General features: G+C 39.7%; 1 long non-coding RNA gene across 1 annotated transcript; it reads left to right on the top strand.

The window, feature by feature from the left end:
* Positions 1-34976: 34976 nt before the first annotated feature.
* On the top strand, positions 34977-62340 carry LOC131997244 (uncharacterized). Its single transcript, XR_009398145.1, has 3 exons — positions 34977-35062; positions 61878-62066; positions 62131-62340. It is a non-coding gene; the product is annotated as an uncharacterized LOC131997244 (long non-coding RNA).
* The last annotated feature ends 9749 nt before the right edge of the window (positions 62341-72089 follow it).

The following is a 72089-nucleotide window of genomic DNA, read 5'->3' as shown; positions in this document are numbered from 1 at the left end:
TTTTCGCCTATTGTGTAGGTTGGTTTTGAAGAAAACATAGGCTATATAATTTTTCGGTATCGGAAGGGGGACGGACTCTCCCCCTTATGCCATAAACATAACCCAGAATCAAATGTGGACAGATCGGAACAATATAGGTATCAAATGGAAGGTATTGGAGAGTACAATACCAATATGGTATTTAAATTTGAGTCTAAGCACCCATCGGGCCGCCCCAACCCCAAAACTCTCCCAAACAGACATATTGGAAGTTCATTTCAATATGGGGCTTAAATTCAAGGTATTTGGGAGTAAATTTCGAATCTGGCATACAATATCTGATCAAAGTATAGGGGGTTCACGCCACCCCTCAAAAACGCCATTAAACCCATTATGTCTATATGATACTTGGCTGAACCGAATTTCTTAAAATTTTCATAGTATGTTTATGTTGTCTGGAAAAAAACATAGGCTATATAATTTTTAAATATCGGGTGGAGGCGAACCCTGCTCCCTTTCCCCAAAAACGCTACCCATATCCGAAAGTGAACCGATGGGCACAATTAGGGTATCAAATGAAGGGTATTGGAGACCAAAAAACGAATGAAAGCCTCCATAGAAGTCCATTAAATTCGGTCCCGAATAAGAGATAGCTCCCAATTTCCACTTAAAGTGTTGGGTAGGGTTTTATATAAAATCTTGTTTTAATTAAAAAATCTTGAATGTTTGACAAAAATTGTATATACTTCTATTTGTGGGAATTTGACGAAAGTAGTTTATGTGGTCTCTTCACTTTCTTTCCCCCAGTATGTTACAAACTCTATGATCAACTTTAGCTACCAACCTAAACTTTCATATTCAAGCATTAAAATCAAAATGGAAAAAATTCCGAGGGTGAATTTTATGCTCTCTACACTGTGTGGGAGTGTGACTACTGAGTTGTGATACACTTACCAATGGCTTGGGACATTGTGACTTAACTGCCAAGGGAAAGATTTTCTCAGCATACCCAGAGCAGTCTTCACATATAACAAACATGCACACACACACACACACACACACACAATACATGTCCAAGCATTTACCGGACATAAAGGTATCCTTAGAGTGACACCATTTTACAGCAGCAACAAAAAGCTATTTATTAAGCTTATCATGAGTTAAATTGTTTAGAATGATGCTTGGGAGCTTAAGCTGTTATGAGCTTATAACTGGACATATCCAACAAACGTGCATATGCACACATACACACAGATGCACAAACACAGTTATACTCATGATGTGTTGTCTGAGGGGATAAAGAAAATGGTATCAATTGATGTTAAAGAGCGACACATGTTTAAAAAAAAGGAAATCATTTTTCTGCAATATATAGAAGATTTATGGAAAGGTGTTGGAAACGGGAAATTTATGAGAGTAGGCACCATTTTGTAGTGATGGCTCAAGGTCAAGTTTTAAATTTTTTTTTGTTAATAAAGGTTTTAAAAGTTATCAAGTACTTAAGAAACGTTAATCAAAGAAGTCAAAGCAGATAAAAACAGAAAGCTTTTCCAAAAACCATGTACATCACACAAGTAGGCAAAGGCAAGGGAAGTTTAATCTAAACCGATTCTGGCAGATCTTACACCAAAAATCGAGCAATATATATTGCAGCAACATCGAAGTTTCCACCGCAGTGAAGATTTTCAGTTGAAAAAAATCTACTTGTGCCAAATTTCGAGACGATCAGGTAAACATTGTAGTTACTTTGGCCGTATGAGTGTTAATAGTGGAATACAAATATTAGACTGTCCCAAGCCCAAGAATTTTGCAAATACAAAATATATCGCCATAACATTTTAATCGGTTAACGACGTCTAAAGTTGGATGTGGTACACTTTAAAGTATGTTTTTTAGAATTTTTTGGTTGTAGCATAAAATTCGTTAACGATGTACCCGTTTATATTACATTCGTACTTACACAACGAGCTCTACCTTATGCCACTACTGTGGTGCAGTGTACGGTTCGATATTCTTCTTGATTCGGCTAAGAATTGTCCGACTGTCCGCGCATATTTTCTGTACTCAACGTTTCTCTGCCTGTGAATGTTGATTACAAAACAAGTAATAAGGCGTTAAGTCCGGCCGGACCGAACTTTGGATACCCACCACCTTGGGTATATATGTAAATCACCTTTCATCATAATCGGGTGAAAAATGCATAATTTATGCCCCTATGGCAGCAATTTCGAAATATGGTCGGATTTGGACCAAATTCCAGTGGTTCCAAATTGCATGGTCTAATAAGTACAAGCCACTGTTCAATTTTGTAGGACAAAATATTGGTCTTTTTGTTTGCTATATATTGGCGAGATCATCAGAAAAAAATTTTAGCGGTGGTTTTCCCCTCCTATTGCTGGCAACAATTGTACTATGTACTATGCCATGTTAAACTTCTCTCCAAAGAGGTGTAGCACTGCGGCACGCCGTTCGGACTCCGCTATAAAAAGGAGGCCCTTATCATTGAGCTTAAACTTGAGTCGGACTGAACCCATTAAAATGTGAGAAGTTTGTCCCTGTTCTTAGTGGAATGTTCATGGACAAAATTTGCAATTTTGAATTGTGTTAGACACCTCGACATCTTTCTGCGATATGGCCTAGATCGCTTCAGATTTGGATATAGCTGCCATATAGACCGGTCTCTCAATTTAAGGTCTTGGGCCCATAAAAGGCTCATTGTTCGATTTCGCCGAAATTTTGGGCCAGGATTAAAACGCAAGCGTTCAGCGTCATAGGCGGACATGCTACGGTGGCCTCCGAACACCACACAACAACACAATTCACTGTCCTAAAATCTGAATCGATCTGGGGCAAATGGAAGAAGGATGTCGAAGGGCCTAACACAACTCACTGTTCTAAATTTTGGCAAAATCGGACAATACCCCGATGTATTTAAGTCTATGATATGGGGTCGCCTTTTTTATGCCACCACCACCACCACTTGTTAGAGAAATCTTAACATGTCAGGATACATTGCAAATCTCATGCCGGGATTTGAACACAGGCTTTCGGCGTTATAAGCGGATATTCCTACCTCTGCGCAATGGTGTCTGCATTTCGGCGAAATCAGGCATTGCTCAAGGCCTTATTCAGGTGCCGAAAACCTTTATACAAGTAAAAGTTCAAAATTTCACAGAAATGAGGTAATTAGTGCGATTTTTATGGACTTAAGATCCTTAACTAGCGATCTCTATGGCAGATATATCTAAATATGATCCGATCTGGACCACATTCGGATCAGATGTCGGGTGTCTTAATACAATTTACTATTGGGTTGCCCAAAAAGTAATTGCGGATTTTTTATATAGTCGGCGTTGACACATTTTTTCACAGCTTGTGACTCTGTAATTGCATTCTTTCTTCTGTCAGTTATCAGCTGTTACTTTTAGCTTGCTTTAGAAAAAAAGTGTAAAATAAGTATATTTGATTAAAGTTCATTCTATGTTTTATTAAAAATGCATTTACTTCCTTTTAAAAAATCCGCAATTACTTTTTGGGCAACCCAATATTTCAAATTTCACCCAGAATGGATAGTAAATGCGCCGTTTATATGCTTAAGCCCAAAATCGACTGAACGGTCTGCGAGTAAAAGGCAACTTTATCTAAATATGGTCCGTTGTGGACCTTGTTTGGATTGGAAATCGGGAGTCTTAAAGCAGCCCACTGTGCCATGCGATCTTTTTTGTTTTTAGGTACTAAAGCTACATATCGGTCTATATTACAGCTATATCTAAATATATCACGATCAAGACCAAATTCGGAACAGATGTCCACAGTCTTGAGATAACTCACTGTTCCAAATTTCAACGAAATCCGCCTGTTACAGGTCTAACACTCAAAATCGGCAAATCTGTCCGCATGGCAACTATATCCATATATTCTCCGATCTGAACCATATTTGATTCGGATATAGACAGGCCTAATAAAACTCACCATTGTGAGTTTCAACGAAATCGGGTTATAAAAGCGCCTGATATGGACCTCCTAATGGTGGCAGCACTTGTGAGGTACGTTATCATTTGGTATGGCAACCATGTAAAAACTCTTCCCCAAAAAGGTGTGGCAGTAAAAGCGTGCTAAGTCCCACCCGGCCGAATCTTATAAACCCTCCACCGTGGATCGCATTTGTCGAGCTCTTGCCACGGTATCTCTTCTTAGGCAAAAAAGGATATAAGAAAAGATTTGCTCTGGTGTTAGAACGATATCAAGATATAGTCCTGTTTGGACCACAATTAAACTATTGGGTTGCCCAAAAAGTAATTGCGGATTTTTCATATAGTCGGCGTTGACAAATTTTTTCACAACTTGTGACTCTGTAATTGCATTCCTTCTTCTGTCAGTTATTAGCTGTACTTTAAGCTTGCTTTAGAAAAAAAGTGTAAAAAAAGTATATTTGATTAAAGTTCATTCTAAGTTTTATTAAAAAATGCATTTAGTTTCTTTTAAAAAATCCGCAATTACTTTTTGGGCAACCCAATATATTGGAGACCTGTGTAAAATGTCAGCCAATTCGAATAAGAATTGCGCACTTTGGGGGCTTAAGAAGTAAAATAGAAAGATCGATTTATATGGTAGCTGTATCAGGCTATAGACCGATTCAGACCATAAAAAACACGTATGTTGATGGCCATGAGAGGATCAGTCGTACAAAATTTCAGGCAAATTGGATAATAATTGCGACCTCTAGAGGCTCAAGAAGTCAAGATCCCAGATCGTTTTATATGGCAGCTATATCAGGTTATGAACCGATTTATACCTTATTGGGCGCATTTGTTGGATATCATAACAAACTACTTCATGCAAAAATTCATTCAGATCGGATAACAAAATACTTCGACCAAAAATTCATTCAATTCGGATAAGAATTGCGCCATCTAGAGGCTCAAGAAGTCAAGACCCAAGATCGGTTTATATGGCAGCTATATCAGGTTATGAACCGATTTGAACTATACATGGCACAGTTGTTGGATATCATAACAAAACACGTCGTTCAAAATTTCATTCCAATCGGATAAGAATTGCGCCCTCTAGAGGCTCAAGACGTCAAGACCCAAGATCGGTTTATATAGCAGCTATATCAGGTTATGAAGCGATTTGAACCATACTCGGCACAGTTGTTGGATATCATAATAAAATACTTCGAGCAAAAATTCATTCAAATCGGATAAGAATAAGGCCATCTAGAGGTTAAGAAGTCAAAACCCAAGATCGGTTTATATAGCAGCTATATCAGGTTATGAAGCGATTTGAACCATACTCGGCACAGTTGTTGGATATCATAACAAAATACTTCGAGCAAAAATTCATTCAATTCGGATAAGAATTGCGCCATCTAGAGGCTCAAGAAGTCAAGACCCAAGATCGGTTTATATGGCAGCTATATCAGGTTATGAACCGATTTGAACCATACTCGGCACAGTTGTTGGATATCATAACAAAACACGTCGTGCAAAATTTCATTCCAATCGGATAAGAATTGCGCACTCTAGAGGCTCAAGAAGTCAAGACCCAAGATCGGTTTATATGGCAGCTATATCAAAACATGGACCGATATGACCCATTTAAAATACCAACCGACCTACACTAATAAGAAGTATTTGTGCAAAATTTCAAGCGGCTAGCTTTACTCCTTCGGAAGTTAGCGTGCTTTCGACAGACAGACGGACGAACATGGCTAGATCGACATAAAGTGTCACGACGATCAGGAATATCTATACTATATGGGGTCTCAGACGAATATTTTGAGTAGTTACAAACAAAATGACCAAATTAGTATACCCCCATCCTGTGGTGGAGGGTATAAAAACATATTCTTTATAATTTCCTTTTGCCAAACTAAACTGTTACCAGTAAGGCTCTCAAATGTCCTTTAAAATCACCTTGTACATATAAGGAATCAATCATTTGCCCACCTTTCGAGTACATTTGCTAATCAATTTAATTGCAAAAAGCTCTCAATGCTACTCAAATAAACAGAATTAGTATAATTGATTTCTTTTCTTTTTTTTCATGCTAAATTAAGAGCAACAAGAAGAAACACTTCAAACTGCAACATAACACCATTTAGAGAACATTTGCACAGCATGTAACCAATTTGAACCCCCTTGGTAACTCCCCACCTGTCAGACGAGCCACCCTGGTCATAGCATAGAGTAGAGGAAGCGAAAACCCAAAATACTTCAAAACAAATCTAAAACTCATTGCAAGCAAGTCGAAAGAATCGTGAAAATAAAACTCTGATATCTGCAACCATAAAAAGTTCTCCGAAAGTAATCCTTTACCAGAATTTGTCCTCATCCCTAGTTCTCCTTCCCTTTTCCTCTCTGCTTATGTTACGTACAACATTCAACTAGCACTGCTTCAGAGCAACAACAAAAAATAAAACCGAACACAAAAACGTTTTAATCAATAGTTCGGTACACATTCACCCAAAAGAGTGGAAGGCAAACAATTGCTACGTGGGAAAAGGGTTCAAGTTTCATTAAAAGAAGCTACTTGGCCCCCGAGGAAGGATGCTGCAACGTCGTCATCATCATCATCGTCAGCATCATGAGCATCGATGCAACAACGAACAGCAATGAACGGTTTGCCGTAGCAACTTCAACTGCAACTTTACAGCTTAGGGCAGCATAATTAAAAGTTGTGGTAGCATGACTCGAGCAAATACTCAAAAGCGCCAAAAACACTTGTGGAGCGAATAATAATTAATTTCAATTGAATTACTTGGCAACGATTACAGCTTTGCCGTTCTTTGGAGTTTTTTTTTTTTTTTTTTTGATTTTTTTCACAAATTATTTAACGTTGCAAGATATAAGTGCAAATTTTTGGCCATAGATTTATTGAAAGATTGTGGCTGTAGTTTGTAAAATAAAATTGGATATAATCATTATCAAATAGGGTCAATATTTCCTCTGTGGGTTCTAACTATTTTGTCGTATTGTTCTATTGAAGCTTCTCCTAGTTTTGATGGATTTTCCCATTTCCCATAGAGTAGGAATTTCGGTGTTTTACGCAGATGACTGCAGTCAGTGTTTTTCAGTGAAGTGTCCTAAATCAAAAAATCTAAATTTCAGCTGCACAAACTTGCACCAGTTCAATATTTTGGATTATTTTTAAGTAAAAAAGTATAGGAGTTGTTGAGGCTTAAGAACTTAAACCAAGAAATTGGTTTATATGGGATCTATATCAGGTTATGTATCGATTTGGACCATACTAGGCGGAGTTTTTGAGAGTCATAGCCGAAATTTCAGCCAAATCGTATAATAATTGCACCCTCTGGAGACTCTAGATGTTAAATCAGGAAATCAGTTTATATGGGAGCTGTATCAGCTTATACACCGATTCGAACCGTACTTGCGGTAGTTGTTAGAACTCATCATGTATAGTTTCAAACAAATCGGGTAATAATTGCGACCTCTAGAGGCTCAAGAAATTAAATCGGAAAATCGCTTTACATTGAGCTATATAAGGTTATAGACAAGTTTGGACCATACTCAACTTTTCATATCCACCGCCGAAGGATGGGGGTATATTCATTTGTCATCCCATTCGCAACACATCGAAATATCCACTTCCGACCCTATAAAGTATATATATTATAAGACGATCTAGCCATGTACATCCCTCTGTCCGTCCGTCCCTCTGCCCATCAGTCTGTCTGTGGAAATCATGTTACAGTCTTTAAAAATAAAGATATTGAGCTGAAACCTTGCACAGATTCTTCTTTTGTCTGTAAGCAGGTTAAGTTCGAAGATGAGCTATATCGGACTATATCGTGGTATAGCCCCCATATAGACCGATCCGCCGATTCAGGGTCTTAGGCTCATAAAAGCCACATTTATTATCCGATTTTGCTGAAATTTGGGACAGTGAGTTGTGTGAGGCCCTTCGACATTTTTCTACAATATGGCATAGATCGGTCCAGATTTGGATACAGCTGCTATACAGACCAATCTCTCGATATAAGATTTTGGGCCGATAAAAGACGCATTTATTGTCCGATTTCGCTGAACTTTGGGACAGTGAATTGTGTTAGGCTCTTTGACAACTTTCTGCAATTTGGCTCAAATCGTTCCAGATTTGGATATAGTTGCCATATAGACCGATCTCTCGATTTAAGGTTTTGGGCCTATAAAAAACGCATTTATTTTCCAATTTCGCCGAAATTTAGGACAGTGAGTTGTGTAAGGTACCTCGACGTCCTTATACAATATGCCACAGATCGGTCCAGATTTGGATATAGCTGCCATAAAGACCGATCTTTCGATTTAAAGCCCTGGCTCCAAAAAATTTATAATCCGATTTCACCGAAATTCGGGACAGTGAGTTGAGTTAGGCCTTCGACAGCCCTCTTCAATTTGGCTCAGATCGGTTCAGATTTCGATATAGCTGCTATATAGACCGATCTCTCGATATTAAGTTTTGAGCCCATAAAAGACGCATTTATTGTCCGATTTCGCCGAAATTTTGGGACAGTAAGTTGCACTAGACTCTCCCACAACTTTGTGCAATTTGGCCCAGATCTGTAAAGATTTGGACATAGCTGCCATATAGACTGATCTGCCGACTTAAGGTTTTGGGCCTATAAAAAGCGCATTTATTGTCCGATTTCGCCGAAATTTAGGACAGTGAGTTGTGTTAGGTCCTTCGACATCCTCCGTCAATTTGGCGCAGATCGGTCCATATTTAGATATAGCTGCCATATAGACCGATCCTCTAATTAAGGGTCTTAGGTCCATAAAAGCCACATTTATTATCCGATTTTGCTGAAATTTGGGACAGAGAGTTGTGTTAGGCCCTTCGACATCCTTCGTCAATTTTGCCCAGATTGGTCCAGATTTGGATATAGCTGCCATATATACAGATTCTCCGATTAAGGGTCTTAGGCCCATAAAAGCCACATTTATTTTCAGATTTTGCTGAAATTTGGGGCGGTGAGTTGTCTTAGGCCCTTCAACATGGTTCTTCAATTTGACATTGATCGGTTCAGATTTTAGGTTTTGTGGCCATGAAAGCCGCATTTATTGTCCGATTTCGCCCAAATTTTGTTAAACTCTTCGATATTTTTCTGCAAATCGGTGCTGATTTGGCCCAATTCGGTGGTGATTTGGATATAGATGCCATGTAGACCGATCTCTCGATTTAAAGTCTTATCCCATAAAAGGCGCATATATAATCCGATTTCACTGAAATTTGGCATAGTGACTTATGTTGGGCTTTTCGACATCTGTGTCGTATGTGGTTCAGATCGGTTTCATTTTAGATATAGTTACACAAAAGACCGATATTTTGTTATACACAATTGAACAATGACTTGTGCTTATTAGGATTTGGTCCAAATCGGAACATATTTCGATAAAACTACTATGGGATATAAGGTATGCAATTTAAACCGGATTTTGATTTTGATTGTTTTGTTACTTATCTTAACATATCTGCTAGATTTCATCAATATTGGTTCAGATTTGGATATAGCTCCCATATATATTTATCGCCGTATTTTCACTTATGTGACCGTAGTAATAAAAAATTTCAAACGATCTGTTCACGAAAAGTCGGTTCAGTTTTAACTCTAATATCAGCTTCGCCCGACTTTTGTCTTTCCTTACTGGTTTTTCTTCTGTCCCTGTCAAATTCCAATGAAAGTCCAGACCCTAATTTCTATTTGGGATAATAGGTTCCTTGGCATTTTCCCCCTTATCATTTAGTATGAAAATTTATTAATTAACAATGGCAAGAACTTTAGAAATTTACATTTGAATTGCCTGTTTCGATTTAATTTCTTTATCTTACAAATATTTCACTTATATTTATGCACTTCCCACTCTGCTAACATTCGTTTTTTCCATGTCAATTTATCCTTTACATATCTATTCGTTTGCATCTCGTTTTTCTCTATCTTGGTAACGAGCGGTCTCTGTGGTTCCGTTTCGTAATTTGTTATCATAAAACGGGTATTGTATCTTATCATCGTAACTTTATTTTATTGGCCTTCATTTAAGGACACATAAACCCATCTCACCACAAATAAATACCACTGATGATCCACCGCTAACTAAGTGTCTCAGGGTATTTGGCTCTTTAGCTCTGTAGATCTCGCTCTGAGTGTGTATGAGTGTGGTTGCGTGAGTGTGGTTTTGTATAAATGTCGGATTTATGCGAGAACAGATACAAATGAATAACAAACAAACACATGCATACATTCATTCGCATCAGATGATGAAGATATTCATGTGCAATAGGGTGTAATGAAAAGTTGGTGATTTTAAAAGATGAGACATTGAAGATCAACAACAAATGGAAATTGACATCTATTAGCTCAGTTTTGTTTGGATTGAAACGGACTTCTAGGGTTAGAGAAGTTAAATTCGTGTATCGGTTGATATGAATGCTAACTAATCTAATTCAAAATCTCATATATAAAATTCAATTTATATTATTTTGTTTGTTTGTATGTTTGTTTGTTTGTTTGTTTTTTGTCGGTGTGTTTTATTGTTCCGTATAGACTCAACAAGTAAAAGCGTGCTGAGTTCGGCCGGGCCGAATCTTATATACCCTGCACTATGAATCGCATTTATCGAGTTCTTTTTCCGGTTCTTTTTCTTTTTAGGCAAAAAAAGAGAAAAGAAAAGATTTTCTCTGCTATTAGGGCGATATCAAGATATGGGCCGGTTCGGACCACAATTAAAGTATATGTTGGAGACCTGTGTATCTGTTTATATGACAGCTATATCAGATTAAGGACCGATTTGAACCATACTTGGCACAGATATTGGATATCATAACAAAACACGTCGTGCAAAATTTCATTCAAATCGGATAAGAATTGCGTCCTCTAGAGGCTCAAGAAGTCAAGACCCAATATCGGATAGTGTGGAAGCTATATCAGGTTATGGACCGATTTGAACCATACTTGGCACAGTTTTTGTATTTATATCATAACAAAACACGTCATGCAAAATTTCATTCCAATCAGATATGTATTGCACCTCACTCAAGAAGTCAGGACCCATGATCGGTTTATATGGCAGCTATATCAAAACATGGACCGATATGGCCCATTTACAATCCCAACCGGCCTACACTAATAAGAAGTATTTATGCAAAATTTCAAGCGGCTAGCTTTACTCCTTCGCAAGTTAGCGTGCTTTCGACAGACAGACCGACGGACGGACGGACATGGCTAGATTCGAAACACTCGGAATTACATACCTTTTAGACTAAATATAGAAATTTTTTCGCATGAACATTCCACTAAGGAACAGGGGCAAACTTCTCACATATCAATGGGTTCAATCCAATTCAAGTTTAAGCTCAATGATAAGAAGCCTTCTTTTTATAATCAAGTCCGAAGGGCGAGCCGCAGTGCGACACCTCTTTGGATAGAAGCTTTAACCTCGCATAGTGCCTCAAAAATTTTGCCAGCATAAGGATGTGAGTGGCGTTGGAACGAACGAAAAAAAACAAGTAAAAAGGCGTTAAGTTCGGCCGGGCCGAACTTTGGATACCCACCACCTCGGGTATATATGTAAATCACCTTTCATCAAAATTCGGTGAAAATTTCATACCTTATACTCATATACCTCATACCGATCTGAACTATATACGACACGGATGTCGAAAAGCCAAACATAAGTCACTGTGTCAAATTTCAGTGAAATCGGATTATAAATGCGCCTTTTATGGGCCAAGACTTTAAATCGAGATATCGGTCTACATGGCAGCTATATCCAAATCTGGACCGATTTAGGTCAAGTTGCATCAACATGTCGAAGAGCCTAACACTAAGCACTGTCCCAAATTTCGGCGAAATTGGACAATAAATGCCTCTTTTATAGGCCCTAAACCTTAAATCCAGAGATCGGTCTATATGGCAACTATATTCAAATCTGGACTGATCTGGGCAAAATTGAAGAAGGACGTCGAAGAGCCTAACCAAACTCACTGTCTCAAATTTCAGCGACATCTGACAATAAATGCGTCTTTTATGGCCCCAAAACCTAAAACCTAGATATCGGTCTATATGGCAGCTATATCCAAATCTGGACCGATCTGTGCGATATTGCAGAAGTATGTCAAGGGGCTTAACTTAACTCACTGTTCCAAATTTCGGGGACATCGGGCAATAAATGAGCATTTTATAGGTCCAAAACCATAAATCAAGAAATCGGTCTATATGGCAGCTATATCCAAATTTGAACCGATCTGGACCAAATTGAAGAAATATGTCAAAGGGCCTAACACATATCACTGTCCCAAATTTCAGCAAAATCGGATAATGATTGTGGCTATTATGGGCCTTACACCATAAATCGGAGGATCGATCTATATGGCAGCTATATCCAAATCTGGACCGATCTGAGCCAAATTAACGAAGGATGTCGATGGGTCTTACACAATTCACTGCCCCGAATTTCATCAAATTCGGATAATAAATGTGGCTTATGCGGGCCTAAGACCCTAAACCGGAGGACCGGTCTATATGGCAGCTATATCCAAATCTGAACCGATCTAGACCAAATTAAAGAAACATATCAAAGGGCCTAAGACAACTCACTGTCCCAAATTTCAGCGAAATCGGACCATAAATGTGGCTTTTATGGGCCTTAGACCCTAAATCGGAGGATCGGTCTATATGGCAGCTATATCCAAATCTAGACCGATCTGAGCCAAACTGACAAAGGATGTCGAAGGGTCCAACACAACTCACTGTCCCAAATTTCAACAAAATCGGATAATAAATGTGGCTTTTATGGGCCTAAGACCCTAAATCGGCGGATCGGTCTATATGGGGGCTATATCAAGATATAGTCCGATATAGCCCATCTTCGAACTTAACCTGCTTATGGACAAAAAAAGAATCTGTGCAAAATTTCAGCTCAATATCTCTATTTTTAAAGACTGTAGCGTGATTTCAACAGACAGACGGACAGACGGACGGACATGGCTAGATCGTCTTAGATTTTTACGCTGATCACGAATATATATACTTTATAGGGTCGGAAATGGATATTTCGATGTGTTGCAAACGGAATGACAAAATGAATATACCCCCATCCTTCGGTGGTGGGTATAAAAACACTAAAGATGATCAAGTAGATATGGTATCAACATACTAGTTGAACATAAAATGTTTCAAGTTCACTCTTATTTTTTTCGTTACACCCTAATACCCTCGCGCCATGGGGCAAACAATAGCAGCTTAAGAGTATATCACCCTTGTGGCAATCACTTTGTCATCTTAAGCTGTTAATTCAATTCCACAATACGGACGAAATACCGGCGGCAGCATCAGCAACAACGTTGACGACAGCAGCAACAACAACCAACGCAACCCCAACCATGCTTAAGCGGTGGAATTGCTTTGGATAAAGTGAAGAAGATTTTCATTTTGATTTGATGAAATGTTTACTAATGGTATTAATTTTTTTCTCTTCACTCCCCCACCCCCTCAAATTCGTGGTCTAGATAATTTTATACGGCTTTGTGGTAAGGGGGTAAATGTTAAGTCGTTTGAAAAGGGATAATGAATGAAATAAAATAGGATTATCGGAAGATTGCATTTTTGGAGGGTTTTTTTCAGCTGCGGTCAAATTGTCATTTTTGCAATTTTTTAAATTCGAATTCGTTTAATCAATCAATTGATAACGAGATGGGTATTAGGTTCAAGATGGACAGATGAACGAAAAAGGAAAATGGTTAGAAATGTTAGATGACATGGTAACCACATGTTTCCCCTTGTGCTGGAGTAAGATTTTAGTTTTCAAGTCCATAGGTGACGCCTATATTAACTATTTAATTTGTTTATATTTAGAACTATGACTTGCATAAGGTACCTCTATTGAATATAGTCCAGATTGGACTGTATTTTGATTTAGCAGTATGCAGAACGATATCCCATAAAAAATCATGGGTTTACGACATTTGGATAAGATTTCGATGGTATCCAAAGTTTAGCACTGCTGAACTTAATGCGTTCTTATACCCACCACCGAAGGATGGGGTATATTCATTTTGTCATTCCGTTTGCAACACAGCGAAATATCCATTTCCGACCCTATTATGTATATATATTCTTGATCAGAGTAAAAATCTAAGGCGATCTAGACATGTCCGTCCTTCTGTCTGTTGAAATCACGCTACAGTCTTTAAAAATTGAGATATAGAGCTGAAACTTTGCACAGATTCTTGTTTTGTCCCTAAGTAGGTTAAGTTCGAAGATGGGTTACATCGGACTATATCTTGATATAGCCCCCATATAGACCGATCCGCCGATTTAGGGTCTTAGGCCAGCAAAAGCCACATTTATTATCCGATTTTACTGAAATTTAGGACAGTGAGTTTTGTTAGACCCAACGACATCCTTCGTCAATTTAGCCCAGATCTGTTCAAATTTGGATATAGCTCCTATATTGACCGATCCTCCGATTTGGGGTCTTAGGCCCATAAAAGCCACATTCATTATTCGATTTTGCTGAAATTTGGGACAGTGAGTTATCTTAGGTCCTTCGATATCTTTCTTCAATTCGACGCAGATCGGATCAGATTGCTATACAGGCCGATCCCTCGATTAAAGGCTTTGGGCCCATAAAAATCGCATTTATTGTCCGATTTCGCCGAAATTTGGTACAGTGAGTTACGTTAAGCCCCTTCACATTCTTCTGCAATATGGCACAGATCAGTCCAGATTTGGATATAACTGGCATATAGACTGATCTCCCGAGTCTGTACGGCGTGCCGACACCTCTATGAAGAGAAGTTTTACATTAGGAGAATAAAACCACTGCTGAAATTTTTTTTCTGATCGTCTCGCCAGGATTCGAACCCAGCCGTTCAGCGTCATAGGCGGACATGCTTACCTCTGCGCTACGGTGGCCACCAATTGAAACCAGTAAGGAAATGCAAAAGTCGGTCGGTGCCGACTTTAAAATACCCTACACCTACACTATAGGTGTAAAGTGGGATCTTAATCTAATTCTGAACCTCGGCGCTCCGTGTATCATCTTCCCCACATGCTATCACTTGCCGCACCGATATTACATAAGTGAGCTCGTAGTCCTATGTGTCTCGTTATGATACCGAAAGCTATACCAACTTCCTTCTTACTTCCTTTCAGTAATAGCCACGTCTTCTCACGATCTGGACCCCCCATAGGACTTTCGACTTTGGCTATCACTTGCCGCACCGATATTACATAAGTGAGCTCGTAGTCATAGGTGTCCCGTTATGATACCGAAAGTTATACCGACCTCCATTTTATTTCCTTTCAGTAATAGCCTAGTCTTTTTACGATCTGGATCTCTCCCATATGATTTTCGATGTTACACAGGTCATTCCCAGTTACTCTGCTATGGCCCGACACCCAAACGATGCGATCGTGCCATCCTCAGAGGAGGCTTTAATTTCCTTCTTACATTCCAACACTGTTCATGATCTTACCATCGTGGTTGTTATTGCCCATATGACCTGTTTACTGTCCGAAAAGATGTTCATACTCGACGTCCTCGCGTTTACAACACACCACCTCACGCATTCCGTAATCGCCTGGATCTCCGCCTGCAGGATCTTATTTTGGTAGGGCAGTTTAAAACAAATCTTTGTCCTTGGGTTCTCAATGTAGACCCCCAGGCCCACACTGTCCTCTAGCTTTGATCCATCTGTTTAACATGATTTTCCAGATGACAATACTAGGGTTTCGTCAAACCAAGACTGTGCCGCTGGCAGCAGTGCCTCGCACCCGATCTCAGGTATAGTCTAAGGTTTCCTATCGTCTCCTCGATTATACCCCAATGGTATGATCTGCTCCTATCAATTCTCCTTTCGCCTTCAGTCTCATAGCCGCAATGGCTGACTCATTCTTAATCTGTATGTCTGTAGGTCGGATATCTAGAATGGTCTATAGGCCCTAGTGGGCATGGTCCCCATCGCTCCGCCTATGCCAAGACAACATGTTCTCTGAACCTATTAAATTATCCTTAAGTTGTACTTTTTCTCCATCACAGTCCTACTGCGGCGTAAATTAGTATTTATCTAATCACTCTCCTCTAGAGACAGTGGACTATCCTCGGATTCAGGCCCCATTTCGAGCCTACGGCCCGTCTACATAGTGCCCATCATCTGTGAGCCTTCTCGGTACTCTCCTGAATGTGGCACTTCCAATTCAGTTTCCTGTCTAAGATCACACCTAAGTATTTGACCTTGTTTGATATCGAAATCGTCTTATTGAGGAAACGTGGTGCGTTAAATTGGTCCAGGTACAGGCATATTTCAGTCTTCTCTGGGTTAATATTGGATCCTCTGGGTCTAGCTCAGTCTTATGCCCTATGCAAGACCCTTTCGGCCCTTCTGCATAGCTGGTTCGAATCCTTGCCCCTTAGAAGTATTATAACATCGTCTGAGTAGCAGGGGGGTTCAAATTCCTCCTCAGTCAGCATCCGTAATAGGTCATTTATGGTGCTCACCGATAGGGGAAGTGATAAAATGCTCCCCTGTAGGGTGCCTTGTGCCACTTTCTCCCTTATATTTATGCGATGGGACACATAATTTATTCACCTATTCCTTAGCATAAGGAAGGATCGGGTCCACCCGGAACTGGTCTAAGGATTGGGTCTGTGTGTCGATCAGCACATTGCCCCCTCGATGTCAATGCATACCACCAGTGTTTACGTTTTGGCATCAAAGCATTCTTTTATTTTATGCACAACCTCGTGCAGGGCAGTCTCCACCAACCTTCCTTTGACATAGGCATGCTGCTTTTATTTGAGTAGTTTGCTGAATGTACTACTCTTTATCATTGTGTCCACAATACGTTCCATGGTTTTGAGTTAAAAGGACGTAAGGCTTATGGGTCTGTAGGCCTTTGGTGTCGCATTACTTGCCTTGTCGGGCTTGGGTATAAATACCACCCTTGCCTCCTTTAAAAATTAAAACAGTTAAAAATGGTTTCGTACTACGTTTTTGAGTATGGACATTCAAATTGTTTGAAAATTGAGCTTATTCATAAAACGGGTGCAATTTTTTAGTATTTGTATACCTACATCACTACTGTGGTACAAGGAAGAGAGATAGACCTATTGAGAAGCATACCGATCGACTTAGAATCACTTTCTGATTTGATTTAGCTATATTCGTCTGTCTGTCCGTCCATCTGTCTGCTCTTTATCTGTCTGGCCGTCCGTCTGTTTACCCGTCTATCTGTCGATTTGTCTTTTTGTTTTGACATTGGAAGTAATAAGTTCAGACTTGGATATCGAACCCAAGTATGTATATGTTCGTCCGATTTGATCTAACGCTGCTATTTCATGGAATTTCATAGAAATCAGTTCAGATTAAGATACAGCTTCCATGTATATGTGTGACCCGATTTTCACTTCTAGAGCCCTTGCAAGCGCATTTATCAACCGATCTTCTCAACATTTTGCAGAACTATTTCCCTGTGACTTCTAAAACATTTACAGATTTTAATAAAACTTTTCCAAAAACAAAATTTCAATGCAATTTTTTAACACAAAATTTCGATGATATTTTTCTAAAAAAATTTGAATGAAATTTTTTCTAAAGCATAAAATTTTGATGAAAATTTGTCCAAAATATAAAATTTTAATGAAATTTTTTCCAAACGCTAAATGTTAATGAATTTTTTTTTTTTCATACCCACCACCATAGGATAGGGGTATATTCATTTAGCCATTCCCTACAAAGTATATATATTTCGGATCGTCGTAAAATTCTAAGGCGATTTAACGATGTCCGTGTGTCCGTCCGACTGTTGTAATCACTCTTCAGCCTTGAAGAGCTGAAATTTGGCACAGAAGACGTATCTGTTTGATGCACGCTGGTCAAGTTCTTGAATGGGCAAAATCGGACCATATTTGCAAATAGGGTCTAAAGCCCATAAATGCTTTATTTTTTATCCGATTTCGCTGAAATTTGAAACAGTGTGTACTTTTAGGTCTCCCGACATCTAACCCAAATATGGTTCGGAAACGACCATATTTAGATATACACAAAAGCTGCAGTTGTAACCCGATTTTTACTGAAATTTAAACAATGTCTCCTGACATCCGACCTAAATATGATTCAGTTCAAAAGCTTTGATTTTTTCCTGCTTTGGCTGAAATTCGGAAGGTAAAGTATAGCATGCTGTAAAACTTAATTATTTTTGTGTAGTTTTTAGCAGTATCCATGGTGGTGAGCTACCAAGAACCTAACACACTTTTACTTGTTGGTTTTTGTGTAAATCGAACAATAACTTTTTCAACTGTATCAATGAGGAATTCCAATAAGTTAAATTTCTCATACTACTTAACTAACTATACCACAACATATCGACAAAATATTTCAACTTCCATCCAGAACAATTCCGGCTTTAACCTAAGATAATTCCATGCCTTGATAAACTTAAGTTCAGCCATCACAAATACTTTCAGATATCTATTGCAAAGCCTTTTATAAATATTCCAAAGCTAAGTATATCATCGCATAACCACAATCTGCTTAAGAGTAAACTTTCACCAGGTATGGCTTTTCATCCGTGAACTGTCTCTCTAGGTTTGACTCCAAGTGTAGCAAAAAGGCTAAAGGACTCCAAAAGCAAGGAAACCAAAAACTTTGTGCAAAAAGTTATTTTTACCGAAAAATAATCCATAAATATAATAAAATACTTAAGCACATCCTGGTCAAACACCTTTAACTGTATGCATACAAAGGAGAATAGGACCTTCGGCTACTGGCTTTAGTTCCACCACAACACAATACATACGAAACATAGCCAAGGCTGTGGGTGTCTATCGGACGATTCATGCCCTCAAAAGGTCGGTGAAATAAAATGAGATTTCCCTTAACTCGAAAAACAAGCCACACAATGTGGAGTGGCCACGAAAGTGTTTTGAACTCTTCTTTGTGCCAAAGGTTTCAGTTAAAGGTCTTTCTGGCTACACACAAAAAGAAAAGGTTTTTACTCATTTTGGGGTAAACCACGACAAAGATGCTTAAATTCATAGTTTTCAGTTTTTAGTTTTTACTGTCGTTGTGGTAGTCTATGGCAAAAAATCACACAACTTTAAAAAGAGATTTACTCCAGTGGACAACTTTAGGAAAGTGTAAATATGACACAAAAAAGGAGTGAACATATTTTCACATAGTCTAAAAAAAGGATATAACTTCTTGACTTGCTATGGTTAAATGGCAAGAGAGGAAAGAAAAACAGAAATGAATGTTTATACGAATGGTTAAATTGCAAAAGAGGTGCCACATTTTGGAGTGAAATAAATTTAAATTATAACTTGCAGAGATCCTGTGGTACAAGGTAACATAACATGGTTCGGCGCGGCCGAACTTTGGATACCCACCCACTCGGGTATATATGTAAACCACCTTTCGTCAAAATCCGGTGAGAAATACACACCTTATGCCCCATAGCAGCTATATCGAAATATGTTCCGATTTGGACCAAATACTAATAAGTACAAGTCATTGTTAAATTGTGCATAACAAAATATTGGTCTTTTTAGTAGCTTCTTCTAAAAATAAATTAAATCTGATTATAAATGCGCCTTTTTTGGAACCAAGACTACAAATCGAGATATCGGTCTATATGACAGCTATATGTAAATCTTGTTGGATCTAGACCAAATTGCAGAAATATGTGGAGAGGCTTAACCTAACACTACGTCCCAAATTTCGGCAACATCGGACAATAAACGCGTCTCTTATGGGTCCAAAACATTAAATCGAGAGATCGGTCTATATGGCAACTATATCCAAATCTAGACCGATCTGAGTGAAATTGAAGAAGGACATCGATGGACCTAACATAACTCACTATTACAAATTTCGGCGCCATCGGACAATAAATTCGCCTTTTATGGGCCCAAAACCTTAAATCGAAGGATCGGTCTATATGGCAGCTATATCCAAATCTGATCCGGTCAGAGCCAAATTGACAAAGGATGTGGAAGGGCCTAACACAACTCACTGTCCCAAATTTCAGCTATATCAGATATTAAATGTGTCTTTTATGAGCCTAAGACCCTAAATCGGAGGATCGGTCTATATGGCAGCTATATCCAAATCTGTAGCGATCTGAGCCATATTGACGAAGGATGTCGAAGAGCCCAACACAACTCACTGTCCCAAATTTCAGCAAAATCAGAAATTAAATGTGGCTTTTATGGGCCTAAGACCCTAAATCGGAGAATCGGTCTATATGGCAGCTATATCCAAATCTGAACCGATCTGATCAAAATTGACGAAGGATATCGAAGGGCGCAACACAACTCACTGTCCCAAATTTCAGCCAAATCGGATAATAAATGTGGCTTTAGTGGGCCAAAGACCCCAAATCGGAGGATCGGTCTATATACCAGCTATAACCAAATCTGGACCGATCTGAGCCAAATTAACGAAGGATGTCGAAGGGCCTAACACAACTCACTGTCCCAAATTTCAGCAAAATCGGATAATAAATTTGACTTTTACGGGCCTAAGATCCTAAGTCGGAGGATCGGTCTATATGGCAGCTATATCCAAATCTGGACCGATCTGGGCCAAATTGACGAATATATACACTTTATAGAGTCGGCAATGGATATTTCAATGTGTTGCAAACGGAATGACAAAATTAATATACCCCCATCCTTCGGTGGTGGGTATAATGAGCAACTGATAAATATCGGTTAGACCTAATGATTGGTTTTGGATCGTACCGCAGCTACTCATAATCCTATAACCAGAAATTAAATTCAGGAAAAAAATTTGATATTGCATTAATGCTACAAGAAAGACGCAGGATGTTTTTATTCAAAGGCTAACAGTTAAACAGGCGACAATAGAGTAAACAATAAAACATCCGCTCAATCTCCACTGACTTACTCGATCTTGATTGGAATTTCATCCCCTGCTAATAAAAAGTCTGATGCCCTATTTTCCTATGATACTTCCACCTTGTATAGCCTTTTTTGAAGCCATTCAATATGATGACTGGTTTGCATTGAAGTTCCGCATGGATATATTTAAAGCTATAGACTTTCATCATCCCTCATCTGAGGCCACTTTTGACCACAGAGTTCACAAAACGTAGCTTTCTGCAAAAAACACAGAAACCCAAAGAAGGTATCATCATAACACAATGACCACCGGAAGACCTACTGCTCGTAAGAAAAACTCACCAACGCAAATCACCAAACACTTGCAGTCGATAGGAAGCAGAAAAAAAAATTGAAAAGACGAAGCAGACGGAAATGCCTTAGAAAAGCACCAAAGGAAGCAAATATTTGTAGTGTGGAATATCAAACGACTGAGAGAGAAAGAAGCAAAAAAACTAAAACACCAACTTAACCACTTTTTGTCATTTTATGTTAAACAAACATAATACGAAAATGGTTTTGAGTTTCTTGTAGTTTTTTTTGTGTTGAAACCAACCCGAAAAAAAACTTCATATTCCTTGTTCATATTTCAATTCTATTTAAAGGCAAAAAAAAAAAATATGAATTTTAAAACTTATTGTTTTGGATTTAAAGTTGCAATTAAATTTCGTTTTTTCCTCAAATGTGAAACACAAAAAACTACTCATAATTTGTTGCAATAACCAGAAGCAAAAGTTTCTTTGTTTACATGGTGTTTGGGATGTACAAACGAAGTAGGTGCTGTTATTGCAATTGTTTTTATATGTGTCTTGTTGTACTTTTGTGTGTGTTTTACTGTGAAAACGAATTTATATTAGAGTGGATATTTCATATAGATACATTTTCTTCTAAACTAGAAAAAATTTATGTATTGATCAAAAGACCAAATATTCTTTTTACTAATAGAATATATCTGACATATATATGATCAGTGACCCGACTGAAGAACAACTAGGCAGCAGGAGCCGAGAGGTTGCCATCTGAACTATTAGAGATAAGCCACATACGATCTGGCTGAGAGTACGCATACCCTAGAATAGCGCTTACCCGAGGAGAGATTACATTATATACCAAATACAGAGAAGTAAATCTGCTGTCCACTGCACACCAGATACCCTTAAGCTTACTGCGTTGAAGATAATTGCGTCCTATCAATGCTGTAAATCTAGCATAGACCAAATGTTCACACTGCGCCAAATCCTGAAAAAGACCCAAGAAGGACAGTTCGCCACTTACCTTAATTTCATGGACTGCAAAACGGCTTTCGACAGCACTATATGTTTGAAGGTATTTGAAGCAATATCTGTGTGTTTCGATTCCCTACAAAATTGGCAAGACGCTTGCTGACACTGATTCCTCTGTTAGAATAGCAAAAAACGAGCTGCAGAGATGACGGCAATTTCATCAAACTAGGCACCGACACATAGTCCGATCTGAACTATATTTGGGTCAGATGTCTGAAGACTTATAGTAACCCACTGTTGCGAATTTCAGCGAAATCGGGTAATATTGGGTTACCCAAAAAGTAATTGCGAATTTTTCATATAGTCGGCGTTGACAAATTTTTTCACAGCTTGTGACTCTGTAATTGCATTCTTTCTTCTATCAGTTATCAGCTGTTACTTTTAGCTTGCTTTTGAAAAAAAGTGTAAAAAAGTTTATTTGATTAAAGTTCATTCTAAGTTTTATTTAAAATGCATTTACTTTCTTTTAAAAATCCGCAATTACTTTTTGGGCAACCCAATAAATAAAGCTTTTATGGGCTTAAGACCCTTTATCGGGAGATCGGTCTATATGACAGCTATAACTAAATATAGTCCGATCTAAACCATATTTTGACCAGTTGTCTGGAGGCTTAAAGTAACCCACTGTTGCGAATTTCAGCGAAATCGGGTAATAAATAAAGCTTTTATAGCCTACCGACCCTTTATCGGGAGATCGGTCTATATGGCAGCTATATCTATTTATAGTTCGATCTGAACCATATTTAGGTCAGATGTCTGGAGGCTTAAAGTAACCCACTGTTGCGAATTTCAGCGAAATCGGGTAATAAATAAAGCTTTTATGGGCTTAAGACCCTTTATCGGGAGATCGGTCTATATGGCAGCTATAACTAAATTTAGTCCGATCTGAACCATATTTTGACCAGTTGCCGAGAAGCATTAAACCACTCATTGTTTCAAATTTCAGCAAAATCGGACAAATAAAGTTTTTATCGGCATTAGACCCTTAGCCAGAAAATCGGTCTATATAGCCGCTATATCCAAATATGGTCCGATTTGGCCCGTTCAAGAACTTAACCAGCGTGCATCAAAAAGATGTATCCGTACCAAATTTCAACTCAATATCTCAATTTTTGAAGGCTCTAGAGTGATTACAACAGACAGACGGACACAGTTAAATCGTCTTAAAATTTTACGATCCGAAATATATATACTTTGTAGGGTCGGAATGACTAAATGTAATTATAGTCCAAATCGGTCTATAACCTGATATAGCTCCCATATAAACCGATCTCCCGATTTTACTGGTTGAGTCCTTACAAGTCGCAATTTTTTTATGATTTAGCTAAATTTTTGCATGTAGTGTTCTGTTATGACTTTCAGCAACTCTGCCTAATACGGTCCAAATTGGTCTATAACCTGATGTAGCTCTCATATAAACCAATCTCCCGATTTGACTTCTTGAGTTCTTACAAGCCGCAATTTTTGTCCGACTTGGCTGAAATTTTGCCTGTGGTGTTCTGTCATAACTTCCAAAGACTGTGCTAAGTACGGTCCAAAACGGTCTATAACCTCATATAGCTCCCATATAAACCGATCTCCCGATTTGACTTCTTGAGCCTTTACATACCAAGTATGATTTTACTCAGTCTATAAAATTATGTAGCCCTCATATAAACCGACATCCTATAAGTCCAAATTTTCATCTGATTTGGTTTTAATTAGCCGCGGGGACTAATGTTACGTCTTCTAACATTTATGCCAAGTAGGATTTGAATCGGTCTAAAACTTTTGTCGCTTCCATATAAACCGATTTTCGGATTTGACTTCTTAAGCTCTTAGAAGATTTTGGCCGATTTTACCAAAATTTGTACTTGAAGTGCAATCGTGTCCGCCAATTCTCACAACGAATACTTACCCGATAGGTTGAAAAGTAGATACAGGCCTCCTTAAAACCTATTCTCCGATATGACTTCTAGAGCGCATAGATGCCTCAATCAATAGCCGATATAATTGTTCAAATACAAACGGAGTTGACAAGGTTACATCATTAGAAGAATCCATTGTGGTGACATCCAAAGATAGGCCTGGCCGAATTTAATGCCTTATTATACCCACCATCATTGGATGGGGGGTATACTTATCTAGTCATTCAGTTTGTAACACCTCGAATATTGATCTGGACCCCATAAAGTGATCGTCTAGAGATCTTTAATTGATTTAGCCGTGTCCGTCCGTCCATCTGTCGAAGTCACGATAGCTGTCGAACGCGTGAAATTTTGTACAGATATCGTTTATTCATGTAGGTCGTTGGGGATTAAAAATGGGCAATATCGGTTCAGTTTTGGATATATTTCTCATAAAAACCGATCTCCTGATTTGACTTCTTGACCCCCTGGAAGCCGCAATTTGTGTCCAATTTGGCTAAAATTTTGCACATCTAAATCGGTCAAGAACCTGATATAGCTCCTGTATAAACCGATCTCCCGATTTGACTTTCTGAACTCCTGGAAGCCTCAATTTTTGTCCGATTTGGCTTAAAATTTTCACATTGTGTTCCATTTTGACTTCCAACAACTGTGCCAAGTACGGTCTATAACATGATATAGCTCCCATATAAACCGATCTCCCGATTTGACTTCTGGAGCCCTTACAAACCGCGATTTATATACGATTTGGCTGAAATTTTGCATATAGTGTTCTGTGATGTCTATCAACATCTGCGTCAAGTATAATTCAGTCTATAACTAGATATAGCACCCATATTTTGGCAAAATCCATGGTTGTGGGTTCCCAAGATTCGGCCAGGGCGAACTTAGCACGCTTTTTCTGATTTTATTCTCATATTGCAAGCAATAAAATTAATTTGTTTGTTAGGCGACCTTCTAACCACAAAAATTGCTTTATTTTCCTAACCACGCAGTTGCTTGTTCCGTTGTTTTCCAAAGGCTACAACAACAATCATCAGCTATGCGGAAAGTGTGCATGGTAGTAGGCACTAGTGTTTACATCAGAGTGTGGGTGGGAATGTAGAAATATAATAAAATTTTCACCATGAGTTCTATATGGAAATTTTATGCAATTGTCTGTACAAGTTATGGAAAATGAGCAAAAGTGCTGCCAGCTATTGTGTTGCGTTCTGGTCTGTAACCGCCTTTTTGGATTTTATGGCAACAGGAATAAAAGACAACGAAGTCAGAGCATATAATTTAATGCAAATTTGCTATAATTATCTTTAATGTTCTAAGCAAAGAAAGTTTAGCGAAATGCAATTATATAGCATTTAGGTATTACAAAGTAATTTCCATGTGGAATTTATAATTACAAAGTAGTATCTGCATAAATGCATGCAAGAGAGGGCTTAAAAGCGAAAGGTCATATATGGATTTGTATTTTGAATGCCGAGGTTAATATGGGCATAATGTGGGCATGTTGACCGTATACTCAAATTAAACTGACCTTTAACTAGATTCTATTAAATATGAGCATAAACGTCCTTGTAATAAATATTAACTGTTGGTTCTTTAATATTGGGAAAGGGCAAGTAAGACAACACTTTGGATTTGGCAAATTGCATCACAAGAATCCGCTACAAGTATCCCATGCAGGTCATTTTCAAGGACGAAAATGAAAATGAACATTCCACAAATCACAATTCGAGTAGGAATCTTCTAATAAAAAGTTTTTTTTTTTAATTTTTTTTAAGGAAAGGCTACCCTACTTTTCTTGGGACGCTAAAGGATTCTTATATTAAACTAGCTGAACCGGGCCCGCTCCGCTGCGCCTTCTTTTACTTTATATGAAACAAACTTTAGCTTTGAATGTTTAATTTAATTCAAAAAGATCTTAGTTAAATACCATGCTACGAAAATAGTATATCGCTTGACTGACAGTTTAACAATGTAAGTGCCTTTATTGGTCTACGAAATTAAGTTTGGATGTAAGGTGTATTCCATTCTTAGAATACTTTATTTCACCCCGATATTCTCATGATGTCTGATTTAGGGGTGTTTTCGAGGGTGAGGTGGTCCCCCAGACACTGGCCCCTGAAAAAATATCAGCATCGTGCCCTTCTCTCAAATGCCATTTATTTAAACCCCATATTGCCATTGGTTTGAGGGGAGTTTACAGGATGAGATGTCCCCAAACACATGGCCCAAAAATCCGTTATCAAATTCGTTTTCTAATCTCAAATACCTTTCATTTGAGCCACATATTGGCATGGTCGAAAAATTTTTCCCTTTGGCGGTGTTTTAGGAAAGGGGTGATGCCCTAAATACATGGTACTACATTTGGAAATCAAATTAGTATTCTGCAGCCAAAAACCTTTATTTGAGCCCCATATTGCGATGCTCAGTAAAAAATTGCTATTTCGGGGGTATTTTGGGAAAGGAGTAGACCTCCAGAAAATTGGTCCCGAAAGTCAGTATCAAATCTTGCTCTACCCCCCAATACCTTTAATTTAAGCCTCACATTGGCATGGTCAGTAAATATGCCTAATTTAGGAGTATTTTGGGGAGTGGGGTGGTCCCCCAAACACTAAGCCCTGAAAATATATCAGAAACGTGCTCTATTTTCATATACCTATATATCATTTATTTGTGAACCCCATATTGCCATTGGCCTCAAAATTGGATTTTCTAATCTCATTTAAACTACTTATTGCAAAAGCCAGCAAATATGTCCGGTTTGGGGTATTAGCCCTAAAAACTATGAATATTTAGTTCCACTGTCTTTAAGACCCAAATTGTCTTGGTGAACAAATACGTCCTACTTGAGGGTTGTTATGGTGGTGGGACGACCGCTAGACAGTTGGTCCCTAATGTTGATATCAGATACGTGGTCTACTCCCATATACCTTTAATTTGAGCCCCACATTTCCATAGTCGGCAAACATGACCGGCTTGGGGGGTGTTTTGGGGCCACTTAGTGAGTTGGCCTTGAAAATATATATCGGATTCGTGATCCACTTTAAAAAGACTCTTATTTGAGCCTCATATTGCAATAGTCAGAAAATACTTACTATTTGGTATTGGGGTGGGATGGCCCCATAGACACTTTTCCCGAATATTAATGTCAGATTCGTGTTTTACTTCCGAAGAGCGTTCTTTTGAGCCCCATATTGCTATGGTCGTAAATTTTTCTTCAAAGGGGATGTTCTCGGCTATGGGCGGCCCTTGGTTCCACATCTGGATATCAGATTCTTAGTCTACACGCAAATACCTTTTATTTAAGACCCATATTGCCATGGTCAGTAAATATGTCCTATTTGGGGGGTGTTTTGGGGATGGGGTGGACCCCCAGAAACTTGGTCCCACATTTGAATATCAGATTCGTATTTTATTCTCAAGTACCTTTCATTTGAGTCCCATATTGCTATGGTCAATAAATAAGTCCTGTTTGGGGGGTCGTTTTGGGGAAGGGGTGCACGCCCTGTAACTTGGTCTCACATATAGACAGATTCAAATTCTACTCGCAAATACCTTTCATTTGAGTCCCATATTGCCATGGTCGGAAAATATGTCGGATTTAGGGGTGTTTTGGGAGTTGGGGTGGTCCCCCAAACACTTGGTCCGACGATTGGATAGCAGATACGTTAGATAATCTTAAATACCTTTCATTTGAGTCCCATATTGTCGTGATTGTTGCATATATATATTTGGCAGGTTTTAGTGTGGGGCGGCCCCCCTGATACCCCATTCGAAATTTGGATACCAAATTTTTGTTATAAGTTTATTATAAGAGAGCAAACAACAAAATTTCGCTAAAATCGCACCACCCATCTCTGAGATCTGGCGTTTCTGAAAATTAAGGTAAGGGGGAGGTCAGCTCCCCCTTCAGACATCAAAAAATTTAGTACCCTATTTTCACCACAGGATCATTATGCACCATCTGTGATAATTTCACGAAAATCGGTTCAGCCATTTCTGAGGAACACACAAACAAACAAACCCAGAAATACAAATTGATTTTTATACCCTCCACCATAGGATGGGAGTATACTAATTTCGTCATTCTGTTGCTGTGTAACTACTCGAAATATTCCCCTGAGACCCCATAAAGTATATATATATTCTTAATCGTCGTGACATTTCATGTCGATCTAGCCATGTCCGTCCACTGTCCGCCCGTTCGTCCGTCTGTCTGTCGAAAACATGCTAACTTTCGAAGGAGTAAAGCTAGCCGCTTGAAATTTTGCACAAATACTTCTTATTAGTGTAGGTAGGTTGGGAAAGTAAATAAGCCATATCGGTCCATGTTTTGGTATAGCTGCCATATAAACCGATCTTGGGTCTTAACTTTTTGAGCGTCTAGAGGGCTCAATTCTTATCCGATTGGAATAAAATTTTACACAATGTGTTTTGTTATGATATGCTGCCATATACACCGAACTTGGGTCTTGACTTCTAGAGACTCTAGAGGGCGCCATTCTTATCCGATTGGAATATAATTTTGCACGACGTATTTTGTTATGATACCCAACAACTGCGCTAAGTATGGCTCAAATCGGTCCACAACCTGATATAGCTGCCATATAAACCGACCATGGGTCTTGACTTCTTGAGCCTCAAGAGAGCGCACTTCTTATTAGATTGGAATGAAATTTTGCACTACGAATTTCGATATGACTTCCAATAACTGTGCCAAGTATGGTTCAAATCGGTCCATAACCTAATATGGCAGCCATATAAACCGACCATGGGTCTTGACTTCTTGAGCCTCAAGAGAGCACACTTCTTATTAGATTGGAATGAAATTTTGCACGTCGTATTTCAATATGACTTCCAATAACTGCGCCAAGTATGCTTTAAATAAGTTCATAACCTGATATAGCTGTCATATAAACCGATTTGGGGATTTGACTTCTTGAGCCTCTAGAGGACGCAATTCTTATCCGATTGGAATGAAATTTTGCACGACGTATTTTGATATGACTTCCAACAACTGTGCTAAGTATGGATCAAATCGGTGCATAAGCGGATATAGCTGCCATATAAACCGATCTTGGGTTTTGACTTCTTGAGCCTCTAGAGGGCGCAATTCCGATCCGATTAGAATGAAATTTTGCACGACGTGTTTTGTTTTGAAATCCAACAACTGTGCCCAGTTTGGTTTAAATCGGTTCGTAACCTGATATAGCTATCATATAAACCGATCTGGGGACTTGACTTCTTGAGCCTCTAGAGGTCGCAATTATTATCCGATTGCCTTGAAATTCTGCACGACGTATTTCAATATGATTTCCAACAACTGTGCTAAATATGGTTCAAATCGGTCCATAACCTGATATAGCTGTCATATAAACCGATTAGCCTGAAATTTTGTACGGCGGATTCTCGCATGACCACTAACATACGCGTTTGTTATGGGCTGAATCGGTCTATAGCCTGATACAGCTCTTATATAAATCAATCTCTCTATTTTACTTCTTGAGCCACCAAAAACCGCAATTTTTATTCGAATTGGCTGATATTTTACACAGGTCTCCAACATATAATTTAATTGTGGTCCGAACCGGACCATATCTTGATATCGCTCTAATTCCAGAGCAAATCTTTTCTTTTATCCTTTTTTGCCTAAGAAGATATGCCGGGAAAAGAACTCAAGTTATGCGATCCATGGTGGAGGGTGTATAAGATTTGGCCCGGCCGATCTTAGAACGCTTTTACTTGATTTGCCTAAGAAGAGATGCCGGGAAAAGAACTCGACAAATGCAATCAATGGTGGAGGGTATGTAAGATTCGGCCCGGCCGAACTTAGCACGCTTTTACTTGTTATATATTAGAAGATGATTTTTTTGGGTTTGGGAACAGCGAGAGATTTTCCCTGATAACGAATTAATCAAATCATAATTTTATGTAGCTGTATACAGATCGACCTTTTGAGTAAACATCTTTGGTTCGTAATAACTGAATTTCCATTTGATTTCAAAACATTTGAATTTAACCCAGGTGGTGGGTATCCAAAGTAAGGGCCGGCCGCATTTTTACTTGTTGTTAAAATCTCTGATTTTTGTAATTGCAGCAAAACGAATCATAATTGTTAATAAACAACTATGACATTAGCTTCATCACTCCTTCGCTTACTCTATGTGTTTGCCATTTTCCATTAAGAAAGGCTGCACATCCTCTTCATCACATTTTTTTCAAACCACCCACTACCCTTCCCCCACACACTCTTATTTTTCCAACAGACAGAGCCCATCTTAAAAGCCATAAAGTTATTCTTCATGTGGTGGAAAGAAATAGAGAGGGTGAGCGAGAGAGAGAGAGAGAGTATAAGAAAATGTCTTTAAGCATTCGGCGTTGACAGCTTTTAACGTTTATTTGCGAAATATAATCTTTGTCAAGCGACTTGACTGCCTCCTCAAATGACTGAAGGATAACCAAAGGAACATGTGTGCACTCACTCAACAAACTCTGTCGTCGGCATACTCCTTGTCGTCGTCAGAATATCAAAGCCAAGACTCGCAGGCACAGAAAATGGAAAGCTGGCAGCTGAAAAACAATGACGACAAACTTGCCATGTGGGACGACAAAATGTCAGTGGGCCAAATGGACAGACTGCTATTCTTAAGCCACTCAAGCATTAGAAGCCAAGCAGTCAAAAAGACAGTCCTCTATGTCGTTGTAGTAGTCATCGCCATAGTCCTCGCCGTCTTCGTTACTAAACATTTGTGACAATTTCACCACCTGCAAATGACGTTGAATAGTGTTTTGTAAGATTTATGAATGTTTTCCTTTTTTTCGTCTCGGTGTCTTGGAGCTAAATACAGGCATGAGTGTGGCCCGAATGGTGTTGCCAGATTGAGTGAAGTTATTGCAAATAAAATGATAATCATCACAGTTGATTGAAATATGTGTTAAACGTTTTGGACAATGTCTGGGGACTAAAATATTGGATGGTATTTGTCAAGTTCTTTATCTGGTATCTCTTTAAAGGCAAACAAAGGATAATAGATAAAAATGGCCTTGCTATAAGAGCCATATCAGGTAATGGACCGATTCGGACCATACTTGGTTTGGATGTTGGAGACCATAGAAAAAGTCATTGTGTAACAAATAAAAGCGAGCTAAGTTAAGCAGGGCCGAATCTTATATACCCTTCACCATGGATCGCATTGATCGAGTTCTTTTCCCGGTATCTCTTTAAAGGCAAACAAAGGATAAAAAAAGAGAATTGCTATGCTATTGGAGTTATATCTAGTTATGGGCCCATTGGGGCCATAATTGAATTGAATGTTGGGGACCATATGACAATGACTTCTACGTTCCGTAAAATTGTTGCCAGTCCGAATAAGAATTGCGCCCCTTAGGGGCTCAAGAAGTAAAATAGTTGAAGGTCATGGGAGAAGCCGTTGTACTAAATTTCAACAAAATCGGATAAAAATTGCGCCCTCTAGTGTCTCAAGAAGTCAGGTTTCAAAATCGGTTTATATGGCAGCTATATCAGGTTATAAACCGATGTCAACCATACTTAGCACAGTTGTTGGAAGTCATAACGAAACACGTTAGGAACAAATTTCAGACAAATCGGACAACAATTGCGGCTTGTAGGGGCTCAAGAACTCAAATCGGGAGATCGGTTAATATGGCAGCTATATCAGGTTATAAACCGATGTGAACCATGGGATATCGGTTTATATGGGAGCTATGTCGGGTTATAGACTGATTTGGACCGTACTTGGTACAGTTATTGGAAATGATAACAAAACACTATATGCGAAATTTCAGCCAAGTTGGACTAGAATTGCGCACTCAAGAAGTCAAGATCCCTGATTGGTTTATATGACAGCTATATCAGGTTATCGACCGATTTGAACCATACTTAGCATATTTTTTTGAAAATCATAACATAACACCTCATGTCAAATTTCAGCGAAATTGGATAAGAAATGCGCCCTCTAGTGGCTCAAAAAGTCAAGATCCAAGATATGGCAGCTATGTCAAAACATAGACCGATATTGCCCATTTACAATCCCAACCCACCTACATATGAGTTGTACTAAGGCCTCATAAAAGCCTTACATATTGCCCGGCTTCATTGAAATTTGGAACAGTGAGTTGCTATAGGACAACTTATTTTTGAACTGAGTATGGTTAAGATCGGACCATGTTGTTGTTGTTGTTGTAGCAGTTTATTGTGTTCTATCTTTCGTCTGCTTGATTCTGTTGAGTGTCAAGACCCAGGAACTCCGCGACTAAGATGGGATGCGTCCACAGGGATCTGGGTCTGAGTCGAGTGGGTTTTAACGCTGAACCTCACGCTCTAGATCGTGTAGATCTACCTTAAGGCTTCTGGGCGGTGGGTATCTATCCACAAGATGATGATTTGGATGGTTTCTGCGATAACAGCCCAAAAGGTATTGCTTAGACAGCATGTAGTTATGTCTTCGCACTGGTAGGATCTTTGTCTCCTGATGGAGGTGATCCACATGAGAACTGAGGAGACAGCCCGTCGCAGTTCGGAGGGCGGCATTCTGACAGATCTGAATATTATTCCACTGCGTGTCACAAAGTTGACGAGACCGCACTGGCGCTGCATAACTTTCCAAAGACCGGCCAATTGCTTTGTACGTGGTCAACAAAGTTTCTTTGTCCGCACCCCAAATGCTGCCAGCGAGTGACTTAAGGACCTTCTACCTTTGACTTTATAGCAGATTGCTGTGGCATGTGAGGAAAATGTGTAAGAGCTGTCAAATGTGACGCCAAGAATTTGGGGACACTTGATGGTCGGAATCATTTCTCCATCGACCCTCACAGTCAGCTCAGTATTACCCTCACTCGTATTTGTAGTGAACAATGTGGCTGAAGATTTGGTGGCGGATATCTTCAGATTTCTTGCGGCGAAATATAAGGCAAGCTCGTTGAGGTAGACGTTCAACCTATCAACCAGATGTCATCAATGGGTGGGGGGCCTGATGCCATGATCGTACAATCGTCCGCATATGATACGATCTCTATGCCGTCTGGAGGGGGTGGAATGGGGGATGGGTAGAGGTTAAACAGTGCCGGAGATATCACCCCACCTTGGGGAACTCCCTGTTTCACTCTACAATGTTTCGACTTCTTATCCCTAAATTCCACAAATGACTGGCGACCACATAGATAATTGGCGACCCCTCGTTTCAGGCCTGCCTGGAGGGACGTGTTGGCGATGTCCTCAAATAATTTGGCATGGCTGACCGTGTCGAATGCCTTCGATAGGTCCAGTGCCACAAGGACCGTCCTATCACATGGCCTGGATTGATTGAAGCCACGGCAAATGTGCGTGGTGATGGCATGCAAAGCTGTTGTTGTGCTGTGTAGTCTTCGAAATCCATGTTGATGCTCATATTTGGATATAGCTGCCATATAGACCGATCTGATGATTTAGGGTCTCAAGCACATAAAACGTGCATTTATTATCCGATTTGCCTGTAGTTGCAGTAGAGCACCTGATACACGAAGGGAATTTGGTCAAGATCGGACCTTATTTGGATATACATGGTTGCCATATACACCTATCTGCGGATTCAGGGTAATAAGCCAAATTTAGTTGGATTTTAACCACCCGATATCCGAAATTATTAAAGTCAACAGATGAACTTGTTTAGATAAAGCTGCCATAGAGACCGATCTGCTTACTTAAAAAGCGTGTTTAGTACCCGAATTGGCTGAAATTTGGAGCAGTGGGTTGTGTTAGGCCAACCGATATCGCTTTCAAAGTCGTAAAGGAACACTACAAGCAAAATTTCAGCAAAATCGAACAAAAATTGCGTTTTCCAGGGGCTTAAGAAGTGAAATCTGGAGATTGGTTTATATGGGAGCTATATCTAAATCTGAACCGATATGACCCATTTGTAATCCCCAACAACCTACATTAATGGTAAGTATCTGTGCAAATTTTCAGTCAGCTAGCTTTTCGCGTTCGTCCGCTATGGTGATTTCGATAGACGGATGGACATGGCTGTCTGTCTGTTAACCGATTCTCTTGAAATTTCGTAGGAAGGATTTTCTCTAGACTCTGGTGAATTTCATAGTAATCGGTTCAGATTTAGATATACAAATTTGAATTTGCCCATTAACATTCCATTAGGAATTGGGGCAAACTTCTCACAAATCAATGAGTAGTGTCCGATTTAATTTGAAGTTCTATGATAAAAGACCTCCTATTTATAGCCGAGCCCGAATGGCGTGCCATAGAGCGACACCTCTTTCGGGAGAAGTTTTTCTATGCCAAAGTACCTCACAAATGTCGCCAGCATTAGGAGGAGATAACCACCGCCAAAATCGGTCGGTATGAATGCTCAGCTCAATCATCGGCAAGCAGTCGCTCTGCAATTCTAATAAGCCAGCGTGAAACCGAAACTCATCATTCGGTATTTACGCTGCTCTCATACTTTGAAGCGCAGAGCATGGGCAGACCAAATACAGAATGAGAGAAATGATATCGCGGTGGTGGTTAACTTATATGTTCGTCAGATTTTGGGTAATGTTGTCAAATTTTGGGAACTGAACTGAAAACATCCGTCGGGATCCATCAAAATTGGTTCAGAATTAGATATAGCTTCCACATTGTACTTATAAGGTAATATACAGTCGGCACCGCTCGACTTTTGCCTTTTTTTTTTTTGGTTTTTCATAAGAATAGCAAAATGTTTAATATTTTGGTGACACTTTACTTAAAAATTAGGATCATTCCAAGCAAAAATAGCTTATCTAATAAAATAATACTTTATCGAGCGATTAATTCTGCATCCTTGAAGGATTAAATCCTGTTTTACGATTTATATGGGGACTAATTGAGTAGTTTATAGACCAATTACTATCATAATCCCCAAGCATAAAGGAGCTCGAAACAAATGTTCTTGTGCCGACCTTCAGCCAAATCGGAGGATAATTGAAACATCTAGGGTCTTGAGAAGTATAAAACATGGTATTCCAGCAACATATATCAATAAGAATTAACGGTGCAAAATTTCAAGCGGATTTTTTTTATTCGTTCGAACTTTAGTGGGATTTTGATCGACGGACGGGTGGACATGGCTAGATTGACTCACAACATCAAGACGATTCTTTATGGGGTTTCGGATCAGATATTTCGAGGCGTTAAAAACGCAATGACTAGATTAGTATACCCCCATGCTATGGTGGTGGGTATAAAAATACATCCCTAAAACTCCAAAATTAGTGGTAACTCCTAAAATGCCACATGAGTTTGTAAGAAGGTGTTTGTAATGCCTCGTTTGCCATGATGTTTCTCTGTATGTTATTGTGTAGAGCTGCATTGTTGTTTCAAGGAGTATATTAAAAATGGCTTAAGTAACTTTTTAAGATTCCTGTTTGTCTGCGTGTGTGTGTGTGTATATGGGGTGTTTTGGTGTTCAGCTCTATTCTTGTTATGTGTGCTCCCTTCTTCACATTCCCAGTTCGTCCAAATTACAATGGAAGTGTGAGTTGAGAATTGTGCTTTTATGAAGTGCTTAAGTGCTCCTTCTGTTTTGCCATTTGGTTGACTCTTTTTGTTGGCTGTGGTCTTTGGAATCATGATTCTGTTGGCCTCTATTCAAAGTACAGCGCTAAGAACACCATTGGAACAATGACTGAAACAACAAGACATTTATTAGGGGTTTTTAAAAAACAATCATTTAAGTGGCTCTTAGAGAGAGGGGGGGTTAAGTTATGCTTGTGACAATTGATTGCCTTGTTTTTAGATGACAACTGGAAGTGGGGGGGGGGGGTCAATACATAACGAAATGATAGAATGACTACCTTAAAAGACTGACCATAGTTAATTGTCATTTTTAAAGGAGGTCAAATTTGATTAAGGCAACTCATAGCGGTCCCAAAAACATATCCTAAATCAAATTTTAGTGGGACTTATATACCAAACTTAAAAAATTGAGTAAGTAGATTTAAAGTTACTTAGAGGCACTTCCATTTTACTAACTAAGTAAGATGCCAAAATCAAGAAAATATGAACCTGTCGACTTATCGAAAATTAAATTTGGAGGTCTAACATGGCCCAGTCAAATTAAATTGTATCGCGGAGTGCATAAGTATCGTGCACAATGATTACTGTGGAAGCTGAGTTACTTACAGTGGAACCTGTCTCCTTGGGAGGAGAGAATGTTCCATTTACAGAAAGCGCAAAATACCAGGGTGTTTGGCTGGACAGGAAATTTAACTTCATATCCAACATTGTGGAAAGCGCAAGAAAGGCAACTCTTGCCCTATACACCTGCAAGAGAGCCATTTGCAAAAGTTGGGGGTTTCGACCGCATGTCATGCATCGGGTATATACTGCAGTTGTCAGACCTATAATGCTATATGATGTTGTGGTCCGGTGGACGGCGATTCTAAAGTCCACCTACTGCTTAATACCTAACCGGATCCGAGGGATGGCTTGTTTTTGGATCACAGCCGCACTGAGGACGACACCATCTGATGTACTGAATTTAATGCTGCATCTTATGCCTCTGAACTTTGTGGCTTGACAAACTGCAACGACCACTGCCGTGAGGTTAAGGGAGCTTACTCATTAGTCATGTGGCGGCTACGGATAACATCCTTGATACAATATCCGATGTTCCAGGCAGTATTGATTACACCATACCTGAGCCGCTTTTTGATAAAAAAAAGGACTGTACTAAAGGGTGATTTTTTTGAGGTTAGGATTTTCATGCATTAGTATTTGACAGATCACGTGGGATTTCAGACATGGTGTCAAAGAGAAAGATGCTCAGTATGCTTTGACATTTCATCATGAATAGACTTACTAACGAGCAACGCTTGCAAATCATTTTCAGTGAATGGGCCCTAGAAAAGTTGGCAGAAAATCCGCTTTCTATCGACAAATTTTGTTCAGCGATGAGGCTCATTTCTGGTTGAATGGCTACGTAAATAAGCAAAATTGCCGCATTTGGAGTGAAGAGCAACCAGAAGCCGTTCAAGAACTACCCATGCCTCCCGAAAAATGCACTGTTTGGTGTGGTTTGTACGCTGGTGGAATCATTGGACCGTATTTTTTCAAAGATGCTGTTGGACGCAACGTTACGGTGAATGAACACATTTCGAACCGAACACTGATTTTGGTAATAAAATTCAATAATTTGCAAGCGTTGCTCGTTAGTAAGTCTATTCATGATGAAATGTCAAAGCATACTGAGCATCTTTCTCTTTGACACCATGTCTGAAATCCCACGTGATCTGTCAAATACTAATGCATGAAAATCCTAACCTCAAAAAAATCACCCTTTACTATTCCTGATAGAACCGATTGCAACTACGATATACCTGGTAACAGAAGTTACATAGACTTCTATATGGATGGCTCCAAACTAAACGACCCGGTGGGTTTTGTGGTGTACTCGAAAGATTTAGAACTGGTTATACCACTGCAGTGTGTATCCTTGTATGATCCTTGCAATTAAGAAAGTGGTGGAATGGGCAAAAATATCTTCTCAGACAGCCATTAAATCCCTGGAGAACGTACTTCTGAATACAAAAACCGCCCACGACTGTAGCAGATCTCTCAACTAGATGGCTGAGAAGATCAAAATTCACCTGTTCTGGGTGCAGGGCCACAGAGATATCCCAGGGATCTGCAAATCTGACGAGCTTGCGTGACTACGAACTACCCTACACATTACAGGGATACTGGAATCTGTGGGTATGCCTCTAGCGACATGTAAGCTACGTTTTCAGGACCAGGCCCGAAAGACAACGAATGATAGATGGTCCCAAAGAGGCGGCTGTGAGCATTCCTAAACTATGTGGCCTTATCTAGACCTGAAGAGATCTACCGCTTTGTTGTCATTGGCTAAATCAGACATCTCAGTCATTGTGTCCGTCATGACAGGTCACTGTCTAAACGGAAAACATGCTGACGGACTGAAGGTTGCCAGCAACGAATTTTCAAGATGCTGTAAGGACATCAAAGACGAAGAGACTATAGAACACCTTTGGTGAATGTGTCCCGCACCAGCAGTCAGAAAGAGTTCCACTTTAGGTTCTCAATTCTTTGAGAACCTGTATGATTCAGCGGATGTGAACATTCGCAAGTTATTGGGCTTTTTAACGCTATCTGGATGGTTCAACGATAGGAACTAGAAGACATCTTCCTTTTCTGTTCTCGTGTTATCACAATGTATGAAAACGTCAAAGTCAGTCTAATGGCAGACTGCCACTTAAACCTAACCTTACCTAATCTAAATTTTAGAATCCATTCACTTTAGTCCGATATGACCACTTCCTGTCACTTTTGCTCTGGGTAGGTCAACGAACGAGTAGGTCACACGAGTTGTAAGGTGCACGTACATAATCTGAATTTTAGGCTCATTCCTCATGGCTTTACAGCGAATCCATACAGGCATATTTTCGTACCCAACACCATAGGATGGATGTATACTAATCTATTAATTCCGTTTTTTATACCTCAAAATATTGATATGATACCCCAGGAAGTATATATAGCCATGTCCGTGCCTTCGTCCATCCGTCTGTTGTAATCACGATAGCGTCTGAAGGAATGAAGATATCGCTTTGAAATCTTGCACCGAAATGTATCATAAATGTAGATCGTTGGCGATTGCAAATAGGCCATATCGGTTCAAATTTGGATATAGCCCCAATCCCCGGTTTTGAAATCCTGTGCCCCTAAAATTCTCATGTGTACTCTAATATGGCTGAAATTAAGCACTAAGACTTTTGTTTCGGATTCCAACATCCATGTATGATCCAAATCAGTCTATAAACTGATATAGCCCCATATATACTCGTTCCCTGAAGCCTCCATTTTCATCTGATTTGGTTGAAATTTGGTACTTGAAGTACACCTCCCAGATAGGTTAATAAATAAATTTACTACACTAAATTTCCCATGATCATCCCATTAAGGAATAGGGGATACTTCTCTCATAACAATGAGCGCAGTCCGATTAAAGTTTAAGCTCAACGACAATTTTACGCCATGTCCGAAAAGCATACCGCATAGCGACACCACTTGGAAGAGAACTTTTACCATAGCAGGATTTCTCACAAATATAGCTAGCATAGAAAGGGGAGGACTTGATAATCTTTGCGTCATGGTGGACTCCCTTAAGTCAACCCATGTTCGGATTTAACATCTTGAGTTCGTAAAAGCCTTAGCTTTTGCCCCATTTGGCTAAACTTTGGTGCGTGAAGTACCCTTGTGTGGAGGCCAACGTAGCGCAGAGGTAAACATTTCCGCCTACGAAGCTGAAAGCCTGGGTTCGAATCCTGGCGAGAACATCAGAAAACAATGTACAGCGGTGGTTAACCCCTCCTAATGCTAGCGACATTTGTGAGGTACTGTACCATTTGGTATGGCATCCGTGTAAAAATTTCTCCACAAAGAGGTAACACATTACGGCACGCCATTCCGACACGACTATAAATAGGAGGCCCCATTATTATTGAGCTTAAACTTAAATCGGACAGCACTCATTGATATGTGAGAAGTTTGCCCCTGTTCCTTAATGGAATGTTCATGGCCAAATTTGCATTTTCACCCTTGTGTGAAGTACCGTTGTATCCTTCAATACTGACATCGAGTCCTACCTTAAAAGCTGATTCCCCGATTTGATTGTAACAAGATAATGCAAATACCAACTGAGTTAATAAGGGTACATTTTTAGTAGAATCCATGGTGTAGGGTACCCAAGATTCGGCTCTGCAGAACTTACCACGCTTTTACTTGTTGAGTGCTTACCTTAATTTTCAATCTTGACCTGTATGTTACTTAGAATACCTAACCTGTGATCTGTTTTCGGGTTTATAGTACCAGAGTGCGTATGATAGTTATAATTTGCTTTTATGAACACAATACTTATACGCTCACTTGACCCTTTGGTATGATTGTATTGCCGTTCTTATGTTTTTAAATTGAGACAACAAATTATTATTTACACCACTATTACTCTTAACACGTTGTCTCCAGATTACTCCGGTGCATGAGACACTAACCACTACCCGGATAAAATAAACATATAGACCGATCCGCCGATTTAGGGTCTAAGGCCCATAAAAGCCACATTTATTATCCGATTTTGCTGAAATTTGGGACAGTAAGTTGTGTTAGGCCCTTTGATATCTAACTTTAATTTGGCCCAGATCTCCCGATTTAAGGACTTGCGCCCATAAAAGGCCATTTCGCCAAAATTCTTCAAATTGGCTCAGATCGGTCCAGATTCGGATATAGCTGCCATATAGACCGATCGGTTTAGTGCTTACCTACATTTTCAGTCTTTATCTGTATGTTACTTAGAACACCTAACCTATGTTCAATTTTCAGACAATTTCGCTGCAATTTTGAAATTTCCAAATAAGACAAGATCATTAAATACCTCCCATATAAACCGATCTCCCAATTTGATTTTTTGAGCCTTTACAAGCCGCCATTTTTATCCGATTTTTCTGAAATTTTCAATAAAGTGTTCTGTTATGACTCTCAACAACTGCGCAAATTACGGTCCAATTTGGTCTATAACCAGATATAGCTCTTTTTTTGTCAATAAACAGGTTAAGTTCGAAGATGAGCTATATCGGACTATATATTGATATAGCCCCCATATAGGCCGATCCTCCGATTTAGGGTCCTAGGCCCATAAAAGCCACATTTATTATCCGATTTTGCTGAAATTTGGGACAGTGAGTTGTGTTAGGCCCTTTGATATCTTACTTTAATTTGGCCCAGATCTCTCGATTTAAGGTCTTGCGCCCATAAAAGGCGATTTCGCCAAAATTCTTCAAATTGGCCCAGATCGGTCCAGATTCGGATATAGCTGCCATATAGACCGATCTCTCGATCTAAGGTTTTGGGGCCCAGAAAAGGCGCATTTATTGTCCGATGTTGCCGAAATTTGGGACAGTGAGTTGCGTTTACGTCCCTCGACCTTCTTCGTCAATTTGGCTCAGATCGGTCCAGATTTGGATATAGCTGCCATATAGACCGATCTCCCGATTTAAGACCTTAGGCCAATAAAAGCCACATGTATTATCTGATTTTGCTGAAATTTGGGGCAGTGAGTTGTGTTAGGCCCTTCACATCCTCCTTCAATTTGGCACATATCGGTTCAGATTTGTATATGGCTGCCATATAGACCGAACCGCCGATTTGGGACAGTGAGTTGTGTTGGAACCTTCGACATTATTCTTCAATTTGTCTCAGATCGTTTCAGATTTGGAAAAAGCTGTCATATAGGCCGATCCTCCAATTTAGGGTTTTAGGTCCATAAAAGGCGCATTATTTTCCGATTTTGCTGAAATTGGGGCAGTGAGTTGTGTTAGGCCCTTCGACATCCTTAGTTAATTTGGCCTGGATCGGTCCAGATTTGGTTATAGCTGCCATATAGACCGATCCTACGATTTAGGGTCTTAAGCCCATAAAAGGCGCATTTCTTGTCCGATGTCGCCGAAATTTGGGACAGTGAGTTGTGTTGGGCCCTTCGACATTCACCTTCAATTTGGTTCAGAACGGTCCCGATTTGAATATAGCTGCCACATAGACCGATCTCTCGATTTAAGGTTTTGGGCCCATAAAAGGCGCATTTATTGTCCGATGTCGATGAGATTTGGAACAGTGAGTTGTGTTAGGCTCCTCGAAATTCTTCTTCAATTTGACCCAGATTGGTTCAGATTTGAATATAGCTGCCATATAGGCCGATCGCTCGATTTAAAATTTTGGCCCATAAAAGGCGCATTTATTGTCCAATGTCGCCGAAATTTGTTACAGTGAGTTAAATTAGGCCCCTCGACATTATTTTTCAATTTGGCTTAGATCAGTTAAAATTTGGATATAGCTGCCATATAGACCGATCTCTCGATTTAAAGTTTTTGGGCCATAAAAGTCGCATCTATCACCCGTTTTCGCCGAAATTTATGACAGTGAATTTCGTAGGGCCCTTCGACATTATTCTTCAATTTGGCTCAGATCGGTCCAGATTTGAATATAGCTGCCATATAGACCGAACACTCGATTTAAAGTCTTGGCCCCATTTCACTGAAATTTGACACAGTGACTTATGTTAAGCTTTTCGTCATCCCTGTCGTATATGGTTCAGATCGGTTTATTTTTAGCTTTAGCTACTTCAAAGACCAATATTTTGTTATACACAATTGAACAATGACTTGAACTTATAAGTATTTGGTCCAAATCGGAACATATTTCGATATAAGGTATGCATTTTTCACCGGATTTTGATGAAAGATGGTTTACATATATACGTGAGGTGGTGGGTATCCAAAGTTCGGCCCGGCGAACTTAACGCCTTTTCACTTGTTTCCACAGTCATGTTCTGCAAACGTTTTAGAATAAAGCTGTTACGACTCAAAAAGCAATCTCATTAAAATTTGTTAATTGGTCCAGGGTGCGTATGAAGATTATCAACCATAATTATAGTCACAGTACTCATACGCACCTATGACCCATTTGCATACCGAATTATAAAGCCATGCTCAACTATTTACTCCACCATTGCCTTAATCTGCAAACAATTGCGACTTAATAGCCATCTCATTTATTCACTACTTTTATTATCCTCAATTTGGAAGGCATTTTATTTAAAATGTAATATTCATGCGATAAATTTTTGCTTTATTAAATTCAATTATTGGTGCAATTTAAAATGCAATTTTTTTGAGCTCTTGCTAGCATTTCCGTTGCATTTTTCTTTTTCTCTTTCATATACATATCTTTGTTCGTTTCTTATTCAAAAGAAGCATTATATCATTTTATTTACAGAACAATACCATTACAGTCATTGACCATTAGTTGGCCTCTGAAAGGGCAAACATACAAAAACAAAAAACTACCAGACCAAAGAAAACTTCCGAAGTCTTTTGTCTGACAAAATCAGGAAATTAAAACCAACAATGCAATCGAACAATGGTAAAAATACCACTGCACAATCAGGCAAACAATAATGGGGAAACGAGAGAAATTGAAAAGCTTTGTTGAAAGTAAACAATTTAGTAAATTATACATTAACTTAATACCAATGGCAAAGAAAGAAATTGGCTTAAGCAGTTGACAAAGATGCCTTTGAACTGCATTATAGGGGAAAATATTATCTGAAATTTAAGCAATATTCACAATGCTTTAATAACTGAACGTATAAGGACGATTAAAAATAAACATAACATGGAAGTCACTTAAATGACAGTAAACTCTTAAATACTCTTATAAGTCATTAACATTTTCACTGAGTGGCCATAAATTGTTACATAAAAATAACCCCTTAAACGAACGCATAAATAAATGCATGACATTAATATCCCCTGTCCCTGGTTCTCCGCATCCCAACGATGCGACAACATAGTCAACACTGCCAATAAAAGCGATAAAGAGAAGATAACAGTTTTTTTTTCTCGGAATACTCACCCCTCATTGAGTAAAATACGACATATCAATAACCTCGATTTAGTGTGTAGCACACTCCAGGACACACAGCGCACTCACACACACACACACACACTCGCATAAAAGACAACGCATATAAAATATTGGCTCTGTGTAAGGAATTGGAAAATGAGATGAAAAAAAAAATAGGGCACAGCATAAAATTTAGTGCAACCATAGTAGTGGCGTCATCACAATTGCCATTGCGTCTAAATGTTCCCTTTTGTCTGCTTCCCCCTGGATGAGAGTGTTTGCACCAATATTCTGGTGTCTCGCGACACTATGGCAATTGCAGTTTTTATTCTGTCCCATTTTTACACCACAGCAGGAGCCTTAGTTTTGGCTTCAAATTGGCGGTGGTGCCGGAAAACTACTGAAAACTATAGCTCTGGCACTTGACTCGCAAAGCGGCGGCAATAAATTGTTAAGAGTTATATTTTTAGGAATAAAACGTGGCGACAAAAAACCGCCTTAAAATGAGTGAAGCAATTTTAGTGTCTCTTTTTATACCCTCCACCATAAGATGGGGGGTATACTAATTTCGTCATTCTGTTTGTAACTACTCGAAATATTCGTCTGAGACCCCATAAAGTATATATATTCTTGATCGTCGTGACATTTTATGTCGATCTAGCCATGTCCGTCCGTCTGTCCGTCCGTCCGTCCGTCCGTCCGTCTGTCTGTCGAAAGCACGCTAACTTCCGAAGGAGTAAAGCTAGCCGCTTGAAATTTTGCACAAATACTTCTTATTAGTGTAGGTCGGTTGGTATTGTAAATGGACCATATCGGTCCATGTTTTGATATAGCTGCCATATAAACCGATCTTGGGTCTTGACTTCTTGAGCCTCTAGAGTGCGCAATTCTTATCCGATTGGAATGAAATTTTGCACGACGTGTTTTCTTATTATATCCAACAACAGTGCCAAGTACGGTTCAAATCGGTCCATAACCTGATATAGCTACCATATAAACCGATCTTGGGTCTTGACTTCTTGAGCCTCTAGAGTGCGCAATTCTTATCCGATTGAAATGGAATTTCGCACGACGTGTTTTGCTATGATATCCAACAACTGTGCTAAGTATGGTTCAAATCGGTCCATAACCTGATATAGCTGCCATATAAACCGATCTTGGGTCTTGACTTCTTGAGCATCTAGAGTGCGCAATTCTTATCCGATTGGAATGAAATTTTGCACGACGTGTTTTCTTATTATATCCAACAACAGTGCCAAGTACGGTTCAAATCGGTCCATAACCTGATATAGCTACCATATAAACCGATCTTGGGTCTTGACTTCTTGAGCCTCTAGAGTGCGCAATTCTTATCCGATTGAAATGGAATTTCGCACGACGTGTTTTGTTATGATACCCAACAACTGTGCCAAGTATGGTTCAAATCGGTCCATAACCTGATATAGCTACCATATAAACCGATCTTGGGTCTTGACTTCTTGACCCTCTAGAGGGCACAATTCTTATCCGATTTGAATGAATTTTTGCACGAAGTATTTCGTTATGATATCCAACAACTGTGCCAAGTATGGTTCAAATCGGTTCATAAACTGATATAGCTGTCATATAAACAGATCTGGGGATTTGATTTCTTGAGCTTCTAGAGGGCGCAATTCCTATCCGATTTGGCTGAAATTTTGCATGACGTATTTTATTTTTACTTTCAACAACTGGGTCAAATAAGGTTCAAATCGGTTCATAACCTGATATAGCTGCCATATAAACCGATCTGGGATCTTGACTTCTTGACCCCTAGAGGTCGCAATTATTATCCGATATGCCTGAAATTTTGTACGATGGATCCTCTCATGACCATCAACAAACGTGTTTATTATGGTCTGAATCGGTCTATAGCCCGATACAGATCCCATATAAATCGTTCTCTCTATTTTACTTCGTGAGCCCCAATGGACGCAATTCTTAAACGAATTGGCTGAAATTTTACACAGGCCTCCAACATATAATTTAATTGTGGTCCGAACCGGACCATATCTTGATATCGTTTTAATAGCAGAGTAACTCTTTTCTTATATACTTTTTTGCCTAAGAAGAGATGCCGGGAAAAGAACTTGACAAATGCGATCCATGGTGGAGGGTATATAAGATTCGGCCCGGCCGTACTTAGCACGCTTTTACTTGTTATCTCTGTTGTCTCATTTTTTCCCTACTGCCATATTTTTGGCAATTGTATGAATTCCTAGTTAAATGCGAATGATGATGGAATAAAATGTTTTGGGACCATAAAAATAAATTGCTGCTGTTGTAGTATTAAGGGTAAATCTGTTACATAAAAGTATTCCATTGCGAGATTACTTACTTGATGGTAAGTTAAAAGGGCTTGGAAGAAGAACAACTAAAAAGGCATTAAGTTCGGCCGGGCCGAACTTTGGATACCCACCAGCTCGGGTATATATGTAAACCCCCTTTCGTCACAATCCGGTGATAATTGGCATAACTTATGCAGCCAAATTCAAATTTCAACAAAATCGGGTAAAGCTTTCAAGAGCTTCAGACCCTTAACCGGCATATCGGTCTATATGACAAATGCAAATTTTGCCCATGAACATTCCACCAAGGAACTGGGGCAAACTTCTCACATATCAATGAGTGTAGTCCGATTCAAGTTTAACCTCAATGATAAAGGGCCTCCTTTTATAGCCGAGTCCGAAAGGCGTGCCGCAGTGCGACTCCTCTTTGGAGACATGTTTTACCTGGCATAATACCTCACAAATGTTGCCAGCATTAGGAGGGGAAATCCACCGCTGAAAATTTTTTCTGATGTTCTCGCCAGGGTTCGAATCCAGGCGTTCAGCGTCATAGGCGGACATGCTAACCTCTGCGCTACGGTGGCCTCCATATGACAGCTATATCTAAATACAGTCCTTTTTATACCCTCCACCATAGGATGGGGGTATACTAATTTCGTTATTCTGTTTGTAACACCTCGAAATATTCGTCTAAGACCCCATCAAGTGTATATATTCTTGATCGTCATGACATTCTAAATTGAACTAGCCATGTCCATCCGTCCGTCCATCCGTCTGTCAGTCCGTCCGTCTGTCAGACGAAAGCACGCTTACTTTCAAAGGAGTAAAGCTAGCCGCTTGAAATTTTGCAGAAATAATTCTCATTAATGTAGGTCGGTTGGGATTGTAAATGGGCTATATCGGTCCACGTTTTTATATAGCTGTCATATAAACTGATCTGGGATCTTGACTTCTTGAGCCTCTAGAGGCCACAATTCTTATCCGATTTGACTGAAATTTTGCGTGAGGTGTTTTATTACGACTTCCAACTACTGTGCTGATTATGGGTGAAATTGGTCTGTAACCTGATATAGCTGCCTTATAAACCGATCTGGGGTTTTGACTTCTTTAGCCACTAGAGGGCGCAATTATCATCCGATTGGGCTGTAATTTTGTATAAGGAGTTTTATTACGATTTCCAAAAACTGTGCTGAGTATGGTTTAAATAGGTCCATAACCTGATATAGCTGCCATATAAACCGATCTGGGGTTTCGACTTCTTAAACCAGTAGAGAGCGCAATTCTTATCCGATTTGGCTCAAATATTGCATGACGTATTTTGGTTTGACTTCCAACAACTATAATAAGAATGGTTCAAATCGGTCCATAACCTGATATAGCTCCCATATAAAACGATCTGGGGTCTTGACTTCTTGAGCCACTAGAGGACGCAATTATTATCCGATTGGGCTGAAATTTTGCATGAGGTGTTTTATTACGACTTCCAACAACTGTACTGAGTATGGTTCAAATCAGTCCATAACCTGATATCGCTGCCATATAAACCGATCTGGGGTCTTGACTTCTTGAGCCAATAGAGCGCGCAATTCTCATCCAATTTCGCTGAAACTTCGCACGAGGTGTTTTGTTATGACTTGAAATAACTGTGCAAAGTATGGTTCAAATCGGTCAATAACCTGATATAGCTGGCATATAAACCGATCTGGGGTCTTGACTTTTTAAGCCACTAGAGGGCGCAATTCTCACTCGATTTGGCAGAAATTTTGTACAACGGCTTCTCTCATGACTTTCAACATACGTGTCTAATATGGTCTGAATCGATTAATAGCTTGATACAGCTCCCATATAAACCTATCTCCCGATTTTGCTTCTTGAGCCCCTACAAGGCGCAATTCTTATCGGAATGGACTGAAATATTACACAATGACTTCTACAATGTTCAGCATTCATTTATGGTCCGAATCGGACTATAACTTGATATAGCTCCAATAGCATAACAGTTCTTATTCATTATTCTTTGTTTGTCTAAAAAGAGATACCGCGCATAGAACTCGACAAAAGCGATCAATGGTGGAGGGTATGTAAGATTCGGCCCGGCTGAACTTAGCACGCTCTTACTTGTTTTAGCATATTTGGGTCGGATGACGGGTGGCCTAAAACCACTCACGGTTTCAAAATTTAATGAAATTGGATAAAAAAAATGCTTTTAAGGACTTCAGTCCCTTTATCGGGAGATCGGTCTATATGGCAGCCATATCTAAATATAGTCCGATCCAAACCATTTTTGGGGCGAATATCGGGAGACCTAAAACTACGCACTGTTTTAAATTTCAGCGAAATCGGGTAAAAATTAAGGCTTTTATGTGCTTCAAACTCTTTATCGGCAGATCGGTCTTTATGGCAGCTATATCTTAATACCGACCGATCTAATCCATATTTAGGTCAGATGTCGGGAGGCTCAAAATAACCCACTGCTGCAAATTTCAGCGAAATCGGATACAAAAACAGCTTTTATGGGCGTCAGACCCTTTATCGGGAGATCGGTCTATATGGCAGCTATATCTAAATACCGACCGATCTAATCCACATTTCGGTCAGATGTCGGGAATCACTCTTTATTCGCTTGTTCAAGGATTTGGTTAACACTTTCTTATATGTCCAGGTTGTAGAAACATGCATCCGTAATTGTGCTTTATACTCGCGGTTTGCAAAATACAAAATTTAAATGAAAATTGCGTTCTCCATTGTTAATTGCACATAGCCAAAAAGTATTTTCCCATTATTTAGCAAATTCTACAAAGCTATTTAGCACTCGCCGACATGGACAACAATGGACTCATGACAAAGGACAATTCCATTCTAACAAACAAAAATGTTTGAAGGAAGTAAAAAATAGCGGGAACAGCAAAAGCATGGTAGCACCACTACCATACATTCCAGGCCCAGACACACCGCATGTCAACGTGTAAGGTCACGTAAATATTTGCACTACTGAAAAAATGAACAAAAATCGTAAAGGAAGAGGAAACTACCAAAATAATACAACAACAGGAGACACATGGCACCGGATAATGTTTAAACAAATGGGAAATGAAAATCAATATAGGAAGACAACAAAACCAACAACACTAACAACGCCAACATGAAAATTTCACGCAGCTGGTTTTTAAAACGAATGACTCAAGCGCGGCAGGGAAACTGAAATGCCATTGAAAATTCTTTTCAGGAATCACAAACAAAATTCGCGGGCACTCCCATATGTTATATGTCCTCAACTCACACTGCTATGCCATTGAAAAGGGAGGAAGGATATTCCAAAGGATACATATGTGTGAATATACGCGAGACGGGATCTGTTTATCGTCGACATCAATTTATTTACGTTGTTTCCGTTGCCATGGCTGTTTCTCTGTGTTTTTGCTTGCTTCTTTCATGAGTTGTTTTCTTTATCAATAAATGCTATCGACGCGTCATTCTTTATTGTCCTTTGTGGCGGAGTTGCTGCATCCACTCTCAACCCATCCCCCGTACGGTATCATATGACTACTGATGGTCAAAGAGCTTTCCTCGCCCGTATTGTTTTAACAATTGAGTCATTAATGGTGACATATAAACCAATTAACAAATATAAGCCCACAACGTCATATCTTCTTGCTATTAATTTAATTGATTTCGCATGTTTACTTATCGCTGTGCTATTTGCTGTCAAAAGAACGCCGCAACTTTGTTTAATATAAACAAAACAAATATTTGTGAAGTGAAGGAGGAGGAGTTTAAAAAAAGTTTTAGCAAAATTATGTGCAGGAAACTTTAATTCAATTGAAATGACAATTGGTGTTTAAGGCAATTTTCGGAAAGACATATTAATAAAGCATAGCCGGATGGAGAAACCGAACTCAGTCGGATGGGAAATACAAGTTAAATGTTCCCATATCACACTGTGGAAATATGTGAGTTTGAGCCGAGTCGAGACGCAAAGAGTCAAAATAAAGTCGGTGGGAGACCTTGGGAACAGTCATATCCTCCAGTAAAGATGAGCAAGTTTTTCTGGTAGCAGAAAAGGTAGAGTGTTGAGTAACTGACACGAATATTTAACAATTTAAACGACCACATGTTTAAGTGCGAAAATAACTTTACTGTTTTAAATGACAACAATTAAAAAGGCGTTTAGTTCGGCCGGGCCGAACTTTGGATGCCCATCACCTCGGGTATATATGTAAACTACTTTTCGTCATAATCCGCTGAAAAATGCATAAATTATGCCCACACAACATATCGAAATATATTCCAATAAGAACAAGGGCGAACAAGTAAAAGCGTGCTAAGTTCGGCCGGGCCGAATCTTATATACCCTCCACCATGGATCGCATTTGTCGAGTTCTTTTCCCGGCATCTCTTCTTAGGCAAAAAAAGGATATAAGAAAAGATTTGCTCTGCTATTAGAGCGATATCAAGATATGGTCCGGTTTGGACCACAATTAAATTATATGTTGGAGACCTGTGTAAAATGTCAGCCAATTCGAATAAGAATTGCGCCCTTTGTGGGCTCAAGAAGTAAAATAGAGAGATCGATTTATATGGGAGCTGTATCGGGCTATATACCGATTCAGACCATAATAAACACGTATGTGAATGGTCATGAGAGAATCCGTCGTACAAAATTTCAGGCAAATCGGATAATAATTGCGACCTCTAGAGGCTCAAGAAGTCAAGACCCAAGATCGGTTTATATGACAGCTATATAAGGTTATGGACCGATTTGAACCATACTTGACACAGTTGTTGGATATCGTAATGAAACACGTCGCGCAAAATTTCATTCCAATCGGATAAGAATTGCGCACTCTAGAGGCTCAAGAAGTCAAGACCCCAGATCGGTTTATATGGCAGCTATATCAGGTTATGTACCGATTTGAACCATACTTGGCACAGTTGTTGGATATAATAACAAAACATGTCGTTCAAAATTTCATTCCAATCGGATAAGAATTGCGCACTCTAGAGGCTCAAGAAGTCAAGACCCAAGATCGGTTTATATGGCAGCTATATCAGGTTATGGACCGATTTGAACCATACTTGGCACAGTTGTTGGATATCATAACAAAACACGTCGTGCAAAATTTCATCCCAATCGGATAAGAATTGCGCACTATAGAGGCTCAAGAAGTCAAGACCCAAGATCGGTTTATATGGCAGCTATATCAGGTTATGAACCGATTTGAACCATACTTGGCACAGTTGTTGGATATCATAACAAAACACGTCGTGCAAAATTTCATCCCAATCGGATAAGAATTGCGCACTCTAGAGGCTCAAGAAGTCAAGACCCAAGATCGGTTTATATGGCAGCTATATCAGGTTATGAACCGATTTGAACCATACTTGGCACAGTTGTTTAGGGTCATAACAAAACACGTCGTGCAAAATTTCATCCCAATAGGATAAGAATTGCGCACTCTAGAGGCTCAAGAAGTCAAGACCCAAGATCGGTTTATATGGCAGCTATATCAAAACATGGACCGATATGGCCCATTTACAATACCAACCGACCTACATTAATAAGAAGTATTTGTGCAAAATTTCAAGCGGCTAGCTTTATTCCTTCGGAAGTTAGCGTGCTTTCGACAGACAGACGGACGGACAGACGGACAGACGGACGGACATGGCTAGATCGACATAAAATTTCACGACGATCAAGAATATATATACTTTATGGGGTCTCAGACGAATATTTCGAGTAGTTACAATCAGAATGACGAAATTAGTATACCCCCCATCTTATGGTGGAGGGTATAAAAATTGTAAGATGGGTCCAAGAACCCTTCCCAATTTCGCTAGGGACGGTTTGGTGATGGCAGTTGTCGACAAGGGAGAAGAACAAGGCTGCATACCTAGGAATAATTGGAGTGGGATAGTCAATGTACTGTCATCAGTATACTCCGATGATCTTGCGGAATTTCCTGGGTCTCCATCAGTTTGTGACTTTGCAGGCTGGTATTGAGGCCGATACAGACTATTTGCCTTCGATTGAAATGTATCGTTGTGCGCTGAAAAAGATTGGTGAGGTCGGCCAGTGTGGCTCTAGATTTAGTCAAGAAGAAAGATATTCCTTCTCGACCAATGGCGCATGCTTGGATACCAAAGATTCCATCAGATCCTGAATCAGTACACGGAAGACCAAGAGAATGTAACCTCAATCTTTCAACCGCCGACTGGAAGATTGGTAGATTGGATGAGTCTGATGGTGAACGGAGACATGCAGTATTCGTACTAAACACCGGCTGCCTCGCAAACCTCAACAAGTCTGAAGGGGTTGCATCCTACGTATTCAACAAGTTTGAAACTGAACGTTTATAGAAGCGGTGGGGTTGGGGAATCAGGAGACGACTCAGCAGTTGTTGCTGATCACTTGACACAGGAATTATCGACCAGATCGCTAAAGTCGGGCGGATTGAAAGAGACTGAAAATCCCCCTGCCACAATTAAGACAGGAGGGGATGGCATCAAAACGGGACCAGACAAGCCCTGTGCGGGTTGGTCACAAAGTTGCACTGGGCTCAACGTATGCGCTAACTGGGAAGTATGGAACTCCAAAAAGTATTTCGACAGCAGCAACTTGTGAAGCATCTAAGGAGGAATCGTCCACACTGCAAGTGTGCAGTGTTCTGAAGAAGAGTGGTTCCACAGCTTTCTCACCTGCCCCTGGATGCGTACGGAATCTCATCATGACAAGATGAACTCCTGGTGGAATCAGAAGACTATACTAACACAACAGTGGTTATGAATCCTAACTATGGTCCGGTTTCTACTGATAAGTCTCTACCATTGTAAGGCCGATTCGGCGGCATTAAAGATCCTACTGATGGCAGGGGGATTCGATTTATCCAGGAACCATGGGTGTGTGGAGGAATGGTTCGTGGACTAAGAATTGTAGGATTAAAACTACTTAAGGGGGAATGGGACGACACAGACCCTGCATTCTTGCAAAAAGTAGTCTAAATGTTTTCCTTCTTCTGTCACACACGATTCAGAATTGCCGCCTTCAAAAAGTCGCTGGTTGAAGCCGCTTTTGTAGGGTAGAAGAGCCTCATTTCAGCAAGTGATGCTAATGCACATCACCAGATATGGGGAAGTTCGGATGTCAACGAAAGAGGTAAGCTGCTTATCGAATATATTATAAGTTGCAATCTGGCGACTTGTAATAAGGGGATTAACCAACCTATATTACCAGGAACAGACAGAAGAAGCAAGACATTCTCTTTGTATCGGAAGATATAAGTGGAGGAATGTGCGACAGGATTGTGTTGGATGTCCACAGCTTCTCCGATCATCGTTATATTAGCTTCAGCCTTGGAGAAAATTCTGCAAAAGTGGTCCCTCGGCTAAGCAAAAGAAAGACGGATTGGGATAATTTTCGGCAAAAATTCTGCACGTCTTTCGCTTCTAGACCAGAAAAGAAAATGGAAACTGCTGTGGATATAGACATGGCGGTCCAGAGGACCACGAAGGCCCTGAATAACTCGCTTGTGTTAGCCAAGGGTCAAACAACGACCGCCACGGTGAACCCCAGAGCTGGTTAGTCTAAGGAAGGACTGCAGAAAACTGTTCAACATAGCAAAAGCAACAAGAGCACCACACGATTGTGACATCTATAGGGATGAGCTAAGAAAATATATGGGCGAGCTGAGAAAGGCTCAGAAAAAATCCTGGGTAGAATTGGGAATGTATGGACAATGTCCAGAACTACTCCTTGATACACATTTCCCGGGAAATTCACCAACAGACAAGGTGGCGCCAGAAGAGGTTGTCACTGATATGCATTCGTCGAAGGCCATTAGGAAAATTGTGTCTGAGCCGAAAATCCTTTGGGCGATAAGAAGTTTCGACTCCTTTAAGTCGCCAGGCCCTGATGATGTCTCACCGGTTAATTTACAGGCTGTGTCTGATAGACTGAAGAGTATATCTCCCTGGCTTAGGAAGATATACTCTGCTTGTATCAGAATGTCATATATACCTGTGGGATAAAGGGACACAAAGGTCATCATCATTCCGAAAGCAGGAAAACCCTACCACACGAATGCGAAAGATATTCCTACTATTAGTCGGTCATCCTTTATGCTCAAGACTCTTGAAAGGTTGATAGAAACATATCTTAGGGCAAAGATCCCTGGAGATCGCCTGTCGCATATAGTAAAGGCAAATCCACTGAAACAGCCCTTCACGACCTAGTCGGCTATATAGAGGGTTCTCTCGCTGTCAAGGAATATACAATGGTAGCATTCCCTGGACATTGAAGGTGCCTTCAATAATTTAAAACCGACGTCAATCTTGAAGGAATTGGAGTTTCTGGGCATTAACTCTAGCGTAAGAAAGTTTATTGATAACTTACTTATTGAAAGATGCATTACGGCAGGTTTGGGATCTGTGGATCTAAAAAATGGGTCAGCAGTAGAACACCTCAAGGAGGTGTACCGTCTGCGCTACTTTGGAATATAGCCTTTAACAATATATTATTGTCTCTGGAAGAAAAAGGCATAAAAGTGGTCGCATGTGCTGATGACATGGCAGCTCTAGGAACAACAGCAAAGTGAGCTACCGAAAGTGGTCTAGGTATAAATCCATGCAGGAAGAAGTAGTTCTTTTCAGCAGGAGATATAAATTGCCTACAGTGGAACCTGTCTCTTTGGGTGGAGAAAATTTTCCATTTACAGAAAGCGCAAAATACCTGGGTGTTTTGCTGGACAGGAATTGAACTTCAAATCCAACATTTTGGAAAGAGCAAGAAAGGCCACTCTTGCCCTACACACCTGCAAGAGAGTCATTGGCAAAAGTTATGGATTTAGACCGCGTGTCATGCATTGGGTATAAACTGCAGATGTCAGACCTTTGTAGTGTGATTCAGGCGGATATCCTTGCGATTAAAGAAGTAGTGGAATGGCCAAGATATAATGTTATTACAACGATTGGCATAAATATCTTCTCAGACAGCCAGGCAGCCATTAAATCCCTGGAGAACGTATTTCTGAACACAAATCTCTCAATGAGATGGCTGAACAGTTCAAAATTCACCTTTTCTGGCTGCGGGGCCACAGAGATATCCCAGGGAATTGTAGAGTGGATATACTGGCGAGACTAGGTACTACCTTACATATTCCAGGAAAACTGGAATCTGTGGGTATGCCTCTAGTGACATGTAAGCTTAGTCTTAGTGCTCGAAGAAAAACGAATGATAGATAGTCACAAAGAGGGGCTGTGAGCACTCCCCAAACTAAGTGGCCTAATCTAGACTTTACCGCTTTGGTGTCACTGGCTAGAACAGACGCCTCAGTCATTGTGTCCGTCATGACAGGTTACTGTCTAATCGGAAAACATGCTGACAGACTGAAGGTTGCCAGCAACGACTTTTACAGAAGCTGTGAGGACATCGAAGAAGAAGAGTCTGTAGATTACCTTCTGTGTGTCCGTCGCGCACTAGCAGTCAGAAGCAGTTCCACTTTAGATTCTCATTTCTTTGAGAACCTGTCTGATTTATCGAATGTGAACATTCACAAGCCATCTGGATTGTTCAGCGGTAGAAACTTGAAGGCATATTCCTTCTTCTTCTCCTGTGATATCACAATGAACGAAAACGTCTAAGTGAGTCTGATAGCAGGCTGCCGCTTAAACCTTACCTAACCTAGAATAGAAAAACATAATAAAACAAGTAAGAGCGTGCTAAGTTCGGCCGGGCCGAATCTTATATACCCTCCACCATGGATCGCATCACTCGAGTTCTTTGCGCAGTATCACTTTTTAAGCAAACAAAGAATAATGAATATGGACGGAGGAGAAGGAGGAGCTATATCAAGTTATAGTCCGATTCGGGGCTCAAGAAGCAAAATCGGGAGATCGGTTTATATGGGAGCTGTGTCAAGCTATAGATCGATTCAGACCATATTGCACACGTATGTTGAAGGCCATGGGAGAAGCCGATCGGTTTATATGACAGCTATATCAGGTTATGAACTGATTTGAACCTCATTTGATACAGTATTTGAAAGTAAGAATATTCAGTCAAATCGGATAGGAATGGCGCCCTCTAGAAGCTCAAGAAGTCAAGTCCCCATATCTGTTTATATGACAGCTATATCAGGTTATGAACCGATTTGAACCATACTTGGCACAGTTGTTGGATATCATTACAAAATACTACGTGCCAAAATTCATTCAAATCGGATAAGAATTGCGCACTCTAGAGGCTCAAGAACTCAAGACCCAAGATCAGTTTATATGGCAGCTATATCAAAACATGGACCGATATAGCCCATTTACAATACCAACCAACCTACACTAATAAGAAGTATTTGTGCAAAATTTCAAGCGGCTAACTTTACTCCTTCGGAAGTTAGCGTGCTGTCGGAAGACAGACGGACGGACAGACGGACGGACATGGCTAGATCGACATTAAATGTCACGACGATCAAGAATATATATACTTTGTGGGGTCTCAGATGAATATTTCGAGTAGGTACAAACAGAATGACAAAATTATTATACCCCCCATCCTATGGTGGAGGGTATAAACATTTAAAATGTAGTGTCATTACAATTTTGGCTTTAAAAAATATTTTCGAGGGCAAAGGTTTATTGTCAGAAAATGTTCACTGACATTTACTCTTTAGATAAAAACATTACAATTTGCTCTTTAGAAGAAATTTTATCTTAAGAAATGGATTTATGGAAATTTTGTCCAGTGGAAAAATTTAATTAAAATTTTGTGTTTAGAAAAAACTTTAATTAAATGATATTTTGTCTTTAAAAAATAATTTCGAGGGCAGCCGATTCTGGCAGAAGATTTGTCCTTGGAGAATGGTACGCTGAAAATTTGATTTTAGAAAAAATTTCATTTAAATTTGCTTAGAAGAAATTTCATGAAAATTTGGTTTAAGTAAGAATTTCATTATAATTTGGTCCTGATGAAAAATAGTTTTGAGGCGACTCTGGCCTGAGCTAATTTTTGTTAAAGAATATTAAAAACATGAAGTTTTGTCATTACAGAAATTAAAAAAAAAAATAAATAAATTTTTTGTCATGAGACAAAATAATTTTTGGGGAGTTCGGGCCCTAAAGTATTACTTGTGAAAACGCTTCTATGATACAATTATCACACTCGAAAACCCTGTCTATTAGCTGTCCGTTTTTCCCAATGCATGTGTTTCTGTGCAATGACTGACTTTTTCCTGCGACAATTACACGGTTTCCGTGGTACACATGATTCTGTGCATCTGTTGGAAGTTGTATTGATGGCTTCTAACGGTAGACAACAGCAATGGCTCTCGCTGTTGCTCCGTCTGCCCAGTTTCGAATTCCGGCGGGACTCTGCCGAATTTTTTCATTTTCAAGTTTTTTGCCTGTTAAGGCGAAGATCATTAAGTTTTACAATTTTTGTTTGATTCACTTTCGAGGCGAGCTCAACGATCGGAGACCAATTTTGTTCATAATCAATACCTATCATTCTTAGACCAAAAAAGTGACTTGTACAAAATTTTTTGACAATCAGACAATACGTGCGACCTGTACCTTGATCAAAAAATACATGGACAGACAGACGGACATAGAGCTAAATCGAATCATGAAGTAATTCTAATCCTATCAGTATACTTATCAATGGATCTAAATCTTCTCCTTTTTAGCTTTGCAAACAAATGAACACATTATTAATCCCCAGTACCACCGTGGTGGTGTTGGGTATTAAAATATGTGATCTCATTATAACGCCAGAAATTAATCTACCAGCCCTCCTACGCTCTGTGTTGCCCCCAAAGCCTAGCATGTCCAACTTTAGTGGAGTTGTTTATTTGTTTTGCTAGTGCTGCGCTGCTCTTGTTATTCCTAAGGCCCAAGTTCCATAATGTATTGTGAGCGAAGTCTCCCATGACTATGTACTTCTCGCCTAAGAGCAGTGCTCCAATATCAGGGCGTTAGCCGGGAGAAATAAGACAATAGTGGGACGTAAATATTTTAATTATTTTTTTTTTTCGTTCGTTCCCACTCCACCCACACCCACCTTTGCCGACCGAGGGGGTCACCTCCCATTACGAAGAGATGCGTACACCTCATAGTCCGAACTATGGAGGGTTAGTAGAGGGTTAGGGTAATACTGGCTACAGAAATTTCACAGCCAGTTAAATACTGTAGTTAGATCAACATCTAAAGCAACATAGATATTACACAACAATGAAAAGACAATAATATAAACAATCTTCTCTGGCAATTTCTACAACAAACTACAGACAAAGGATAACATTCTATATTACATAAACAGGATCGTTGAAGGATATACTACTATACAATTTGGCATATACATCACACAATGAGTGAAGCGGATTGTTTAATTCGTAATTAGATTTCAGATAGTCTAAGAGCTAGGTAATGCCGAGTATTTGGAGAGGAATATTAAAATTGAATTCGTCAGTTATGAATTGGAAATCAACCTGACCACGCAATAATTTCACAATAAGTACGGTCCTAAGCATCAAGCTCCTCCTAGCGAGCGTTGGTAAGTCAATAAGTTTCAAGCGGTTCTCATAGGGGTGAAGAAATTCAGACAAATCCCATGATAAGCCCCTAATCGCAAAAAGAAGAAATTATGCCTGGACTGATTCAATCCTATCTGATAGCACTTAAGAATGGGTTCCAAACCACACAAACGTATTCCAACGTTTGCCGGACTCAGATTTTAAATAAACGCTTGGATCATCAGGATCATCAAACTCTTGGGACCACCATTTTATAAAACCCAACGACTTTTCCTTAATGATGAGAAGTCAATGTGCATACAGTGTGCAAATTAAAACGAAATCTACCACAAAAATAACACCAAGATCAGTAAAGGAAACTACATTATCCAATTTAGAAGAATATATATAACAGAATAGGTCTGACACGGAAAAGAGATACTTTCTTGCACTTCTTTAGATTAAGCGCCATGTTATTAACACTGCACCAGTCTACCAGAGAGTGCATATCGCTCTGCAAGCACAGTGACCAATCTGGAGAATTCAAATTACAAAGCAGCTTCACATCATCAGCGAAGATCATTCAATTAAAGAACGAACAATAATGGACTTAATTGCTGCCATGTGGAACATCAGAATAAGCAGCTATATCTTGGAAAAGAATATTATTACATTAAACTTTCTGTATACGGCCTTGTAGATAAGAATATATCCAATTCAAAAGAACTGATGGGAAACCCATAATGTCAAGTTTAAATCGTAATAAATCATGCACCACAGTATCGAAAGCCTTACTAAAATCAGTGTAAAATACATCTGTTTGAAATCTGTTTACAAAACCATCATATGCGTGACAAGCATAATAATAGGTCGGTCAAAGTAGACCTTCCCTTAACAAATCCGTGTTGGTATGACAATATGGGATAACCTACGAGAAACCAGCAGCTCATACAGTTTTGGTATTGCACTTAAATGTTATACATTTCGATCTCGATGCTGCCTGATCTGAAAGCGTTGCCCTGCAACTCAATGTACTCATTTTGTAACCTGACGTCGGCTTGGATCATCTTGTATTACCTGCTTCTTACACGGTCCTTAGGAACGATGCTGTAGTCATTGCTGCAGCGATTTTTACAGTTTAACATCGTTTCTTGAATCGCAGAGGCCATAATGCTGTGACTATATATGATAATGACTGAACTGGAGTATAATCCATCCATCGACTTCCAGCTTCCATGCAGTGAATCGCTCATATTTCTGTACGCTAAGACGGATGCGAACCTTTGCTGCAAAAAGGTTCTAATTCGAATCCATGTCTGCTACTTGTATCAATTGCTCATTGTTTATTATTTAATTTTTTTTTGGGGTTTTCAAAACAAAAACTTACAGTTAAAGAAGAAACTTTTTTGTGCTTCATTTTAATCCTTTAGCCAAATAAAATACCAATATATAATCCGCTCTATGTATTTAACGCACACGTAATTCTTTTCTACGAAACTTCAAGAAAAACTTTAAATCTCCCAACTACAGCAGAAGAATGCACGATGACGTTGTTGTGGGGAAGCTACAACGGAATTAAACAACAACTGAAATACTTTCAAAATCTCTTCAAATTAAACAAAATACATTTGGTTTGGTTTCCTTTTTTTCACGTTGTTATTCGGTTAAGCCACACACTATCCTTGACCACTTAAAAAAAAATAATTTTTTTGGATAAAAAAAGCACACACACACGCGCGCATACAAATGCAGACGAATAAACAAATATGTGTGGAGTGCAAAACTTTCTGTTGGAATGTGTGAGTTGTTCCTTTTATTTTCATTTGTATCTATAGAAGTCTGCTCACATGTGGTCATGTTAGTCCACACTCGACAATACATTCGCACGAAGATGAGAAACGAAATTGTGCCATTTTAAAGGAATGGAAGAGTTGCCACTAGGATGGATTATAAAAACAAGTAAAAAGGCGTTAAGTTTGGCCGGGCCGAACTTTGGATACCCATCACCTCGGGTATATATGTAAACCACCTTTCGTCACAATCCGGTGAAAAATGCATAATTTATGCCCCCATAGCAGCAAAAGAGAAATATGGTCCGATTTGGACCAAATTCGGCACGGACAATGAGTGGTCTTATAAGTAGAAGACACTGTACAATGTTGTAGGACAAAATATTGGTCTTTTGGTAGCTATACCCAAATATAGACCGATCTGAACCAGATAAGATACGGATGTCGAAAAGCTCAACATAAGTCAATGTGTCAAATTGCAATGCCACAGTAGTTGAAAGTCATAACGAAACATTTCATGCAAAATTTCAGCCAAATCGGATAAGAAAAGCGCCCTCTAGTGGTTCAAGAAGTTAAGACTCCAGATCAGTTTATAGAGCAGCTCTATCAGGTTATGGACCGATGTCTACCATACTTAGCACAGTTGTTTGAAGTCGTAACAAAACACGTCATGCTAAATTTCAGCCAACTCGGATAAGAATAGCGCCCTCTAGAGGCTCATGAATTCAAGATTCAAAATCGGTTTATATTGGAGCTGTATCAGGTTATTGACCGATTTGAACCAAACTTTGCACAGTTGTTGGAAATTATAATGAAGCACGTCATGCAAAATTTCAGCCAAATCGGATAAGAAATGCGCCCTCTAGTGGCTCAAGAAGTCAAGAACCCAGATCGCTTTATATGGCAGCTATATCAGGTTATGAACCAATATAAACCATACTTAGCACAGTTGTTGGAAATTATAAAGAAACACATCAAGTAAAATTTCAGCCAAATCTGATAAGAAATGCGCCCTCTAGTGGCTCAAGAAGTCAAGAACCCAGATCGCTTTATATGGCAGCTATATCAGGTTATGAACCGATATAAACCATACTTAGCACAGTTGTTGGAAATTATAAAGAAACACATCAAGTAAAATTTCAGCCAAATCTGATAAGAAATGCGCCCTCTAGTGGCTCAAGAAGTCAAGACACCAGATCTGTTTATAGGGCAGCTCTATCAGGTTAAGGACCGATGTCAACCATACTTAGCACAGTTGTTGGAAGTCATAACGAAACACGTCATGCTAAACTTCAGCCAACTCGAATAAGAATAGCGCCCTCTAGAGGCTCATGAATTCAAAATTCAAAAACGGTTTATATGGCAGCTCTATCAGGTTATGGACCGATTTGAACCATACTTAGCACAGTTGTTGGAAGTCATAACGAAACACGTCATGCAAAATTTCAGCCAAATCGAATGGAACTGCGCCCTCTAGAGGGTGCAGAAGTCAAAATCCCAGATCGGATTATACCAGGTTATGGACCGATTTCAACCAAAATTAACACAGTTGTTGGATGTCATACAAAATTTCAGCTTAATCGGATAATAAATGCGCCCTCTAGAAGCTCAAGAAGAAAACCCAAGATCGGTGTATATGGCAACTATATCAAAACATGGACCGGTATGGCCCATTTACAATGCCAACCGACCTACACTAACAAAAAGTATTTGTGCAAAATTTCAAGCGGGTAGCTTTTCTCCCATTCTTTTCGAATTGTTCCAGGAGCTATCCTACGGTGTAAGAACATTTTTATAGAATGGATAAAAGACTTCTCTCGGAAGAGCTGCTGAGAGCTATGGGGAGAGATGGCACTGATGTGGCCCTCGTTCAAGAACCGTGGGTGACAAGCTACTAAGGTTCGCGGACTAAGATCACGAAATCTGAATCTAATCTCCCCCCTCCCCAAAGAAGGTAAGATTAGAAGCTGTATCGTATTCAGTAGGGATTTGAACCTTACTCTGATTTCTCGTTTCAGCGATGAAGACTTAACAGTAGTGGCCTTGGAGAATCCCCGCAAACTACAATATTAGTGGTACTGGGCTCCATGTACCTACCCTATGATGTGGACAACCCCCCTACAGACACCGTACGGGCCCTGGTCAGTTGGTCCGAGGAGAAGGGACATGACCTTGTGCTAGGGGGTGATGCGAATGCACACTACAGTCTCTGGGGAAGCACGGATACCAATGGTAGAGGTGAGTCACTTTTTGATTACATTTTACCCACGGGCCTAGTTGCATGCAATTGGGGGGAAACGCCCCTACTTTCTACAACCGGATCAGGGAACAGGTTATAGATATAACGCTTGTGACTCGGTGAAGGTGTTGGACTGGAACGTTTCCAGCGAGTGCTCGTTTTCGGATCACTATAGGATATGTTTTCGGGTCGAGTGCCATACAGAAACCCGAGGAGTACCGACTGGGAGAAGTTCAGGGAACTGATGCAGAAATTGGGACCCCTAAGGGACCCCTAGGGGACCTCTGAAGGACTCAAGAGACCTGGAGACCGCAGTCTATCTTGTCACGGGATGCCTGAACGAGGCCTTTTTGAAAGCATGTCCGGAAAGAGAACCGCCACGCAAAACCAGCCAGTCATGGTGGTCACCGGAACTGAAGGTGCTCAGGAGGGAGAGCAGAAGACTTTCTAACAAGGCCAAGAGGGAGAACACGGCAGAGGGCTGGGACGAGTATCGTGACGCCCTTGGCAAGTTCAAGAAGGAGACGAGAAAGGCAAAGAGTAGTTACTGGGTGAAATTTTGTGGGGAATTGGAAAGCACTAGTGAGGCACCTAGGTTGCGCAAGGTGCCTCGAAGGATCCCATTACGCCTAGCTCCCTGAGGTGGGAGGACTGAGAGTGGGCAGGAGACATTGAAACTCCTGATGCAGGCTCATTTCTCAGGCGTCCAGAAAGAGGTCAGCGATCAGGACATGGCAATACTTAAACATGTGGCCTTAACAAATGATATAATCAGAGATATTGTGGACGAGTAGAAGATAGCGTGGGTGGTTCGCACTTCCGGCCAAATAACCAAATAAATAAGGGGTGTTCTCACCGATACTGAGGAACCTCATGATTGATGAAATCCTGATAGATCTCTGTGGGGACGGCACGAGGATTATCGCTTATGCGGACGACGTCGTGCTGCTGGTCCGAGGCAAGTTTCTGTCGACGATTAGCGAGATCATCGAAGGGTCACTGAAGAGATTGTTGCGATGGGCTTACAGAAATTTGTTGAGGACCAACCCAGGGAAGACAGAGCTAGTATTCTTTACGCGTAGATTTAAGATACCGGAGTTCAGACTCCCGTCCTTGAACGGGCTTACCATGTCGAAGGAGACGAAGTACCTAGGCATAGTCTCCGTTTCGAAACTGTTCTGGAAGAGGAAAACCGAGGAAAGAAGCCGTGCTCTTTTTATTCCTTCAGGTGGATTTTCGGTAGGAAGTGGGGGTGACTCCCAAGATGATTTATTGGATGTATACGGTATGGTATGGTGGGACGCCGTAGGGAAGAGGACGCGTGCATGGAAGTTCGAGAAGGTCCAGAGATTGGCCTGCGTTGGGATCACAGGGGAGCTGGGATCCGCACCGCGGACAGGCCTGGAGGCGATACTGGATATGCAGCCCATTGGGGCCTATATTTGGAACTGTGTCTCCAGGGTTGCACTTAGGCTGAGAGAACTCTGTGGGTGTTATGGATACGTATGGAAAACTGAGGAGGATCTCTGACTACCTGGCAGCAGTCCCGACTGGAGTCAGGGCATTCGCGATTCGTTTTCTTGAAAGGGGCGAATGGAGGGCAGATGGTGTGCTTGAGTCACAGATGGCTCCAAGATGCACTGCACTCAACATCAGTATGTCTCTGAGACTGCCGGACGAGTGTACGGTCTTTCAGGCAGAGGTCTGTTCCATTGCAGTAGAAATTATGGCAAGGGGCTTACCGCCCTCGAAACTCAGATTTTATGTGGACAGTATGGCTGCGCTCAAGACCTCCGGGTCGAGAATGGTAAAGTCGAGATGCGTGGCGGACTGTTTAGAATCCCTGGATAGGCTTCCGGCCCACGATGTGGTGCTTACATGGGCTCCTGGACATGAGGGGATTCCAGGAAATGAGAGGGCGAACGAGTGCTCCTGGAGGGGTTCGTTTGCGTCGGGCAGACCAGTCATCGTTCTTGCCTATGTGCCATTTGTCGAACTTCTGAACACAGTAGATGGAATGGTCAGGGCGGCGTCGGTGGGACTCGGTGGATGGTTGCCGGACGACGAAGGCACTATGGCCAGTCATCGATCAGAGGAGGTCGAGGGAGTTGCTGGCGTTCGATAAGAAGTCGATGAGTACTTTGACAGGGGTCATAACCGGACACTGTGTCATTGGCCGCATGGCGTCGCGCATGGGGATACCGCACAATGACTTCTATAGGAGTAGCCTCGATGGGGATGAGGAGGAGACTATTGAGCACTTGCTGTGTTCCTGTCCGGTCTGCAGAGACGTAGGCTCTCCTTTCTGGGGAGCCGTTTCTTCTGTGATCTGGGTGAACTTGCGAATGTACCTCTAGTATGTCTCCTGAGGTTTGTTGAGGGAACAGAATGGTTCCGTAGGGAGGTCCGCGCTTGCGTTGGGAAGGGCGGATCTTCACCACTTTTTTCTTTTTTTCGTGTATAACCTCTAGTACGAGGTCTCACATTTTCTTTTTTTTTCCCCCGAGTGAACTTTCCTTTGGTGGGCGACTCATTCAACTTTACCTAACCCAATAGTCTTCTCTTAATATTCAACACACATTTAAAGATAACATATCGCATACGGCAACTACTTCTGCTCCACCAATATGTACACATACCTTGCATACAAGGCTAAATACCTCTCACGGCATCGTAAATAAACATGTTAAAAAAATATAAACGAAAAAGCCGCTAAGTGACCATTGCTTAAATGCAGACCCACTAGCCCCAACCCAACCCATACTCCCACCATACATCAACGAAGCAAACAAGCCATTTTGCTCTTAAACGGTAAACGAACTTCCTGTGTACAACTATATAGAGGACTTTATCCACCTCCTAGTAGGTTGTTCGTTTGATTTTTTTTAAGTTCAGCATCATCAGCAACAAAACCGAAAACATGAACAAAAACTTGAAACAACTACGAAAAAATACCTAATGCGATGACTAAAGTCGAGTTTCATGTTTTCTTCTTTTTTTTTGGTGGCGAATGTGGAATGCAACAAAACCTAAGTTCGTTGCTTGTTTTTGGCCCCCAAAGCTGGAGCATCAAATGATAAGAGCGGTTACCGGTCATGTAAGGACCACAAGACTAGTGCCAATGGCAAAAAACTGAAAATTGTTGTGTGAGAGATTTCGCCTTTTTAAGAAATTAAAAAACAATCATGCTGAAAAGGTTAACAACAGCAGCAAAGTGATGTGTGATGCAGGCAGTAACAAGACAAGAAAAAAACGAATGCAAAAACATTTTCCTTTAAAACGTTTTTAAAGATAGAAAGAAATATACCCTACACCCCCACAGTGGTTCAGCGTATTTTAACTTTGTGCACTTTTTTGCAACTCTTGAAATGATAAAGGCTAACCTTATTGATATGTGTACTGATCGGCTTAGAATAACTTTCTGATTCGATTTCGCTACGATTCGTTTGTCTGTCCATGTATTCTTGTGATCAAGGAGCAGTTCGCATTGAACGAAAGAAGATGAGTTTTATATGCTCCCATTTTAAGACTGTCGTAGCCCCAATTTGATTCCAATTTTTAAAAAACAGAATTTTTTATTAAACGTCTCAACACGTGTTCAAAATTTCATAACAATCGATTCCGTTTTCCGCCCAAATAAATAGCTCCCATCAGGGACATAGCCGGGGGGAGGCGGTCAAAATTAATCTTTTTTAATGACAAAATTTCCTAGAGTCATTTATCTAATGAAAGTGTTGCTCAAATAATTTAAAAACAAGTAAAAAGGCATTAAGTTCTGCCGGGCCGAACTTTGGATATCCACCACCTCGGGTATATATGTAAACCACCTTTCGTCAAAATCCGGTGAAAAGTGCATACCATATGCCCCATATCAGCTATATATTGGGTTGCCCAAAAAGTAATTGCGGATTTTTCATATAGTCGGCGTTGAAAATTTTTTTTACAGCTTGTGACTCTGTAATTGCATTCTTTCTTCTGTCAGTTATCAGCTGTTACTTTTAGCTTGCTTTAGAAAAAAGTGAAAAAAAGTATATTTGATTAAAGTTCATTCTAAGTTTTATTAAAAATGCAATTACTTTGTTTAAAAAAATCCGCAATTACTTTTTGGGCAACCCAATAGTTATATGTTGCGATTTAGACCAAATACTAATAAATACATGTCATTGTTCAACTGCGTATAACAAAAAATTGGTATTTTTAGTAGCTAAATCTTAAAATAAGCCGATCTGAACCATATACGACACGGATGTCCAAAAGCCTAACAAAAGTCACTGTGTCAAATTTCAGTGAAATCGAATCATGAATACGCCTTTTATGGGGCCAATACTTTAAACCGAGATAATGGTCTATGTGGCAGCTATACCCAAATCTGGACCGATTTGAGCCAAATAGCAGAAAAATGTCGATAGGCCTAACACAATTTACTGTTCCAAATTTCAGCAAAATCGGATAAAAAATGTGGATTTTATGGGCGCAAGTTCCTAAATCGGCCGATCGGTCTATGTAGCAGCTATATCGATCGATCTAGGCCAAATTGCAGAAATTTGTCGATGGGCTTAACTTAACTCACTGTCCCAAATTTCGGCTACATCGGACAGTAAATGCGCCTTTTATGAGCCCAAAACCTTAAATCGAGAGATCGGTCTATATGGCAGCTATATCCAAATCTGGCCAGAATTGAACCAAATTGAAGAAGAATGTCGAAGAACCTAACACTACTCCCTGTCCCAAATATTTGCGAAATCGGACAATAAATGCGTCTTTTATGGGCCCAAAATCTTAAATCGAAAGATCGGTCTATATGACAGCTATGTCGGGGGCTTTATTTAACTCACTGTACTAAATTTCGGTGACATCGGGCCCAACCTTCTATGGGCCCAAAACCTTAAATCGAGAGATCGGTCTATATGGCAGCTATATCCAAATCTGGACCGATCTGATCCAAACTGAAGAAGAACATCGAGGGTACTAACACAACTCACTGTCGCAAATTTCGGCAAAATCGGATAATAAATGCGACTTTTATGAGCTAAAAACCTTAAATCGAGGGATCGGCCTATATGACAGCTATATCCAAATCTGGACCGATCTGACCTAAATCAAAGCATGGGCCTAACACAACTCGCTGTCCACTATTCAGCAAAATCGAGCAATAAATGTGGCTTTTATGAGCCTAAGATCTTAAATTGAGAGATGGGTCTATATGACAGCTATATCCAAATCTGGACCAAATTGGCAAAAGATGTCGAAGGGCTTAACACAACTCACTGTTCCTAATTTCAGCAAAATCGGACAATAAATGTGGCTTTTATGGGCCTAAGACCCTAAATCGGCGGATCGGTCTATATGGGGCCTATATCAAGACATAGGCCGATATAGCCTATCATTGAACTTAACCTACTTATGGACAAAAACAGAATGTGGGCAAAGTTTCAGCTCAATATCTCTATTTTTAAAGACTGCAGAGTGATTTCAACAGACAGACGGACGGACATGGCTAGATCGTCTTAGATTTTTACGCTGATCAAGAATATATATACTTTACTAGCTGATCCGAGCTGGTAGGTTTTAGGATGGGGCAGCCCCCCTAGGTACCTCATCCAAAATTTGGATACCAAATTTTTGCTTAAATCGCACCACCCATCTCCGAGATCTGGCGTTTCTGAAAATTATGGTAAGGGGGAGAGTCCGCACCAACCCCCCCCCCCACCCCCCCCCCCTCTTAAGATATCAAAGAATGTAGTACCCTTTTTTCACCACGGGGTCATTATGCACCATCTGTGAAAATTTCAAGAAAATCGGTTCAGCCGTTTCTGAGTCTATAAGGAACACACAAACATACAAACAAACAAACAAACCTATAAACAAATACAAATTAATTTTTATATATAAGAAGATAGGGTCGGAAATGGATATTTCGATGTTTTGCAAACGGAATGACAAATTGAATACACCCCCATCCGTCGGTGGTGGGTATAAAAAATCTGTCATTACACAAAAACACATGCATTGGGAAAAAGTACAGCTAGAAAGGAGGCCACCGTACCGCAGAGGTTAGCATGTCCGCCTATGACGCTGAACGCCTGGGTTCGAATCCTGGCTAGATCATCAGAAAAATTTTCAGCGGTGGTTTTCCCCTCCTAATGCTGGCAACATTTGTGAGGTAGTATGCCATGTAAAACTTCTCTCCAAAGAGGTGTCGTACTTCGTTCGGACTCGGCTATAAAAAGGAGGCCCTTTATCATTGAGCTTAAACTTGACTCGGACTGCACTCATTGATATGTGAGAAGTTTGCCCCTGTTCCTTAGTGGAATGTTCATGGGCAAAATTAGCAATTTGCAATAGAAAGGGTTGGCGATCATGGTTAATGAGGTAACTGATCATAGAGGCGTTTTTGCAATTAATACGATTTTCAAATACAACATACCAACGCACGACCCTTGAAGCCATACACCTAATATGGTTGAAAAGTCTTCTAACCAAAGACGTTGCTATCTCTGGCTCTCCTTTTCCATTTGCAAAGAAAATCTCCAAAAGAGAAACAAACAAAAATTGTGAAATTTAATGATCTTCTCCCTTACAGGCAAAAACTTGAAAATGAAAAAATTCGACAGAGCCAGGCCGTGACTCGAAACTGGGCACACGGAGCAACTGCGAGGGCAGTTGCCGTTGTTTGGCGTTCGAAGCCATCAATACAACTTTCAAAAGATGCACAGAATCATGTGTACCACGGAAGTTGTGTAATTGTCGCAGAAAAAAACGGTTTGTCATTACACAAAAATACATGCATTGGGAAAAAGTAAAGCTAATAGACAGGATTGTCGAGCGTTATTAATGTGGTAATTGTATCATAGAGACGTTTTCGCAATTAATACGATTCAAATACAACATACCAACGCACGGCCCTTGAAGCCATCACACCTATATGTTTGAAAAGTCTTCCTACCAAAGAAAATTAATGAAGACAAAGTTTTATTGATAAGTTTCTAAAACTTTTCTTCTGGAAAATTTTCAATAATTCTCAAGACAAAACTTTCAACATTTCTTAAGACAAAAACCAGTTAAATGTTTTCTTAAGACAAAACTTCATTCGAACTCTTTCCGAAAACAAAATTTAATGAAACTTTTCTTTTGAAAAACAAAATTTAAAGAAATTTTTTCGCATGACATTATTTCAATGGAGTTTTCCTACAAACATTTTTTCCAAATACAAAAATTTCAATGATTTTTTTCTTAAGACAATATTTCAATGACATGTTTCCAGAGAAAAAAATTTCAATGAAAAAATTTTAATTAAATATTGCATTTCACGACATAACTCTCATAAATTATTTGCTATAATCAAAGCATTTTACAACACATGTGTGGCACAGCACATTAAATCTAATACTGTGATTTCCTTCTTTGGAAGACTTATGTGATACCTCGTTTTGATTAAAACTTCAACTAAAATAAGCAGCTGTTTTGAAATGTAAAATGCCTAGCATTGCTCTCTGTTCACAAAATGTGCCCAACCAAAAGAGCTCTTTGAGTCACAGCCACAACTCTTTGTCAAAGAATTCTTGCTTAGCTCAAAAAAGTCATGCCTTGCCAGCCCATAGTCTTATATGCATTTTGTAAAAATCCCATTATTTTATTGTATGCCTTCTAGCATTCTATGCTGACTTCTCTTTGCTTTTGAATATACTCTTCGAAAGAGTATTACCATGAGTTTATGCTCTTCATTGACACGTCTGCGTTGTAGCGTTGTGATATTTTTAACGAATTGAATTTGGGTTTGCAGCACGTGCTGATTTGAATGATTTGTGAGGGATGTGCCCTGTTATCGAAGGAATTGTTGGAACATATCCCTATGTGTTTTGTTGTTTGTGTTGTTGTACTAGTATTTGTCAAATCTAAGCTATTGTGTATGAGATTTGTCTTCACTTAATTCCATTAGGAAGCCACTTAGTTAATATTATTTTCTTATCAAATAATTTATTATATTGCCAAATAAATCAAATCAAATTAAGGAAATGAATAATGTAAGTGATTGTTAAAAAGGCGCTTTTAAGATTTTTTTTTCTTTTTTGGATTATTTTTTTAGTTTTTAAAGCAACTAGTTATTCTAATGATTTTAGGCCAATGATAATCGGGGAGCCAGAAGCTGACCCAGCAGCAATATGCTACTCCTTTAAGGTACCTAGTTATGGATCATTAAAGTCAAAATTTGTGGAAAAATGGTAACTAAGTGAAGCAAAAAAAAAAAAATTTAATTCAATTTTAGATTTTTTTCTTAAGAAAATTAATATTTAAAATTATCACCCAAAATTCAAAACAAAATTTTAAAAAAATTCAAATAATTTTTTTTTTAATTTTCTGTAAAATTTTCATTATTTTCATTCATTGTGAAGCATATACCCTTTAGTAGGAAGGGACAATCTTTATCGATTTTTATACCCACCATTTTAGGACGGGGGTATATTAATCTAGTCATACCTTGAAAAATTGATCTAAGACTTCATCTTGATCGTCTCGACATTCTAAGCGATCTAGCCATGTCGGTCCGTCCGTTCGTCTGTCGAAATCACGATAGCGGTCGAGGTAGGCCCTTGAAATTTTACACAGATAACTAATTTTGATGTGGGTCGTTGGGGATTGCAACTGGGCCATATTGGTTCAGATTTGGATATAGCTCCCATATAAACCGATCTTCCGATTTGACTTCTTAAGCCCTTGCAAGCCGCAATTTTGTCCAATTTGGCTGAAATTTTGCATATAGTGTTTTGTTACGACTTCCAACAATTGTGTCAAGTACCGATCTCCCGGTTTTATGGGAACTATATCAGGTTATAGACCCATTTAGATCGTTCTTGGCACAATTGTTGGAAGTCATAACAAAACAATATGTGTAAAATTTCAGCCAAATCAGAAAAAATTGCGGCTTATAAGGGCTCACGAAGTCAAATCGGGAGATCGGTTTATATGGGAGCTATATCTAAATCTGAGCCCATATGGCCCATTTGCAATCTCCAACGACCTACATCAATAGTATGTATCTGTGCAAAATTTCAAGCGGCTAGCTTTACGCGTTCGACTGCTGTCGTGATTTCGGCAGACGGACGGACGGACGGACATGGCTAGATAGATTTGATTTCTTGAGCCCCTGAAAGCCTAAATTTTCATCCGATTTGGCTGAAATTTTTCACATAAAGTTACAATATGACTTCCAATATCTGTGCAAAGTACGCCTTACATCGGTATATAGCCTGATATAGCTCCCATATAAACCGATCCCCCGATTTGACTTCTTGAGCCCCCGAAAACCGCAATTTTTTTCCGATTTGGCTAAAATTTTGCTCAAAGTGTTCTGTCATTGCTTTCAACAACTGTCACAAGTATTGTCTAAATCGGCCAGGAACCTGATATAGCTCCCATATAGACCGATCTCCCTATTTGATTACTTGAGACCCTGGAAATCTCAATTTTCATCCGATTTGTCTGAAATTTTGCAGATAGCGTTCTCTTATGACTCTCAACAACTGTAGAAATCGGTCAAGAACAGGATATAGCTCCCATATAAACTAATCCCCAATTTGACTTCTTCGGCCCTTACAAGCCACGATTTTTATCCAATTTTTTTAAATTTTGCTGTACGGCCCGAATTGGTCTATAACCATATAAATATAAGACATATACTTAAGCAGAATCCATGGTGGTGGGTTCCCAATATTGGCCCGGCCGAACTTAGCACGCTTT

Source organism: Stomoxys calcitrans, chromosome 4, assembly GCF_963082655.1.
Source record: "Stomoxys calcitrans chromosome 4, idStoCalc2.1, whole genome shotgun sequence".
Taxonomy (NCBI): Eukaryota; Metazoa; Arthropoda; class Insecta; order Diptera; family Muscidae; genus Stomoxys; species Stomoxys calcitrans.
This window is presented reverse-complemented; position numbering and strand designations above follow the sequence as displayed.